The 70,685-nt window shown below is 39.6% G+C and overlaps 5 protein-coding genes and 1 pseudogene across 8 annotated transcripts; 1 reads left to right on the top strand and 5 right to left on the bottom strand.

Annotated features, from left to right (window-relative positions):
- LOC115676755 (uncharacterized) overlaps positions 1-3,774 on the bottom strand; it is a 4,641-nt pseudogene extending 867 nt beyond the window's left edge.
- Positions 3,775-8,455: 4,681 nt separating this feature from the next.
- LOC115676665 (transcription factor BEE 1-like) lies at positions 8,456-10,190 on the bottom strand. Of its 2 annotated transcripts, none has more exons than XM_030599622.2 (6): positions 9,749-10,190; positions 9,543-9,662; positions 9,386-9,451; positions 9,239-9,307; positions 9,039-9,119; positions 8,456-8,928 (listed from the first exon to the last, which is right to left on the bottom strand). In XM_030599622.2, exons 1-6 carry the CDS (start codon positions 10,118-10,120, stop codon positions 8,845-8,847), a joined length of 792 nt encoding a protein of 263 aa, XP_030455482.1. In that variant the 5' UTR covers positions 10,121-10,190; the 3' UTR covers positions 8,456-8,844. The 2 variants fall into 2 exon arrangements, with proteins under 2 accessions (XP_030455482.1, XP_030455483.1); XM_030599623.2 differs by having other exon boundaries at positions 9,042-9,119.
- Positions 10,191-18,952: 8,762 nt separating this feature from the next.
- On the top strand, positions 18,953-21,380 carry LOC115676667 (40S ribosomal protein S7). Its single transcript, XM_030599627.2, has 6 exons — positions 18,953-19,068; positions 19,798-19,882; positions 20,002-20,075; positions 20,209-20,332; positions 20,637-20,819; positions 21,018-21,380. The coding sequence occupies exons 2-6, from the start codon at positions 19,808-19,810 to the stop codon at positions 21,135-21,137; spliced, it is 576 nt and encodes a 191-aa protein (XP_030455487.1). The 5' UTR covers positions 18,953-19,068; positions 19,798-19,807; the 3' UTR covers positions 21,138-21,380.
- Positions 21,381-22,618: 1,238 nt separating this feature from the next.
- On the bottom strand, positions 22,619-26,409 carry LOC115676666 (uncharacterized). The gene is made up of 10 exons (XM_030599624.2): positions 25,995-26,409; positions 25,265-25,360; positions 25,032-25,116; positions 24,692-24,813; positions 24,309-24,333; positions 24,125-24,208; positions 23,982-24,011; positions 23,801-23,903; positions 23,593-23,657; positions 22,619-22,865 (listed from the first exon to the last, which is right to left on the bottom strand). The coding sequence occupies exons 1-9, from the start codon at positions 26,085-26,087 to the stop codon at positions 23,594-23,596; spliced, it is 702 nt and encodes a 233-aa protein (XP_030455484.1). The 5' UTR covers positions 26,088-26,409; the 3' UTR covers positions 22,619-22,865; position 23,593.
- Positions 26,410-30,212: 3,803 nt separating this feature from the next.
- LOC115676759 (cysteine-rich receptor-like protein kinase 44) lies at positions 30,213-34,111 on the bottom strand. The gene is made up of 5 exons (XM_030599744.2): positions 33,811-34,111; positions 32,746-32,956; positions 32,402-32,639; positions 32,103-32,253; positions 30,213-31,374 (listed from the first exon to the last, which is right to left on the bottom strand). The coding sequence occupies exons 1-5, from the start codon at positions 34,042-34,044 to the stop codon at positions 30,958-30,960; spliced, it is 1,251 nt and encodes a 416-aa protein (XP_030455604.1). The 5' UTR covers positions 34,045-34,111; the 3' UTR covers positions 30,213-30,957.
- LOC115676760 (cysteine-rich receptor-like protein kinase 44) lies at positions 30,213-47,903 on the bottom strand. 3 transcript variants are annotated; one of them, XR_008818302.1, is made up of 7 exons: positions 47,503-47,903; positions 46,397-46,607; positions 46,053-46,290; positions 45,754-45,904; positions 44,624-45,019; positions 44,181-44,223; positions 30,213-30,540 (listed from the first exon to the last, which is right to left on the bottom strand). XR_008818302.1 is itself a non-coding variant. In XM_056319250.1 (6 exons), exons 1-5 carry the CDS (start codon positions 47,893-47,895, stop codon positions 44,648-44,650), a joined length of 1,365 nt encoding a protein of 454 aa, XP_056175225.1. In that variant the 5' UTR covers positions 47,896-47,903; the 3' UTR covers positions 43,724-44,246; positions 44,624-44,647. The 3 variants fall into 3 exon arrangements, 2 of the variants coding, with proteins under 2 accessions (XP_056175225.1, XP_030455605.2); XM_056319250.1 differs by lacking the exon at positions 30,213-30,540 and having other exon boundaries at positions 43,724-44,246; XM_030599745.2 differs by lacking the exon at positions 30,213-30,540 and having other exon boundaries at positions 43,724-44,223.
- Between the last annotated feature and the right edge of the window lie 22,782 nt (positions 47,904-70,685).

Raw genomic sequence — 70,685 nt, 5'->3', positions numbered from 1 at the left:
ATAATAAGAGGTGAATCTGCCCTCTGAGGGTTTTTAATTGTTAAAATTCGCAACGGTTACTTTTTTCTACATTGTTCAACCCTAATTGGGAAGCAGGAAGTTACAATATAGTATGTCTCAATGACCAGAAAATAGTCAGAAAGGGGAACATTAACAAAGGAAGAGCATTCTTGTACAACCATTTTACCTGCAAATGATGAAAGTGAAACTCAGACAGAATATCGAAGACTTCAGAGGATCATCCCAGTATGCCAGAGAAAGAAGCCAATTTCCAACTGCCATAATGGGGAACATTAACTCCTACAAATGCAAAAGAAGCGACGAATTACTACATTGTCCGCAGTATTAAAGATGCTGAATAGGGGGAGACAGGAGAGATAAGTAAGTGCTTCGGCATCATGAAAAGAAGCCTAAGAATGAAAACGAACATAAAACCATCTAGTGATACCTTCATCACAGCTAAATTTGTATCAATGCCATTGACTTTAGCTCCATCACAGGATTGTCGCGCCGCTACCACTTCCTTGTAGTTGTCCCCAGATTCCTTCACCACTCTTTCCACCAAACTCAACTGCCCCACAGAAATCTCACCAACAGGAAGGCCTTCCTTACTGAGATGACTTGAACTGTTACCAGATAAAAAGCCCAAGTTGGAAATCATGGAGACAGATGACATTGAGTACATCCTTCTGTCAAACTTAGAATCACTTGTTCTGTCCGACTCCTTCAAGCATAACAACTTTGCCAGTGCTTCCATTATTAAGTCTCCCCCTGGAAGTTGATCGCAAAGACTGAACATCAAAAGAGCCTCATAGCAAAGAGGACCAGAGGTATTCATATTTTGAATGGCCTGTACACGCAAGATTCCAAGAATAGCCTTGGAAATTGCCTCATCCCTTTCAATACCAGTTATCTGGAATTTGTTTAGGAACCTATGCACATATAGAATCTCTCTGACAATTGCCAGCCAATAATCCCGGCGTTTATGACCTTTAAGCTCAGGAAACTCGATAGTGACTGGTTCTGATCTGCAAGAACTTGAGAAAGTCAACATCCAAACTCCTAATAATAGGGAGAAATTCTGAGCCAACAAAGAAAGACAGTTAAACACTAAAAAAGAAAAAAGAATCAGCTGAGACAAGCACAGTGTCATGCCTTACAAGGATACTGAATTGTACAAGATTGCCTTGTCAAATAATCGAGTACCCAGTGGACCAGCCACCTCGGGTCTAATGACTTGTTCTAGCTCATCTGACAAGTTATATCTCTAGGCTTTGTCATAGGAGACCACTCGGAAAGCTTCAAAGTAAAGTGCATGATCTGTCAGAGTAAGCCGACCTACACAACCAATCACGGTAAGTGAGTGGACATCCAATGCAGACGGAGAGATGTGCAATCTTCTCCACTACGAAGCTTCCATTTTTCAAAGGATGCAGCATTTATGGTGTCATGCTACACATCTCAATATGCACAAGCCAGTTCAACCAGGTAGCACCAGTGATATGTAATCATCTTAGCTTATGCTTATTTACTCACTGTAAGATAGGTTAGAAAACTGATAACAACATATAGAGGTACTTACCAGGCCATGTGGATCTTCCTACATGTTCAAGAACCGGCTGACTAGTGATTTTTCCATCTACTTCAAGGACCTTCTCTCCTCTCAAGGATCTGACAGCAGAAAGGCGGGATGAATCTGTCTGGCTCTTCAATCTCCTCATAGCTCTATGAATTGATAAATCCAAGTGTCAAACGTAATGAGCGATTAGTAGCTACATATATGCCTACAAGAAACTAAATAGTGTGGTGGTACAGAACATACAACTGATACACATTTGCTTCAGAGCATTTATTACCTAGAAGCTTACTTACAAGATAAACAAAAGAGTTCAAACCTTATGCGCAGTAAATTGCCTCTTTGACAGACTAAATCAGTTAAAAAATTACCATTATACTCTTTTCTTTAGTTATCTACCTTCTAATTTGAAAAGTTATGTCATCTTGATACTTAAATCAGTATACTTAGGAACACATTCCCGGACGATACGCACCTGAAACTACAATATTTAACATCATAACAAGAAGTAGCAATTAAGGTTCTCGTAGCCATAGCCATTTCGACAAGAATAATTAGCCAATTGTCAATGACAACCATCAAGGATGACAGAAATGTAAAATGAGGAAGCAGGTCAAATATCAAATGGAGAAGAGATACCTTTCTAATGCAGAAAGGAACTTGTCATAGACGGGAAATTGGAGCCTCCCACCAGTTGAAGTGCTAAGCAGCTCAAAAAGATTTTTGCAAATAATCACATTGGCAATAATAGGAATGGCAGGAGCTATACGAGAGAAAGCCTCTGCTCCAACTGAAACATTTTCATCTACCTATTGGCAATGAGAACAAAAGATTACATAAAAATGCACATAAAAGCGGGTGAATTGAGTGTCAAATGAAGACGATACTATAATACAGTTATCGCAGCAACAACCATGTTAAGGGAAGGCAGATTGGAAGCTGCAGGACTCTCCCAGGCAACCATCATGTCATAAGTCAGTTGACGGAATTTCTTGTCAGCTAGATGACCGGTTGCACGTACAGAAAGAGAAAGAGTCATGAAACAGCAAAACTCCAGAAAGTTCCGTGCATAACGTTGCGGATGCTTCACATAATCACAAGCCTCTTCATCGAAGCTTTGTTGAAGTTCACTCATAGAAATGCCAAGTACTCTGCATCATATAGTTCCATTGTTGACACAATTACAATGTCTATCTATCCAATAATCTACCAACGCACATACAAGATACACGGTCTACACGAGCATTACAAAATCACAGACGTTATGTCTACGATATTGAAAGCAAGAATACAGTCTACTAGCTACAAAAAACCGAAAAAGGATCTGAAATTCTATACATCTGTCTCAAAGTGCCACTAAAATGCTTACAGCTTACTTTGAGCATCTTCTAACATGCTTACCTGGATACTCTTCTAACATCTTCCAAAAATTCAGAGCACATAAAACAGAGAACAGATCATGCCATGAAATTCTACATAACCATCTCAATGCCCACTGGTCTAAAGAACTAAAAGCTTAAAAAGTATAAACTGGTGCCACTAAAATGCTTACAGCTTACTTTGAGCATCTTCTAACCACAATGTTTGCAATCGGAGAGAGCTCCACCACCCAGTTCCTCCCGGCAGCCGCAGACGTTCCCGTGTCGTCGGATTCATCATCGAAGGGAGACCGCCTTCCCATCCACCATCCCTCTAGCCAATTTCTCGTTCCGCTCGCCCCAGTCATCTTCTGAACATTCGGCAGCACACCATCGAAGCCAAACGAGGCATCGTGCCAATGGCAGCGGAACCCGAGCCCAGAAAAACACTTCAACAGCGACCACGAGCGGAACCCATTTACCACAAGCTCAAAGGGAATTCCACCCAGACAAGATATCCTCAATATGATCTGACCCGGATCACCATTTCCACCCCTGCGAAACCCACCATCTTCTTCAACCCCACCACCGTATACCGATCACGATTCAAAAAGAAACAAAAGGGTCTCAATAGAAAGACCAACTGATGCAGATTGCGTCTTGGAGTGAGCGAATTGAAAGGTGGTGCTCTCTATGTTCTCTGGGTTGTTTCAAGAATGAGAACTTTTGGCCTGTGATTAGCCGCAGTGACCAGTTCTGAGGTGATGCGAATCTGCGGAAGTTGGATCCAGGAACAGAGGAATGCCACTTGTCCCCGTTGCGCTCTATCTCCCAAAATCAGGAATTTGCTTTTCGCTTTTCAGTCCAGTCCTATGAACTTATCTTTTTCAATGTTTTAGTTTTATAAACTATGAAAATTGCATTTCTAACTCAACAAAAACACAAAAACGGGAAAATTACACAAGTCCCCAAACTCTCAGTAATTCACGTTTGCCCCCCGAACTTTAGACTCTTTCGCCGAATTACCCTAAATTTTCATTTTGTTATGACTGTTTTTCTCTCTGTCTATTTCTTTTCATTGGCACGTGCCTGATATGCACTTGCAAACAGAAATATAGCCGGAGGGTCGACGGCCGTAATAAAATGAAGGCGAAATGGCACAAACTGTTATCGAACGTCATCCAATATGCAGTGTTATTCATGAACCTTTAATTTGTTAGATATAGTTTACTGAATTATTGGCAAATGTTTGATTTAGTCCCTAAACTATATGAAAATGTTTAATATCATCATTCCGTTAATTCATTTTAACGGAATTTACTGATATGACTTCCAATCCGTTAAGTTTGAGCAGTGGACAAAAAACAGTTACATGTGGATCATCCACATAAAATATTCATCTCAAATTAGGATATAATAATTAACGCCATCAAATAACGATGGATATTTTAACTCTTTAATTCCTTTTTTTTCTTTTCTAAAGTAGATAAATAAAAATGTGGACATAGTGACCCATCATTTTTAAAAATCTAGCTCTGTATATAATAATTCAAGTCATCAAATAATGGTTAATTTGTTGTTTAAGCAAACAGGAGGACTAAATTGAACATTTTTTAATAGTTCAGAGATAATATTAAATAAATTAAAAGTTTCGAGACTACATTTATACATTGGGTCATAGTTTGGGGACCATTTGAGTCATTATCCCTAAAATGAAAATTTATGAGGTTGGTATAACGGTTGAAAATTCAAAGGCAAACGTGCACAACCCCGAAAGTTTAAGGTATTTTTGTAGTTTCTCCGGAAAGGAATTTACATTTTCTCTATATTGTTCTTCTATTGTCTTGGTCAATCGCCTTAATATCATTTATCTCCACCAAAGAGAAAAGACGTGCACCGATGGTTTCATCAACATTGAAAGTCAAAACTTAACATGGGAGGAGACGTGAACTATGGAAAGAGTTCAAGGAGACAAATTAAAATGTAAAAGTTGACTTAGACAAATCTCGAAAGTATGTGGAGATCATATCAAGTAGTAGTAATTCGAGAGGAGAAAGACTATAGTGTCAGATGATAAATTAGTATCGCTAAAATGTCGAGTGAGATGAAAATTGGCCAGTTGAAATCTACAAAATCACTAAATTCTTCACCGGTCGAGTCTTGATTGAGTCTATTACATTCTCTTTCGAATCACCCCATGTAGGGCCAGACTCTCGGCTCATCCCGATCGACTCTAGTCAAGATGGCTAATACTTTCTTGAGGTGGATGGATCCAACCACTCTTAATCAATCTCTAGGAAAATAAATTCCTAAACACACGTCGAGTTACGAATGGACCTAGGAGAAGCTCGTTAGGCTCGATATTAGGCCAAGCCTAGCTCGGCCCTAGCGGCCGGGTCAAACGTGCCAAGACTATGTCCATCGAGACTCGACCATTGATCAGGTCTATTCGTTACTAATCTCTTTCCGATCAAGCCACACCAACATGGGAATGGGTACAAAATGTGTCGAACTAAAGTTGAAGATCATTCGACCGTGGGCTTGTAATCTAATTCAAGCATAAATCTATTTCTTCTTGGGCTTGATCCTTTAGCTTTGAAGTGCGAGGGCCTAACCCCTATAAGACTTGCATTTGAAAATGCGAAATACATAGCCCATTTGAAAAATCAAGGTAGTAAAAATGACTGAGAATCAAAAAGAGAATGTTTGGCTATTGAATGAATTGCTTGAATTTAATCTTTGACGATAAAGAAAATAATTGAGATGGAGTTGGACCTTAATTTTGTCGCTAGAACCATTTTCTTGTTAACGCTATCGGTAATCACAACCTCATTAGTCAATTTCGGGTCACCACAAAATGTCTCATCCAAGTATTTAATCCGGTCGCGTCTTTGAAGAGTGGCATTTGGTGTGATTGCACTAGACATGCTTGGACGAGGGAGCATCCATTATCGATCTTCATATATGCATCTTTATCTCTATCGTTTAAAATATCACACACCGCTTGTTTACAAGGTTCATATAATCATTATATACATGTGGTCTCCATCCACCTATCAGCTAAATTTTTGGTTTGGACTTTCAAATATGGCACTAGAGCCGAGTTCTATCCCAGTTTATTTCACGTGTACATTTCCCATGTCGCTCGTGATCCAGCTTGCACATGAGAGGCGGAAATGCACAACAAAAAGTGATATTTTTTAATTTCTTTTGGCCATTTTCCCACGTGGATTGGTCTCAAAACTATTCCATTCCTCTTGACAAGCACCAACGACTCCATTGGAGATAGCTTCCTGATGGTGGATAAGCACCTCATGATTGTTGGATCCTTGAACTTGCCCATCTTAGCAGGTAATCACCATCTTCTCGACTTGACCCCAAATCTAGATTAGGAATATGACACTTGCTATTCAATTGGTCTGGGGACCCTCGAATTCCTCTCCTACCGCATTCGTTCATGCACCCTCCAAGAGGAAAAAGAGAGATCCAAATAGATGGGTCAAAAGGGGTCAAAGAAAATGATTGAGTGCGAAAGGAAACAAAAGTAGCTCTAAAGTTTAATAAGCAATATTAGGCAGAAAAAGCATGATCCACAAAATTGATACACTAAGTAAGGAGGTGGACCGTAAGTGGCCATTTATGTAAGTGGATCGCATTCAATGTCTAGAAAAAGATTGCCGCACCATTTAGGTTCCGTTTATTTCGCAAAAAAAAGAATGATTAAAAAATACTTTCTTAAGAATAATCACCTGTATCACTTGAATACTTCGTTGATGAAAATTTTTTCATTATTTAAAACAATAAATGTATAAACATCTAGTGGACGATGAAAATATTTTTCGCACATTGATTTTCGTAAGCAACATGGGCAATCATTTTTAAAAATATGTTTTAATAATTCATTTTCCGAGAAACAAACACACCCTTAATATAGAATAGTTTTGTAAATTGGTATTCATATACCTATGTATTAAATTAAATTCTCATGAGCACTCATGATCTTTTTTCTTTTGGGAGAAGCTCGCACTTGTGCTTTGCACTTGCAAGCATGCTCTGGCCCCATTTCAAGCGGTCCTCCTCTCACCCTCAACAAGACCCCCATGGATGTGCATTGCATCTTGCTTTCTTTTCTTGAATTATTTAGGCAGAAGGAACAAAACAGAAACCCTAAAATCTTGCTTTGTGTAGCTTCTCAAATCCAATCATTCACTCCTTTGAGTTGGCCACATCCATGAGATCATTTCGTCCATTTTGTGGATATGGTATTCTTTAGGTTTTTGGTCGACGTGGAATGGCCCAGCTACAAAAGCTCTTTTGCATTAGGGTCCACTCCATTTTTAGTTCTTTGTGGACCTTTGATATATATTGAGACATCTAATATGCTAGCGCAAAAACAAAAAATAAAGATTTGATGCCTTTTGCTAATTAGGAGGAAAGTTGTAAACTTTATTATTGGGACGAGTGAGTTGTCACGTCGAATTATGAATAAAAGGTGTAAAGGCATTGTTTCTTTAGATTCAAGATCATCTCTTAATGGGCACGAGTCTTTGGACCTAGTGGCCATGGATGGAAGTTCAAAGCTCGGGTGAGCATGGCCATGAGCTTGAAACTCAAGCAGCCATGGCCGCGAGCTTGAGCTCTACGGCCATGGTGGCCACAAGACAAAAGAAGAAAAGCAAGTGCGAGAGAGAAAGAAACGGTCCATTGGTAGCCAAAACATAATCCAAGTCAGTATTTCTTTAACGTCATTAAGTCCACGTCAACAAAATTATATAGAGTGATGATTTTAAATTCCAAATAGAAGTAGCAGGTCATTAATGGGGAAAATTATCAAAAAAATCTTAAACCTATTGCAATTGTGCCGATTTGGTCATAAACATTTTTAATTTGATTAATTCAATCATAAATCTTTAAATTTAGCCAATTAAGTTCTAAACATTTTAATATGGTCGGATGGATTGAATTGATAAATTGTCAAAAGGTTTAGGATTAAATTGGTTAAATTGAAAGGTTTAGGACTGAGTTGTCACAATTACAATAGATTAAGAATGTTTTTTTTTAATAATTTCCCCGTCATTAATGCCATGTTCCTTAAATTAAAAGAGTAGGGGAAGTTGTTAAGCTCGTGGACTAATGTGGGAGGGAATCTGCGCTAGTGCGCGTAATTAGACAAATCAACGATGTCAAGCCCCGGAGAATCTCTAAAATAATTGTATTTATGGGGTAATCTCTCGATCACTACATGATTTATGAAGCCTCATGCAATGCTTCGTTTTCAAGTCCAGTCTTAATCATTGTCCCCTTTAGTAATGCTTTTGAATATATGCATATCATGTTGTCTAGCTGGGGGACATCCTTCAAACCCAATTATAATGGAAAGTCCCAAGAAATTAGAGTACGAATTGCCCACTAAATTACATTATGTCTAAAAGAGTGCACAGTAGGGCAACATCGGAAATCCGAAACAACGAATGAATAAAGGGTCCGACAAAGTCTTTTTTTTAATCAAAGAGAGGCCAAATTATAATATTAGAACATCGAATTATCATTATATTAAGTACTCCATGTTGCACTCGTTTCACAAATTACGGGACTTAACCCTCGTCTTGAAGCACGATATACAAGTAATACAGGAGCTGATCACAATCAAAAGTCGTACGGGATCTCCACAAGCCCTAGGCAATCGATAATAATTTTGGAAGAGCTGACTGTCAACTTTTTTCAGATACGAATCTAGGAAAAACTACCGTAGCCCCTCATTTTTACTATGAGGAATATTACAAGTATACACTTTTCTCTTTAAGGAGACAATTGGGTATGACAAGACTTGCTCTAGAAAGGAAAACTCCATAGGAATATGTATGGAGCATCTTCGTGCTGCTTTTGGGTAACATCAAAGGAGGTGAGAAATCAAGGGTGCGAACTTGGATGGAAGTTGGCATGTCCTATTCTCATCAGACTCTCCAACTCTCTATTCCCATACACCTGCCCCCTCTGCAATGGACATCATTCATCATTTGATAATTTCAGGGAAAATTCGAAATCAGAAAAGAATATTAGAGGAGTGAATCAAAGATATTATTTTCAGAGACAAAATCACACACCACCTGCAGTGTTTCTATTGCGTCTGCCTCTGAACTGAAGTCATAATATGAGCTTGCTGCTTCAAGTTTCATGGAGAGAAACTTAATGGAACAAAAAGAAAATGGAACATCATTTGATTATTTTTGGATGTAAATGGAAAGAAAAAGAAGAATGAAGGACCATAATTGAAATTTTTGATTTTTTCTGTATTCCCACTCACCTCAACTTGACTCTGCAATGACTTGACATATTTAATGATCTCATCCAACATCACAGCCATTCCCATGGTCTGCAATTTTGAAATTCAATCTGATCAGATCAGAACATAACAATGAAATTTAGGCAAAAAAGGAAGAATATTGCTTACCTGATAGCACCCAGGAACAAGATCCTGCAGATATCTCAGCCTCTCTTTGATTTTCCCTCTTCTCACCTGAGTAATATAGCTAGAAAAAATCAACACCAGTAACTCTCGAAGAGCTTAATCGATGTTTTCTGCCAAAGAAAGAGAGAAAATAACTTACCCTTTCTGCTAAACTGTGGCTATCAGTGGCTTGGCCTCTTCTAGCTCTAACATGAACCACATCCCTAGGCTTCTCTTCTACTTTCTCACCACGTTTCCTTCTCTTTGCCTTTCCTAAACTCTGAGAACACCAAAAAAGTTAGTCATGTATAGCTACTCCATAAGTGGAGTGATGTGATATATGTAGACACGGTTTTTTCTCTTCACCTCTGTATCTGACTTTTGAAGTGGTGATGAAACAATTCCTGAGCTGCTTTCAGGAGGTATACTGGACACCTTTCGCTTTCTTTCTTCATTCGAATCGTCTCCAGAGCTGAGCGGCGCAAGATTATGCTCGTTAGGATGGAAAATGCCCAGGAAAATGTCGGCCCAGTTGCTGGGGAAATCAGGGACCAGCTGGTGGGAAAGCAATGGGTTGTCACTCGAGAGAATTGCAGGGCCATGAAAGTTGGAGGAGGGATGTGAATGGACGGCACTCGGGTTTGGTTCGGTGAAGTGGCTCGTGGGTTCGATTGTGTCGATGTTGAGCAAAGAAGAGAAGGGTTGAAAGCATTGCAAGTCCCTTGCGAATTCGGCCATGGATGGAGCTCGGTGACTGTGTGTGTCCTTCCTTGTGTTAGCCCAAACTAGGTGTTCCGGAGAACGTGAATTTGGAGCTTCTGGAGATGCTTTCGAAACGTTTGCGTATTTATATGGTAATGTTAGTTAGTTAACGACAATTTCCATGATAAATTTATTTTAAAAATAAAGTTCTTGAAGTATTAAGAAAAAAATAGTCAAGGAATACTAATTTTTTCCGGCAATGCACCTTTTTTTGGTAATATTGTATTGTACAAGGTAAAGATTGGCTCCTACTAGTAGAAGATATATTTTCATTTTGTCATATGATTTTATCACATTAATTTAGCAGAGTCTGAGATGAGAGAAGGTTCGAATTTGAACACGGTAGCTAGAGCGAGCATGCATGTTGTAAATAGCACATACTTCACTAACTCGTAATATTCCTAATTGTCATACTAATAAATTTGGACGGATCTTTAAACATCTTAGAATGTTTTAATTTAATTTAACTAGTTGTTCATCACTTACATCGTGCATGATACAATCGACATAAATGCCTTGTCAAGAAAATTTTGATGATGTACAATTATCTTTAAAGCCATAATCGATTACCTATGAAATATAGTTATTTATATACACGAATTAAGCGAAGTTTAGTGCATAAGATGCATTATGTTTTTGCAATTGAAATGGACAAACTTCATAGCCCAATTGGAATACATTTCACTATGATTTTATTCAAAAATCAAATGGCATTTAGTCTTGTGAAAATAAGTCACCCTTATTTTTTTTTTATCATAATACATGACAAATTAGTGAAAATAAATTTTTATGTATTCAGGAGGATGTAATATGCCCTAAGAAAAGAATAGGGAAGCTTTGAATTTCGGAAGCCCACGTGGCAACCATTTTATCTTGTCGTGTTCCCTTGTAGGCCCCATATTAACTTGTTAAGGAGATGTACATCCAAAAGCTCTACCCCATGGAAATTGTTGGGGCCGACTCAATGATATGAAAGGAACAGCTTAGCTACAATCTTTTTTATGTGTTAATAGTTTTTTAGGAAAAAAAAAAGTATGGAGTTCCTTTTCCTTTCTAATCTTTCCAAAAATTTTCTAAGTTTAATCTTCTGTAATACGACATATCTAAATCATTTGATTCTATTAATCTCTATGAATGCTCGCGAATGTCTTATCCATGTGTATCTAGTAATGCAGCGTTTGGTCGTCTGAATTTTTAGTCCGGATAGGACTGGATAAAATAGGAAATATAATCCAGGAATTTTGCTACATCCTATCCACTATTTGGTGAATCGTTGTAATAAAGCTGAATACTTTTATTTCCTATCATGTTCATTGTTTGGTATGAAAGACATATCAGTATAAACAGAAATGGTAATAATTTATCACGATTCATTGATAAAGAAACCAAAAATGCAAAATTGGAGATAGCCTCCACCAATTGATCCATAATTATTGTACCATCTTAAATAGCAAAGGAACTTATTACAGCATTCTAGAGCCACATGTTCAATTATAACAAATAGCGAGCACAAGCAATATCCACAAAAGAAATGATCAAGTGCCTGTCTTTAATTCAATGTGAGATTAACAACCTATCATGGGCCAAAAAAAATAAATAACAAATAATTATAAATTATTGTAGGGTTCACTCCTTCAAGAATTAGTAACTCACAATGGCAAAAGACTGTTATGTTAGCAAAGTCCTATTGACGAGGTAGATCAGTCAGCAAATGCCAAATTTAGTAAGAGAGAGAAAATATAATCATTCACCTTCGCAATTCCCAAAAGTATAGTGCTCGGAGGAGAAGGAGTTTCGACTCTCTTGCTGCTTTCGTGGACTTTTGACATGAACCGGAAAGTTATGGAGGAGAAGGAGCTTCGACTTTCTCATTGTATTCATGGAGTTTTGATGTGAACAAAAGAACTATGGAGGAGTCATGAAACTCATAAACCAAATATACAAAGGAGGAGGAGACAAAGAGGGTAGAGGTTTTTTTTTTTTTTTTTCGAAATCTCATTGCCTCTCGTTCTTTGAGAATTTGAAAGATCCTTTTAGAGTTTGAATTTGTTCATTTAAAATTTGTTTCTTCTACTTCATTTTTATTTACATATTTTTTTATTATTTTCCCCTCTCCTTCTTAATTTCTATTTTATTCCCTTCTATCATTCCTTAATAAAAAATTATAAAATATACCTGAAATATGTAATAGATATGAAATATATATTATATAAATAAAAATAGGAATAAATAAAAACGATTTACATTTTCTTTTTTATTTTGGAATTCAAATATTATTTATATTTAATTATTATTTTAATTTTATTAATTTAAGACATTTGTATTTGAGAAAAATTAGCTTTTATATCATGGATATAAGAAATCATGTCCGCCTTTATTCCACCTCCTCTATGAGATATTTTTATCTAAGCATATCCCTCTCATATTCGACCTTATCCAGTCGTGAGCAGGTTTTATACTATCCTGCCTTTACTCACAGGATTATGGGTGTGAGTCAAAATCATCATAAATCACAGACGTGATTACCACAAAAATTTGGGTGCACCTAAAATCAATCGCTCGATCACTTGATCAAAGTTTCCAAATTGCCGCACATTCCGCACGTTATCATCTTAAAGAACCAATGTCAATCATATGAGTTAGACAAATCTATTGAAAATCAAATTATTAAGCGAGACATATAGATCGGGGCATAATATCGTATCTTATAATGACCATCTGCAATAAGTATTGACTTTCGTTATTAGGTTTTCCATATCATTTCAGCTCCAATCATTCCTATATTGTAGTCGCATGTGTGGCATATGAACATGTGGCTAAGGGTCTAAAGATGTCTAGGCACAAATGTTAATTAATTCTTTGAACAATGTCTAAAGGTACTTATGTTTATTTTTTACTGCTCTTAAGATATTTTTGAACAAAACAGATATATTAACCAAGGATTAGAGAAATAAAAACCAACCCCTTTTTCCATGTAATTACTACATCTGCCATTTTATTTTTTAAAGCGACATAATAACCAATGTTAAACATATATATAGATGGTCATAAATATAGGACCATATTATTGCTACATTTGTTCTTCAGTCAACATAACCCTTGGCGTGAAAATTGAATTAGACAAATAATTACTCGATAATAACTTAATCATGGTATGAATGACCTGCATCTACATTCGATCGACCGACTTGTGGAGGATTTCGTCTAGCATAGGAAAGTTGACCTAGGATTAATGCATGCGACACGATTTTCGACACGTGGTGATAAACATATCAATCTCGATAGAACTCTTATTCCTAATATTTAGTTTGAATCTAAATCTAAGATGAGCACATTCGGTAAAGGTGGACTATCAATTCAACCGTGTCTCAATCCTAATAAGGGTACCGCCTTTCACTTTTTCATAGATATCGTGGTCGATTTCGATTGTCCAATTGTCTAATCTTATCTACACTATTTTTTCTTTGGAAATCTCAACTACATTTGACTCCCATCTCTCTACTCCTCTTCCAATCACCACAAATTTCCCCTACGAACAAAACCCTAATTGATACCAAATTGCCCATGCTTATGGTAGTACAGGTTATTTTTAGCTAGACAGTTGAAAAGGCCAAATCCCATTTCCCATAATGAGATATTTATTGATTTGGGAGTAGTTTGACTGTGACCCACGAAGGTTTAATGGAGTTGAATGAGTGGATAGTCCAACAAAAAGTTCTGTGGCTGCTTTTTCCGCCTATACATGGAAACGACTATATGGGAGAGTTGTACTTCTCGATCTAAAAAGGTTGCATTCAAATTTTGCTGCCAAATTGACAGTCTCCTAATTTGATTCTTACTTTTTTGAAGAAGTGTATCGAAAGTCCTAAAACTTGTTATGAATGTATAATTGAGTTCTAAAACTTTCAAAAAGTATAATTAAGTCCTAAAACTTGTTACGAAAGTATAGTTGAGTCCTAAATTTTCTAAGAGTGCAATCAAATGCTAAAACTTATCAAATTGGTCCAATCAAGTCATTTCGTTGATAACACTATTTGAAATGTTTAGGCCCTGATTGCACTTTCGTGACAAGTTTTAGGACTTGATTGCACCTTTTGAAATTTTAGGACTCGATTGTACTTTCAAGACAAGTTTTAGGATTTAATAGCACATTCGTGATAAGTTTTAGGACTTCTAGTGCACTTATCTCCATTTTTTAATACCATTAATAATCCCAATTGATAACTCATGATATGTTTAACTCGAACTAATTTTCTCCTCATCAGATCTGTCTTCGTCTGCTATGTATATTGATACTACATATACATTTTGACTAATATTGGACAAAAAAGTAACAGGGGGCAGATTTAAATCAGGAGTATCGGTTAGGATTTTTGGTGCGATAAAATTAATTTGGTATACATGTATAGTGGGGTATTGATTTGAGATTTCTTGTGAGACGAAAATTAAATTGGGATTGATGTGTCATAATGTACCGATTTGGGATATTTAATGGTATTAATATTTTTTCCGTTTTCCTCTAAAAGGACGTCTCTCATTTCTGGTAGGACTCCTCCTCCGATTTTTTTAGTCCGTTGTTTTGGAGTTTCTAGGCGGTAGCTCATTTGACCGATTGAGAAAGCAAGTCCAAAGATAGAAAATTAATTAGGTGACAATTGATTTCGAGATTGAAAAAATGAATACAAAAATTAATGCGAACCTAAAGATTAGGTGCCCTAACAAACCATTTGCTGCCCAAGATTACGAAGTGAATGAAGATCTAAAGTCAAATATTTCTAGAGATTGTGTTGGGATCGATGGGCTATGGATCTTCCGACCAACGTAATCAAAGTCTTGATTAACACATGGATTTTCGAAGCTTTCGTAACAGCTTTTGAACGTGAGCCCAGCTCCAGAATCTTTATCCGACAGCAAATATTCTGCTTTTCTAGATCCTGTGTCTTTATACCTCGGCTTCCCAGCACAAGCAGGGAATTCTGGATCAGGCGTTAGTGGTTAGGGGTGTGCATGGGAACCTTCCCGGATCGAACCGGCCAGTTCCAAGCAGTCCCCAGTTTCCTGTTCCAGGTGCAAAATCGAACTGTTTGGACTGACCGGACAGAACCAGACCAATATGTTTTTTTTTCTTTTCTCTTAAATAGTGAAGAAAAAGAAATTGCCAAAACCCTTTCCGGGTGTCGGGGGAACGGGCCCTACCATTTCGGTTCTCGGTTCTAGGGTGGAACCGGTCTAATTCTAAAACTGATCACCCTTAGTAGTGGTGCATTATTTCCCAAAAAAAAAATTATAATGATTTTGAAAATTTTTATAAAAACGAACATTTGTGTTGATTTGAAAAATTAGTCAACGGATAATATTTTCGTCTTAAATAACTAAATATGCCCAAACATTTTTACTGATCATGAAGATGTTTGTCGTTGATTCATTTTTGCAAATGGTACAAGCGATTATTTTTAAAAGATATATATTTTTAAAATTATTGATTTTTTGCAAAACAAGCGCACATGATAATCTTAAGACGATTTTCTTTTATGAAAGGGGGATCTTAGGGTTTGAGAACGAATAAAGGGTGCGTTTGGTACAGCTTTGGGAAGGGGCTTTCAGCCTCGAAAGCTCCTTCCCAAATCGGCCTCGAAAGCTCCTTCCCAAAATGCTGAACCGTTTGATTCAATTTTCGGCCTAGCATTGGCCAAATGCTAGCATTTGGAATTCCGAAAGCCCAAAGCTGGTCCGGACCACCTTTGGGCTTTCGGCATTCCACAAATGCTGAACCCAAATTTTTTTGTCCCCAAACTATCCTCACTTATTTTGGCTTATTCCGATTTTGCCCCTCTTGTTACTGTTCATCTTCTTCATGAGGCGGCCGGCGAGGGAGGCCGGCGAGGGCGGCCGACACTGGATCAGGCCGGCGAGGTCGCACGACCCGGGCGACAGCCACCTGAGGTCGCGCCACTACCGAGGCGTTGCCTGCTTGGGTCGCGCAAGGCCTCGGCCGCCTGGGTCACACGACCCAGACAACGGCCGCCTAGCCTCAGGCGACGGCCGCCGGTGACAAATCTGGCTCACCGGGGGTCGCTCGACCTCGGGCGATGGCCGCCGGCGCCAGATCTAGCTCGCCAGCAGCCGTAAGCCTTCGCCAGTCGCCGGCTCCGGCGAAAGGTACGGTAGGGTTTTTTGTTTTTTAATAAAAAAAATAATTCCCAAAGCCCTTTTGCAAAAAAATTTTACTAAACACTACTTAGGCTAAAGTAGCTTTACAAATGATGTTTTACCAAACGCCTCTTGCATTTCTCCAAAGGGTTTTAACCTAAAGGTATTTGCATTCTCCCAAGTAGCATTTTGAAAGTTGAACCAAACGCACTCAAAATCAGCCGACAAGCACTTGGTTTTGAGGGAGGCCTAATGAACTTGGGCTTCCCTACTATATAGGTTAAGGGCTAGGCTGGATACATGTGGGTTAAAAAAAAAAGAAAAACCAAACAGAATTTGCAGACTTGGATTGACAAAATACTATACGGGTACCGGTCGCAGATAGATTATTGGCAAATGACGTTTTTGAAATTTGGTTCAATGTGTAATGCCATCCCTGAATTTTTAATTTGTTTAATTTGATCCATAAATTATTGTAAATGCTCAATTTAGTCATTAAACTACGTGAAAATGAAACAAATGGAATGACAACATTGAATACTTGCCAACAGTTCAAGAAGTCCCGGAGCAACACTGCGTATTAGGCCAAAGTTAGTGACCACATTGCACAAAGTAAAAGTTCAAGAATGACGTTGCGCATTGGACCGAAATTCAAGGACTATTTGTGTTAATATCTCTAGACTGGTCAATACTCTTAACTTCTTCTTTTTTCAGGCCTGACAAAGTTCCTGTGATTTATTACTATTATTGTCCCTAATTTGACACATTGAGAGACTCATGTTACATGATCAGATGATGAAGATAATAAGCCAAGATAGAGAAATTGGTCAGGCAAGAACATTGTGCCTGCAAATTAGATACTGGCCAAGTAAAAAAGAGTTCGGAGAAGTGTTTGATCTCCTTCGCGGACGATGTTCTCGTTCTATTTCCGAGGAGAATTTCGAAGACGTGGTACGCCGAGCGAACTTTCGAGCATCAGATCGAGTCGACGACTCCGGCGGATCCACTAAAATGCAGGCCATCCGCATTGAATTTAAACTAGTGGCTTATGAGTTATACAAAAAATATTGATAATGGCTAGGGTTTTGGCACCCCTAGTGGTTTTTGCATATAATTGTTTTCAGTGCATGTGGAACTTGAGGGTTTGGATATAAGCAAATCATGAACCTTACTTGACATCCTTCGATTGTACAAACTCATCCCTTCCTTTGGTTCTTTTCATTTTGCATATGTACAGTAATACGAGACGATGTTGTTGCGACTTGGAAGATAATGCCCGATTTTGTTCGATCTGAAAACATGTAATTTTATTCATAAAGAAGTATTTTGGTAAATGCTAGCTGACACCATTCTCGAGTTACAGCGACGGCGATCTCGTCAAGTGTATACTGGTTTACGGGTCTTTGCGACGTGATCTCCACATACGTAATAGGACTTAAATCACAACATGCATAGTGTGAGACTTTGCTTACGATAATGTCATACATACTAATATATCAAACTATTTTATTTGTAAGTACACATGATGTACGCATGCTGCTCACACGTATGCAGGAAAAATAGGGCTGAGTGCCTAAGAAGGACAGATGGTGAGGTCGAAATCGGCCGAGGAAATGACCGTGGTCGCTCGAAGAAGACGACCTCCTGCTTCACTACATCGCGCACATCACGGCGAAGGCCGGTGGAATCAGCTAGCTAACAGTCGGGGAAGTTTGATTGATAACCGCGTAGTTACCGTCATATGAATCGAGACATGCGAGCGTGCGCGACACCCTATCGCGACGTATCTCATCTTCTTGTTTTCAGCTTAATCTTCACTGATGTATGGTTCTGTGTTTGATTATTATGTAGGTGAAGGGTAGAAAGAGGACTGGCAAGAGTTGCAGAGAGAGAGAGATGAAGCTTCTCTCCAGAAGAGCTGCTCTCGGTTCTTTGATCTCCAGTCTAAGTGGGGCAACAGTTAATCATCGAATGCATACATTTGGATTCATTCTTGATGCGGACGGCAAAGCATTTCGAGAAGCTATCCATCGCTTCTGGATGCCGAGTTCGCATCAGAGAACACAAAGACTCCGTTCGCATCATCGCCCCGTAATGGCGTCGGGCGGTTATTTCTCCAGGAGCTACTAATGATCGCGTCCCTCCAAAGTTTAAGATATCGGCACAACTACCATACGTCTCGCTCGAAAAGGGACATGTCGGTAAGGCAAGCGGAACTACGCCGGGTTTGCACCGTCCCGAGCGGGATTCGGAACTCGAATAACTTGGCAGGGGGGGTTTCGCGCTTTTCTTCTTCGGAACCTCGACGGAGGATCCCGAGCGAAGCATCCCGCTTTCCCGAACGTCCTCTTTGATCATTCCACACTCTTCAATGGGATGGAAGCTCTTGATAGGAGCTGGATCGACTGTGATCTGAAGCGCAGGCATGATGTAGTGATTCGAAACGTACGCTTTGAGCGAACAACAGCTGAGAGTAGCATGATTCAGTGCTGGGCCCGAAAAGCCCATTCTTCCATTATGGGCTGAGAATAGCCTCGGCCCGTATGGCGGGCCCAATTGAGCCCGCTAGGCCTGTAGAATTCGCCGCGTACCAACGGCCTAGATGTCTTTTCAGGGGGAACTCGGCTCTCATCTGGGCCGCTAATCTTTCATATATAAGCGGCGGTGTCTCTTCATCCTCCAAACCCTAGACAAAGCCGGACGCCTTCCACCGAGCTAGAGCCGTAGGGTTTTCACTCGACTGTGCAGCAGGCAGGCTCTCCTCCAGCTCCCAGGTATTCTCCTCCTCTTCGGGAATAGCATCTTCTTCGTCGCTTGTTCGATCTCGGGGGGCATGGCTGCGAAAGGGTAGAGCAAGAGTTGCCATTGTAGTTCGTCGTCGGGTCTCTTGTGTGCGTGTGATTTTGGTTTTTGTTCGTCGGAGAGGTCGAGCGGATCTGTATCCGTGATGGGTTTTGGGAGATTTGATGTTTTCTTGCTGGAGAAGAGTGAAAGATGCCTTTTTTCGGAGTGGGGTTCTCTGGGAAGATGAGACGAGGTTCTGGGTGGCTTGATTTTAGAGTGGAGGGCTGCATCTTTTTCTCTTGTTTCCTTGTGTTCTGGATGAGGATGAGCGAAGTTGGAAGCTTTTGGAACTCGTTTGGCACTGAGAAGGATCGACCCAATCGAGTTTCTGTTGTTTGGTTGTCTATATGCTTGTCGTCGACATTGTGTGCGAAATGGTGTGGAGACATTTTACATATGCGTGTCGGGATGGTTTTATCCTCCGCAATAATAAAAAAGACGAGTAAATAAAAATGGAGTCGAGGAACCCGGATTTCGAATGAACAGTATCGAGATCGAGAGCATGTGCGATGCCCCATGCGTGTCGAATTGGGGGGTGTTGGTTTTTAAGGAAGTGATGACATTGTGCGAAAAAAGGGCCTTTGCACCTGTTTTTCATTGCGATGCACGAGTTTGTTTATTTGGTCATGACCGAGCTGACCAGTTGTTGTAACGAGCAGGTTTGACAAGATGTACACGTCGAGGAGGAAGATCCACAAGGACAAGGATGCTGAACCCACTGAGTTTGAGGAGTCTGTTGCCCAGGTTTGATTGCTTTCTAGTTCATATTAGTGTTTCAAATTTTTTTGTTTCGCCGAACTATTTTTCTGTAGTGAATGTGTTTTCTCTTGGCTGATGCTCATCTTCTTTCAAAATTATTGCAGTCCTTCTTTGACTTGGAAAATACCAACCAGGAGCTGAAAAGTGACTTGAAGGACCTTTACATAAATGCAGCAGCGTAAGAGTGCATTTCGAGCTTCGTGATTATCATTGAGAAAGAAATGCTTTTGTATCAATTGATAAAATATAGTTGTTCTTTCTTTTGCGTTTTAATGGTTTTTTACTTATAGGGTTGTTTTATCCTTTGGCAGTGAAATTGATGTTTCTGGGAGCAAAAAGGCTGTTGTTATTCATGTTCCATATAGATTGAGAAAAGCTTTCCGCAAGATTCATGTTAGGCTTGTGCGAGAGCTTGAGAAGAAACTTAGTGGGAAGGTAATGGGAAGACGTCTGCTCTCTTTTTCTCGTCAATAAGTACTCATGTTCTTTTCATCATTGTAGCTGACATGTTTTAAATTATTTTTTTCGTTGAATAGCAATGAAGTTCCAAAGTTAGCTACTTTTATTTTGTTTTCTTCCCTTTCTCGAAGTTCTCTTTCCTTGTTATTTTATTTGACTTGCCATCTTCTTTTTTACCTGTTTGATGTTGTGTTTGTTTCTAGATGAAAAATGTTGTAGCTCATTCTCACTTCCTATTCTTTAAAGTTCCTCTGTATGTGACATGCTGTTGGTTTTGCAGGATGTGATTGTGATTGCTACCCGCAGGATATCAAGACCGCCAAAGAAAGGTTCTGCAGCTCAACGCCCTCGCAGCCGCACACTCACAACGGTGCATGATGCAATGCTTGAGGACATTGTATTGCCTGCTGAGATTGTTGGAAAGCGCGTTAGGTATCGACTCGACGGTTCCAAAGTTATGAAGGTAGGGGAATATCGCATTAGATCTTTAGTGATCATCCTCAATTTAGAGTACCTTATGACCCTTTTCTAACTATACGGAATGCCGCTCCCCAATGAATCAAGTTTCGCCACTCACGAGAGTGGTTACTTGCTTTGTTTGACTGTGTACGCAAGTGTTGTGGTTTGATACTGAATAGATTTTCTTTTCTCCGTTTTATAGGTTTTCTTGGACCCGAAAGAACGGAACAGCACAGAGTACAAGCTGGAGACTTTTTCAGCTGTCTACAGGAAACTTGCTGGCAAAGAAGTTGTGTTCGAATATCCAATTACGGAGGCATAGACCTGCTAGCAAAGAAAATCAGATGTTTCTTTTCTAGTTTCATACTCCAAATTTTGGCGTCGAGAGAAGTCGGCTTATGATGATTGAACCTTTGTTGGGGGGTTTTTACTATTTATCTCGTTATAAACTTTGTCTTTTATCCTATGAATCAGGCATTATCCTCAACTTTTGATCTGATTCATTCTTCTCAAAGTTGTAGTGGAGGCCAATGTCAGCTGACAATTGCTATGCGGTTCTTGAAAATGTTGCTGGAACTTCTTTAAAATTTCTGCCAGGAATTCCTCGTTTTTGATATTTGGAAGTAGAGGTTGCCACATGTTATTGTATGGATCACGAGATTTGGGCTATGATTCAAGCTATATAACCTAGCCAGTCAGATAGTGACTTTATTTGTGTCGGTCATCTGTTTTTGCTCCTTTGCAGTTTGCATGAGAACTGTCTCTTCTATGTGGATAAAATAGATGAGTGGTATATTTCTAACACGGCATAATCGTAAGCGATATAAGTTGTGGAAAATATTGGAAGTTAAGTTGCATTATTTTCCTTTGAAAGGAGAAAATGTTCAGTGGTTTGCAATTGTGACGTCATCAACTGAGTAACGTGTTTACAGTACCGCATATATAGCTAATGGGGAAGAACAAAAATTTAGAACCTGCCCATTTCTCTCTTCCTGCTCGACCTCCGGACACTGTCGCCACCGGCAGAGTCACATGTGCCGCATCCAGGCCGATGACCTTCTCTGTCATATTTGGAGCAACAACGAAGGCCCAACTCAAGTTACAAATTCAGATCTCGATGAGCGAAAACGGAAGGTTGGCTCCATCGACCGCGGGATCTCTGTCGCTCATGGCCATGGAGGAGCAACGACAAAGGCACAATATGTGGACAAGCACGACGCCAGATCTGGATTTGGACAATCAACGATGGAGGGGTGGTTCAGACGGAGGGGTAGCTTGGGTCGATAGCTAGCGATGCTAGAAGGGGTGGCTCTGCTTGGACGTGTAGGACGCGGTGCCGATCACGAGAGGTGACTCTAGTGAAGCCAAGAAACTTTCATGGCTGAACTTTCATAATGAACTCTACGCAATTATTTTTTCTATTTAATACCATATCAGCACGCACTAGTCAACTTTTTTTTTATTGACGGAGAGAAAAACATGACTGCCACGTCACCTGATGTTGTGGTAGCCGCAAACCACCGAATATTTTCAGTCATGTGATGATGGAGCACCAAATATCATCACTCCTCATTCAAGTTTCAGTCAGGTTTTGGGTTTGTGGTTGGAGAAATAACTCAGAGAGCGGCAGATTGGAACGTAGTTCTGAAACTGCATTTGGAGCAATACTTTCACGATCATCACTTCCCTGCCAAGTTGATTGTCATTGTAAGGAAGAGGGATTCGATGGATTAAAATTTTTGGAATGTTGCTTAAATAGTTAGGCTTAAAAAGCAGTAAGGGCTGCAAGATATCAACAGGCAATTGAAAATGTTAAGATCACTTTGGTATATTTGCCCAGCTTTTGCAGTAAAGCTCAGTGAATGTATTGTCCTGTAGACCCTATAACTGAGGACTGCATATGAGCGGATGCCCACCGCAGAAGTCGGGTATCATGTATACCTCCCTAATTCAATGTAATGTTGGAACAAGAAATTGTCATGTGGAGTCAAGCATTGAAATGGTGTCAGGGCTTCATCGCAACTTCAGAATCTGGACCAGAATGCATTACCTGGAGAGATCCAGTCAAAACATTTTTAGCAGAAGCAGCTTGAATGCTACTAGGTATTTGCAGCAATTAGAGTAGACCAAAATGCTCAGGGTTGAAAAATGGAGTCAGGCCGCATTGGTATTTGCAGAAGCATATCTGGTACGTGCATATCATGTTGAAATCATATAAAGTACGATGATATACTGTCGTCGACTGAAATCGAATTGGTCAAAATCAGGGGAACTAAGTGGAAAGAAGATTCTAGAGCATTAATAGAAGTTAATGGTCGAGGAATAATTCTAACAAAAAATGAAATTGATTGAAGTGGCTTCAGATATTGATTCTTCTGCTCATATTTAGGACAAGAAAACAAAACCACATTTAAGGCCATAGGATAAATTCTTCAACCACTGGAAACCAGAAGTCTAGGGGTGAATGATCTTAGAGTTAAAACTTGCACATCCATTCGAAAAGAGTGCAGCAAACGTAGATGGTGGTTTCTTCAAAGGATTTGACGAATGCAGAAACAATATTGTTTAGGTTTGAAATGCCTTGCACAAGTATTGTGAACTTTGATAAAGGTCTATTGGCAGCACCATTTTTCGGACAACTATCATCAAGGATAATTCATTGATTGCAGGTAGCAGAACGAGATCATGCACCAATTAGAATGCACTGAAGGATTCTGCGGGACTAAAGATCTGACTTAGCGCCGGAGAAAAAAATTTAAATGAATTTCAGATTGTACCTTAGGACAAGATAACTAGACCAAGGTACATGGCCCCGGAAAGAAACAGCAATGATATCAAACCCCTGCAAGAGGGTTTCATCGTGATTAGTAAGTGCAACAAGAAGAGACGTGCACGAGACAGAGCAAGCAACCGTTACAAGTGGAAATCAAAAAAGAGAAGATATTGTCATCAAGGACCACTTTTCTTTCAAAGTAAGGTGCTCACCAGATTGCACCCCATCCAGCACCATTGCAACAAGGACATACTTCCGCAAATTTTTCCGCATCACTGGTGTGGACTCTACGAGATATCAAATCATCATATATATCTGTGATACCATAGCATAAGAAGGATCAGAGCAATGTTCTACACGAATTGATAAATATGCTTCAGTTTCAGAAAATACCATAAACAGAAAACAAGCTGTTCATTACACCTGCAGGTGTGAAAAAGGGACAAAACTCCAGTCACTATGTTACATAGAAGGAATTCCACACGACTAGAAAATCACTATAGAAGAAGAATAAGAAATTCACGTGTTTCTTTTACCAATGAACAGAATGACATAGCGAAGAGCTCGAGCTTTTGTTGTTTCTTGGAGAAGCCAAACCACACCAAGGAATACAATAAATCCTGATAACTCCACATTCATAATTCAGGAAGAATAATCATATTCCTGGTGAATATTGTATCATGGAAAGCCAGAGTTTATCTGGATCATATGATTACCTACCTATACAAAGCCCTCGAAGTGTCCACTGCAAAAACAAGAGGAAATTATATAAATCAAAGATGACCGATCAGTCAAGAACAGTCCAAAAAAAGTAAGTTACGTTATAAACACCATGGGAAGGCACAAGTCAAATGGTACAAGTCAACTGCAAAGAAAACTATACTTATTCATGTCAAGAATAGAATTTTGCAACTTGTGAAAAAGTTCTTTCTCCAACTTCATTCAACAACACAAATTGATTAGCATAAGTGCACGTATGTTAACTTCCCACCTTCTGTAATTGGTTGAGCTGATAAGCATGAAACTAAAAACTATAGAATAATCCAACACTATATTTTGAAGACCCTCAATTTAGAAGCTAGAATAGGAGAACAAAGACTCACATTTTTAGCCACAAATAGGACAATAACAAGAGCAACGAGCAAACAACCTGCTGCAATCCTAGATGTAAGAAGATTTGTAGAAGCAAGGATAAAGAGCATTCCCCAGAATGATGAGCCGAGATCTGAAAGGCCATGACAATTAGAGAATGAATCATAGATTTGTAGCGATACTGAAGAAACAATCTATACAATCAATCCTCTACAAGCTAGATTTTAAATGACCGACTATTACTCTCTCATGTCATGCTGGAATTCCAAAATTCAAACGGATGGTTTTTGTGTTAAGGCAATCAGTGTATGTCGAGATGACAAAGGAAAATGCGGAGGTTAGAATTGATACATCCAGCTGGCAGGATGAAACAGTATATTCCACCACGGGTTTGAGTACTTCCACCTTCATCAGCATGAACCTGAATTCCTTCCACCTGAGAGTGTATTTAAAGCAATGAGTCATATGTTTTCCTTCGCCAACAGCAAAGAAAAGCAATCAGTGAAAGCATCGCAATGACTTACCTCTATGCAAATGAATGGCCTCCTACTAAATCTAAGATGAGGCTAAAGAAAGATTCTTACGTGGCCACATGTTAGTTTACAAGCAATGGCATGGCTTGCCTCGTGAAGAAATACTGTTACGAGCTTAAATGGCTTCAGCAATACTGTCCTCCATAGCTACAGAAGGAAGGATCTGTCAGTATACAATAGGGAGACAAAACTTACAAGTGAGAACATAAAAGAGCGACAGGCAATATGATCAAAAGTTGCTGGAATATCTTCGCTTTTGGATGAATAAAACTTAGGTCTCTGAGCGAGTGCATGCCCAAATTGCACTTCAGAGTACTGAAGTTAAACTTTAGTTGATATGTACTGGGGAAAATCGGCCCTTAGTGACCTTTCCTAGAGCTATTTTCTGCTACGTCATGATTTCAACGGATTTATGGTTTCAGTTCAAGTTCTTACTACAAAATCTCACATACCCAATAGCCCTTTTATGATGATTTACCGGTTCTACAGCACAAGTACTGACGTGACCAGAGAGAGAGAGAGAGAGAGCCAAATCTGCCAAGTTCTGATGTTTCTAAACTGAAAAACAGAACGAAGTAAGACTCCCGTACAGATGCAAATCAACCTGGGTAGCAAAAGTTTATAAATGGGCACTTAAGAGAAAAGCAGCGCTCAATGTTTTGGGCATGACTACAGCAAAACCTCACAGAAGTTTAACACATCCTCAAAGGCCAGCCACGAGAGAGTTGATCTAAGAGACACTGTCTCGAGAGAGAGAGAGAGAGAGAGAGAGAGACCATACCGCGAGTATAACGACAGTGCAAACAGAGACGGAGATCAAGAACACAACTTGCTCGTGATTGCAACAGTTCTCGAGCTCCCAATTGGGTGTCATCTTCCCTAACACCTGAACAGCTTCAAGAATATCACCTGGATCTTTTGCTCACCGACTTTTTATTCACCCTCCAATCTTTCTTACGGGGATCCCTAGAAAAAAATAATCACAGGATAATGTAGGCTCATTCACAAGAGTGAGGGATCACTGTTTCTCTCTCTCTCTCTCTCTGTCTCTCTCTCTCCTTGGTGAGATTTGAAAAATTTTGAACTGGGTAGTAGAGAAAAGGGTCTCATTGGACAGTTACAGAGCGCCCCTCCACTCCCAATGAATTTAATAATCAAGAAAACCCAAATTGAAAAAGATGAAAAAACAAGAAAAGGAAGAAACTTACCAAAAAAAAAAAACAAGAAAAGGAAGAAGGTGATGATGAGGGAGGTCAATGCTTGCAAGAAAGCGAGGTTAATAAGTCTACGAAAAGGCAAGAGACTTGGGAGGAATCACGTTAGATTCAGGAAGCAATCCACTGATTGGCTTGCCATGAATTATAAAAACCAAGGCAAGGGGAAGGGTGGAGTCTTGCTTTTTCTTGATGGTTGCGGGGCGTTCGTGTCTCTTTCGGCGAAGATGCTTCTTGTTCACATCTATCCGTCTGGAGAGAGAAGAGAAGTTGGCAAAGAGACGAGAGAGAGAAAGAAAGAGGAACGACTCCAGTAAAAATGCGTTCGACTTTTGTCGGTCTGATGATGAAGATGCCCCGACAGTTCTGCAATTATGGCGCCATGTGCGAGATGTTGTATTCGTTCATAATTTCTAGGGTTAAAGCCAATTCTTCTTCTTCTTCCTTTTTACAGTTATTACTTTTAATTATTTTTTTTAGGAGTGAAAGCTAAGGAATGAGAGCAATGCAATGGATAGGAAAGTTTGATTTACAAAGTGATGCAACAAGTTCTTATTGAGCGTTTAAATGGACCCATTAACTTTATGGAACGGTTATAATTTGTCATGTTGTTCCACTTTTTTGGAACCAATTTGGCAAAGTGTACTTTTTTGGATTTAGAATGCACTAGGTGGTTATTGACCTTAATTCGACCTAGTAATTTGCAGATTTGAGATCTGATCATCCCCCGATTCACATGCTCATAATGATCTCGAGGATTAGGCTCGTGCTTCTATGGCTAAAGCCTTGCAGGCACATAGATAGGGTGGTTTGCATGCATTCCGAAGATTGGTCGAGTGAAAACCTTGGATATCCTGGGTTGTAAGAAATAAAATATATCATCGATGCCAATGTGTACCATCTTGCGGGGATATGATTAGAATTGCATTACTCATTGGTAGAGTTATGTGACTGTTCACGAGAGAAAAATTTCGAATAAGTAGTTTAAATTTGAATTGTATCTCAAATTTTAGCAGGAAAGTACGAAGAATGGACAAAGTACCGTGAGAACGAGAGATGAGGGAATTAAGTCAAAGGATAGATGAATATAAGTTTAGGAAGGGTGGAAAAAGAATATTCAATTTGGCTCCGTTTGTTTCGCGAAAAATGTGATATTTTTGAAAAATAATTTCTAGAAAGTCATTTTCCAGGAAAATAATAATATTTTTCGGTATTTGACTAAGACCTAATAATGAAGTATAAAATATTTTCCGTTATTTGGTAAAAATCGACAAACATTATTCAAGCGCTAATGACTAACGCATGGGTAGCCAAGGAACTCAGCATGGGCACTGGGGTCTCAAGCCCAAATCCCCGACTCTCGCGCATGGGCATGGGCACTGATCTAGGGTCCACTGAAATCGAGCCCAAGAACTTGGTGCCCGTGCCCGGCTCTGTAGCACACCGGCCCAAGTCTATAGAGGTTGGGTCCAAGTCCCCGGCGGCTAAGCCTAAGTCTATCATGGTTGAGCCCCGGACCCTAGTGCCTAAGACCTAATAGACCTAGCGCCCAAGCCTAGGTCAATTGAGGCCAGGCCTCTAACTCGGCACCCGGGCCTCTAACCCGGCCCTCGGACCTAGGTCCATCAAGGTCGAGCTCAAGACCTTGGTGTCCATGCCCGAGTCTATCGAGGCCAAGGCTCGGTCCCCAACGCCCAGACTCAGGCTCAAGTGCTGGGGACTCGACCCTGCTGCCATTGGCCAAGAAATGAGCGTTGGGGTTTCTATAACCAAGAGCATAGTTTTTAATTCAAGCGCCGATACCTAGTCATATTTTGAAAAATAAATTTCGATTTTTTTATAGAAAAAATCATTTTTCAAAGGGTTAATACCACCAAAAATCCCAAACTATGCCATTTGTGACATATTTACTCCAAACTTTTTTTCATGACACAAAGCCTCAAACTATGCCAATTGTGACACATTTACTTCAGACTTTTTTTTGTAATACTAAAAACTCCAAACTATGCATTTTGTGACATATTTATCCAAACTTTTTTTTTCCGTCCAAAATCACTATTCATCGCATTGTTCATCGTCTTCTCCAAGAAAAAATTGCACTGTTTATCGTGAGTTTACCGTTGATTGTCGTCAAAGTTACTGTTTATCGTCTTCTCATTTGGCCAGAGCTCGTCCGTCGAACGCGTTCGCCGGGTTCATTGCCGGCCCGGTGTAGCTCGACCCAACCACCACTAGCCCCACCGTCGCCATCGCCAGCAGCCACACCTTCACCAGCAGGCTCCTCGGCCTCTCCAAGAAGATCACCAGGACGACACCCTGGCCTTATGTTTCTTTCGTCAAAGCAAAGCAAAGGCCGCCTCCCTCGTCTCTCCCCCGCTCTACACTTCCGCTTCTAGGATCTCGCCGGACTTCGGACACCCACAAACGCTGAACCTCGTCAATCTCCGTCCCAAGACGCTGCCTCTCCGGCCGCTGAAGAGTCCCGGGCTGCGACCCCTCTACGCCTACGCTGTAGGAGAGGGCGCGGGCCCTCGCTCCACCACCAAGGATAGGATCGAAAACCCGCCTCGCAAATAGGGCCGCGAAGCTTCTTCGAAGGATGCTCGTAATTTGGCGGAGGAGAATCGTGCGGGAGGCGAGCCGAGGGAGCAGAGTTTGGGGTCGGTAGGAGGGGGTTTGGAGGGAGCTGATCTGATGGGTTTGATGCAGGAGGTTTGTGCGGATTATGCTATTTTCGGCGCATTATTGGAATCGTGCGGGAGTTCAAAGTCTCTCGATCTGGGAAAGAGAGTTCATGATGCGTTGAGGAGGTCTCGCTTTCCGTCCTGGTGATCTTCGTGAAGGGGCCGAGGGGCCTGCTGGTGAAGGTGTGGCTGCTGGCGATGGCGACAGTGGGTCTGGTGGTGGTTGGGTCAAGCTACACCGGGTCGGCAATGAACCCGACGAACGCGTTTGATGGAAAAGCTCCGGCCGAACGAGAAGACGATGAATAGTAACTTCGAAGACGATCAACAGTAAACTCGCGATGAACAGTGCAATTTTTTCTTGAAAAAGACTATGAACAGTGCGATGAAAGTGATTTTGGACGGAAAAAAAAGTTTGGGATAAATGTGTCACAGAGTGCATAATTTGGGGTTTTTGGCGTCACAAAAAAATTTTGAGGTAAATGTGTCACATTGGGCATAGTTTGGGATTTTTGATAGTATTAACCCTTTTTCAAATTTTCAATTTTTGCTAGAAAAATATTTTCACGGAAAATGTTTTTGTTGACTCATTTTTCTAGGCGATCTACATGTCAAAAAATAAGGAAAAAGTTTCTTCCGAAAAATGTTTTCCGCAACACAAATAGAACCTTAGAATTTCCCCTAAAGTATGTAGCTAAATAGTTTAGGGATAATAACACAAATGGTCCCTAAACTTTGACCCAATGTGCAATGTGGTCTCCAAACTTTTAATTTATTCAATGTGGTCCCTAAACTTTAGCCTAATATTCAATGTGATGCCTAGGCTTTAGGTACATGTTCAATATAATCCCTGAATTATATGAAAATGTTCGGTGTAAATCCTGATCTTAAATTAATGAAAGGACTTAATTGAATATTTTCATATAGTTCAAGGACTAAATTAAACATGTACAAAAAATCTAGGCATCACAATAAACAAATTAAAAGTTTAGAGACCACATTGCATATTGACCTAAAATTCAAGGACTATTTGTGTCATTTTCCCAATAATTTACTAAAATTCTATGCTCAGCCAACGGCTAGAAGAAGCCGTGGGCAGGGCTAATTTTCCTCGGATGCAAGTTAGTGCTAATTTTCCCGGTCAGACCATGTCCATTCACTTTGGAATCATGCGCATCTGCGAACACCGGACATAAGTTTGAACCATCCGTTATCCAACAGTATTTCCTCGAGTATCCTATGAAACATGGCTTGTCTGCGGTGGAACTGAGAGACCATGAACGGATGCCGACAGAAACTTCAAGAAATCGGAACTGGAAGGACATCCTCCGGCCTAGAACTCAATCTGTGTCTACGGAGTGTACTTGGACTGTGGACATTCTCTTCGGCAACTCTGCAAACCGCGCGAAGCACCATGCTCTCCCGTAACCTCGTCGATGAATGGCTTCGACAACGATAAAAGAACGCATTTCCCGGAGATATGATAAGCCGATCACTTCAATTCAATGCGACAGCAACTCTTGTCAACATTAGTTCCCGTCGAAAAATAAAGGATGAACATCAATTGAGTAGGGTGTGACAGTGCAAGAGAATTTACAAAGAAGAGATGTTCTATTTTTCTCCATGTTGGCAGAAGTAATTGTATGTATGTCGACAATCAGTTAGAAGTGAACTAGTAGCAGTAGAAACAGGATTCTAGAATAGCTCTTCATGACTATCACCAGGAATGAACCCGATCCCTTCCGAAAAAGTTACATGAATATACTATGATTCCTAGAGCAGCCCATGATTCTATTTTCTTTTCTATAATCAACAAAAGAATTTCTAAAAAAATATTAGACTTGCTTTACATAATAAAGGAATCGTACATGCTGTAGCCTATCAAGCTGAGGATCTTGCCTTCATCAATGGAGGAAGTGGAGATTGAATTTCTAGAATACTCCTCGGTAAGGCTGCTACCGGTAGAAACTTTAGAAGCTCCAGTTTGGGTGCTGCTCGCATTAGTGTTGGTGAATGCGGAAGTCGCAGTAGTCGTCCAACGTCCCGTTCGCCCTTGAAGCCCAGGTTTTCCTGGTCCGGGCAATGTGAATGAATCACTAGAAAGCATGAGGTGCACCGAGTTCATATCCGGCCTTTCCGCATAACTTGCTTGACAGCATAGCAACCCTAGCTGAATACTCATTGCTGCCTCGTCAGGGTTGTATTTGGCGAGGCTTGAGTCCACCAGATCCAATGACTTCCCTTGCTGAAAGAGCTTCCATGTCTGCCAAAGGAATTGCGCGTGATGTTTAATTGACTCCGTGCATAGAAATGCAGTCCTTATTTTATATACGCATAGGAGAAAGAGAACAATATGCATTTGGAGATTAAGCTTAGGCAACTCATTAGAACAATGTCTATCTCATAACACAAGTTTTTCAATAAGTTCTAAAAGTTCATATTTCCAGACTTCTCCAGATTTTCACTACGGCTCTTGAGGGCCATTTTATTATCTGGCATTTACTTCGAATAACAAACATCTAAAGCACATCGTTGTTCAACGACAACAGATATTTCACTCTATTTGTTGATGCTTATACCTGAATTATGCAGATTTATTTCCTGATGTGTCTTCCATTTCCTAAAACACCCTGGAGAGAGAGAGAGAGAGAGAGAGAGAGAGAGAGATCTTGAGAATTGAATAGAAGTGAAGACATCTGATGAATCCGGCACACAGTTTGACAAAACAATATTAACTTGCATTTCTGCAATGGAATGCAAAATAAAAGTGCCAGATGTAATATATTCAAAGTAATGAAAATATGTCGCCTACCTCCATTCTACTAAAACACAGACAATATAAACCACTGCAACTCGTCAGGAACCAACCTAAACTAAAAGCAGATTAAGAACTTAATCTACCAAAGCCGAGTCAATCTCAGAAGTGTCGCCAGGCATTAATTCTCCAGTATAACAATCAATAATGGTACTTTATATGATCAAGCAACTTACATAACTCAGGAGGTCCGTTTTATCTCCACCGAGTTGGCTGTCATGATTCTTTCTCCCACTTACAATCTCTAACACCAGAACTCCGTAGCTAAAAACATCAGTTTTCACGGACAAATATCCACGCATTGCATATTCAGGAGCCATGTAACCACTACATCCCAAAACAAAAGGATCATTAGTTTCAATTGCATCATGAGTCAAGTCACGCAGAAGCATAAGAGTATGAGCGTTTTCCTGACCGCGTAAATGAGCAGTAATTAACCAATAAAATACGGAAGGAGAGCAATGTGACTACTTACTAATCCCCAGATATCTTGAATGTATTCAGATGCGTGTGATCGCCAGGAAAAAGCCTCGCCAAACCAAAATCTGAAATTTTGGGATTTAACTGATCATCAAGCAATATGTTACTAGCCTTAATGTCTCCATGGATAATCCTTTCAGGGGCTTCTTCATGCAGGTATAGCAGACCTCTCGCCACCCCAGTAATTATCCGGAACCGAGTTATCCAATCCAGCGACGCAGACTTTTCTTTAGCTGGAAAAGACAACTGAGTTAGCTCTACTTCCTGCTCAGATCTATGCTCAGTGAACCGGCAAGAGATTTATGTATCCTAGATCAGCTGATTAGGAGGAAGAATTACCAAAAAGGAAACGGTCAAGGCTCTTGTTTGACAGATACTCATAAACCAGCATCTTTTCCGGTCCTTCCACACAACAGCCCATCAGCATGACGAGGTTTCTGTGTTGAATTTTCAATAATAGCTTCACCTCGTTAGTGAATTCTCTCATTCCCTGTCTTGAAGTGAGAGACAGCTTCTTTACAGCTATTTCTTGGCCATTGGGCATCAACCCCTGGAAAAGAAAAGGCATGGAAACTACCAACATGCGTTCATATTGGACCGTGGAACCACCTTTCTAGTACAGTTTCGTTCAATTGAGAAACTGAAGTTAAAGTTGCTTAGGTTTCTCCCGTTGAACAGCAAAAAGGTCTAGTTTTTCCATGCGGAAAGTCGAAGGCAAAAGAACACCCGTAATTTTCGCAGTCGGGTGTTGAAGCATACAAACAGACAGCCCACGCAATATGCATCCAAAGCTCATACACCGGCGAAACCTCGTCATCAGAATCATCACTTCTCCGTTTGTTATACGAAGAACGAATGATTTGAAAAATATTTTCTTAAAAAATACTCTCTATCACGAATAAATAAAAAATATTTTTATAGTCCAAGGAAATATTCAAAACAAAAATTGTTGTCAAAAAATGAAAACTTTTTCCACAGATCGATTATTTCAAGCAACATAAGAGATCAATTTTAGGAAGATATTTTCTAAATCATTCCTTTTCCGTAAAAAAGGACTAAGTTTACTAATTTTTCTTTGCTACGAAAGTTCAGGCAGAATACTCAATTTCATATTGAACTCACAATCCACAATTCCAGCCCCACCATAAACCTGAAAGCAGAGGTGGGACGACTTGAAGCAGATCAAATCTCATTTTCACCGCAAAAAAAAAAAAAAAAAAAAAGCACGCGATTGTCCAAGATCGCCATTTTCAACCAGGCGAGAAAAGACGAAACGATTCAGCGACAGCACACAGGACTAATCCGTACGTCCGTCAAGACCGCGAATGCAAAAAGAATCGCGACAGAAAATACCTAAATCAAGACGGATCATCTACAAAATCCGAGGCTGAGAACTGCTCCTACCTTGAAAACGGGACCGAAACCGCCGTGACCGAGCTGGTTCAGCTCGGAGAAGAAGCCAGTGGCGACCTGGAGCGTCCGGTGGTCGAAGAAGAGGCTGGGGGAGGACTCGTCCCCGGCCTCCCCCTCCCCGGCCCTCCCGGCGCCGCCGCCGCCGCCGCAGGCCGCCGGTTTGTGCCTCTTGAGGCACGCGTAGAGGCTCGAGAAGATCGCCATCGCTCGCGCAAGACATGACATCGGCGGCGGCGGCGCGCAGGCGGTGGTCCGGCGAGAGGAGGAGGGGGAAGTTGGAATTTCGGGAGCGAATCGTCAGCGGCAGCGCGACGGAAGGGAAGAGTCGTTCGCAGTCGAAGTGGTTGCGCTTCGACGCGTGTACAGAGAGAATTGGTGGTTGACTTGACCTCGACGACTTATTACTTTAAAATTTAATTACTTTCCGGGAAAAAACACTCCCACCCATAAATTTGTTTTTGATTTTGATTTATTTGATTTAGGGTGCAATTTATAAAGATACTTTTTTTTAAAATAAAGTATTTTTTTATCTAAGAAAGAAATTCCAAATAGGGATACGTGCATTATAAGCCCTAAAATTTATCAAAAAAGATGCAATCGAGTCCTAAAACTTACAAAATATGCAATTGAGTTCTAAAACTTGTCAAATTAATTCAATTGAGTCCTAAAGTTAACACCGTCTAATTTACTAACGGAAAATGCTGACGTGGCGCTGATGTGTCTTATTTTATTGATTTCTTGAGACACGTGGCATCCAACAAGCGCCATGTCAGAAAAAGCTATAAAAATAATAAATTAAATTAGAAAAAGCTATAAAAAAAAAAAATGGAGAGCCTCACTGCCGAGCCCTTGCCAGTGGCCATCGCCACAGACGCCGGGAAGGTCTGGCGGAGGTCGCCTAGGCCTTCCCGAAGCTCGGTGACCCTCGTCGGATCTATCAAGGAATGCCTTGCTTGAGGCTGGCGACCTCCATTGGCCATCAACGAGGCACGGCAATGGCCAAGGGAGGGAAGAGGGAAAAAGAGAAAAAAAATAAAAAATATAATTAGAATTTTTTTTTTTCAAAATACCCCTTCCCCAACGGCTGGAGTAGTCACATGTTGGTCAGTCGGCCAAAAGTCCTTATTTGAGACGATTTGGCCACTTTTATACCTTTATTTGAGATTATTTGGTCATTTTAAGCCATTATTTGAAATAAAGTTTATTTTAGACACTTATTTGAGACTTTTCAAGCCATTATTTGAAATTTTCCCCAACAATAACGAGGAAGCTTTTTAGGGTCCGGTTCGTTAGTTTACAAAATTGATCCCGTATGTCACATGGACCATTAGATCAAAAGAAAAAAAAAACTTTGACCATTAGATGATTTTCGAAAAATATGACTTATGAACGTTTAAGGAGATTTACCGACTATATAAGATTGCTGATGTCACTAATCATAAAGAAAATGGTTAATACCATGAAAAACCCCAAACCGGTATACTTGTGACAATTTTATCACAAACTAAAGTTTTTTATCATAAAAAATTCCAAACTGGTAAACTTGTGACTTTACTTTCGATTACTTTTCGTTAAATTTTACCATCAAATTTCTGAGTTATATGACATGTGAAGTTGAAGGGTGTATCAATAGAGTTTTACCCCTCCGTTTATCACATGTGTATCAATTTGTGATTTTTCGTGGTATTAATCCAATTTACATAGAGTAAATTTATCACAAGTATATCGATTTGAGATTTTTCGTGGTATTAATCCTTAAAAAAAATTGAGTAACCGGAGGATGAGTACCCATTGATAAGGTTTTTAAGTTTACGTGTTGTAAAGGAATGTAATGAATGATTAATATAAAAGGAATAGATTTAAGGCTCCATTCATTTTCGGAAAGTTTAATGTTTTTGGAAAATATTTTTCAGGAAGCCATTTTGTAGAAAAATGATAATATTTTTTGGTGTTCGGTTGAAACTTAAAAACAAACTAGAAAATGTTTTCCACCATTTAGTATTTGATTTGATTTTTTAGTTATTTTTTATTTTAAAATCATATTTTCAAATTTTTTCTTTTTCTTTTGGCAAGGTCAAGCCTCACCGGCTTGTGGTGAGGCTCAAGGTCGCTTGTGGCGAGGCTCAAGGTCGCTTGTGGCTGATCACCGGTGGCACGGCGATGGCTGAGGAAGGAGCAAAAAGGAAAAAAGAAAGAAAAGAAAAAAATAAAATAAAATAATTAAAAACTTGATTTTTTTTAAAAAGGAAAAAAATACAAGGAAAATGTGTTTGGTGAAAGAAAGTGCTGGTCTAGAAGTGAAAGAAAGATAATGGAAGCGAAAAATATTTTCCTCACTTATGAACGTGTTTTTTTCATTGGTGGAAAATGTTTTTCTTGACTAGTTTATTTTTCATGAATCAAATGCCGAAAAATCCGGAAAACGTTTTCATGAAAATTATTTTTCATGAAAAGAACGAAGCCTAAGATACAATTATATTGTTTGTGCTTTTTCTTGATAAGTTATAAAGTTACAATATTCAACCTTATGAGATTTTTCAGTCCAAAAAAAAAGACCTTACGAGATTTCGACCTGAATTACTACATTCAAAAGATGGTTACTAATTTGTCATTTACAATGACCTATAGAAAAATTAGAATCATTGAGGACCATTACTAAGTATTGGTATCTTCATTTACGACAATTTGAGATATTTTACTGCACAAGTGATTAATTATTCGTATTAACATTTTGCTCTTACAAATTCTATAATGTTAAGACGTGATGCATGTGTGAGTTATGTTAGAGAAATCCAACATCGAAGAATTAGTGCAGTGTAGGACAGTTAATATACATCCCAGTTGGCTCATAATCCATTGACTTAAGCTTTTGAGTGAAAATAAGTCCGACTAAACATGTTAACATGCTCAAACTTGGGCTCTCTCTTGGTGATCTCTCAGAGCGAAAGGTATCGGGCTTCCGCTGCGCTCTTCCTGACTTATAGTTAAATGACCAATTTTCAAAGGTAACAATTAACTACAAGTACAAACGAGTTACTACCATTATAGTTAAATGACGACCCATAAATTATCGACAAGTGTAACCGATCTTACGATAATTTTATGTAAATTATGATAAATTCGAAAAAACGATAGCTAAACACAGCAACGGTCCCATTTCTCTACTCACCGAACCCTAAAAGTACCATAATAATGAACGAGTACCTTATTTTATTTACACGTTCGTACGAAAAAAACAAGGTACTTATTTATCAATAAAAAATACTAAATTTGCAACATATTAATCATAAATATCACGACAAAAACTAGATAAATTTCTCATTTGTTTTTTAACTTCAATAGCATCGATGAATTTTTTTTTGGGTAAAAAGAAAAATTTATATTAAGGTGTCTTTTTCTATCTCTAGACTATGAAATTCTACTGCGCTTATTGCAAATGATGTAAGCAATGACTCAAGTTGAGAAAATCAGGCCCTTGTTGGTGAAATTTTGTTTTCATTAGATTGATAAATGTGTTACGAAGCCTCCCTAATCCTGAAGGCTAACTCGAATCAAGTTCAGGGACAATATATAGTTTATGAAATAAATTGAATATATACCAAAAGTCTAGGAATCACATTTAAGTTCGGGGACGACATTGCACCTTAGCCTAAAGTTCATGGATCACATTGAATAAATTAAAAGTTCATGGACCACATTGCACGTTAGGTTAAAATTCAGGAACTATTTGCGTCATTTCCCTAATATAAAACATGAATCATAGGACTTCGTTCCTCATTCATCCTAAAAGATTACTTCAAATTTTAACCACCTAAAAACAAAACAAATGGTTTAGGGTCAGTCCAGGATCGATTTGCTGGTTCGGTTCAGCACCCTGACCCTAAAACCAGATTGCATAGTTCCAGCTCCCAATTTTTGGGCTAGATTGTTTCCCGCGGGAATCGGGCCAACTTGACCTGCACAATTCTAGTCCGATCTGATTCCACGGTCTACCTCAGACCGGTGCTCACGCGGGTCCTCTTGGCACCGCTGCGACACGCCGGCTTGAGCCTCTTGAGGCACCTATAGAGGCTGGAGAAGATCGCCATCGGTTGCTCAAGACAAGACATTGGCGGATCGGGGCTCCCGGTCGCTCGGACCGAAGTTGGTAGCGACGACGCGCGTGCGGATCGCGAGGTGGTCCGACGAGAGGAGGTCGAAGTTGAATTTCCAAGCGAATCGTCCACGACGGAAGAGTCGTTCGCAGTCGAAGAGGTTGCCTTCGAGCTTCGCATAAATGGAATATGACGAGACGACGCGGGTGAGAGTTGGTGGTTGACTTGACCTTGACCACTCATTACTTTCCAGGAAAACACACTCCCACTCATAAATTTTCTTTTAATTTAATTTATTTAGACTCCATTTATTTCTCGAAAAATAAAAAAATTTAAAAAATATTTTTTATATTACTTGAAATAATTAGTCAATAAAAAATAGTTGGGTTAATATTACGAAAAACTCCAAATTGGTACATCTGTGATAAATTTACCCTAAACTAATTTTTTAACCACCAAAAACCCCAAACTAATTTTTTGACCACAAAAAATCTCAAATTGGTACATTTGTGACAAATTTACCTTTCGTTAGTTTCCATTAAATTGGATTAATATCCAAAAAAATCACAAATTGATACACATGTGACAAACGAATGGTAAAACCCAAAATCAGTATATCTGTTAACTGTCGCGTGTAATTTAACAAAGCAATTTGACAATAAAATTTAACGAAAACTTATGAGGGGTAAATTTGTCATAAGTATACAAATTTTGGGTTTTTTGTGGTCAAAAAATTAATTTGGGGTAAATTTATCACAGGCAAAAATAGTTTCATCATCAATAATAATTTATGTCTACACATTTTTGTGGACGGTAAAATATTTTATGTTAATTCATTTTGTAAGCGATACAAGTGATCATTTTTAGGAAAGTATTGTTTAAATCCTTTTATTTTTCGCAAAACATATACACCCTAAATTGATAACGAGTAAGAAAGTTTACATGGTCCTGAAGGCTCACTCAATTTCTTTTCCAATAGTATTTTTCTTATTTAGTTGATGACTTTTTTGCTTAAGCCTCATTTTAAATAAAAGTTGTGTGTTTATAAAAAATGACAAAAAAAAAAAGATTAGTAAAGAAATAACGTCGTGCTATTTATGGTATAAATTGTACAAGAGCGATCTAAATAATTACGTGATAAAAAATAGGGTTATTCGATTAGTCCTGAACTTATTGTACGAGTGCCAATTTAAATTTAAACATTTTAGTTGGCCAATTTAATACTAAATCTTTGTATGAAATTTTGATGTAGCTCTTCGGTTAATTTTTGCTGGAAATCACTAACTTTGACAGTCTAGTTGTTGTCGGCCGTGCTACGTGGCACACTTTCACGTTAGTGATTTCTGGCAAATTGACTAAAAGGACTATATTGGAATTCAACGTAAAAGTTTATGACTCAATTGAAAAAATTAAAATATTTAAAATTGAATTGACATTTGATAAATATGTTTAAGATTGATTGAACAATTTCCCCTCAAGAAAATGTTTAAACCAAACTTTGAATCCACGAAAGATTGGTGAGATATTAGAGAAGCTATGTTTGTGATTTTAAAACACCATCTTTGAATATTGCTTATTAATATATTTCCATCATGAATAGGTCCACTTCGATTGACATTAGTTTTTTGGGAGTAGATGGACATTAGTTTGAAAAGCCAGATCAGAATAACTTTTAACTCAAATTGTCATTTTTTAAAGGGTTAATACCAGGAAAAACTCTCAACTGATATATTTGTGACAAATTTACCTTAAACTAATTTTTTTTACCACAAAAAACCCTAAACTGGTACACCTGTGACAAATTTACACCAAACTAATTTTTTAACCACCAAAAACCCCAAATTGATATACTTGTGACAAATTTGCCCTGCATTAAATTGGATTAATATCACGAAAAATCATAAATTGGTAAATCTATGACAAATAGAGAGGTAAAACTCTAAATTGGTATACTCGTTAACTGCTACGTGTCATCCAACTCAGCAATTTGACAGTAAAATTTAATGGAAACTAAAGAAGGGTAAATTTGTCATAGGTGTACCAGTTTGGGGTTTTTTGTGGTCAAAAAATTAGTTTGGAGTAAATTTGTCACAAGTGTATTAGTTTAGAGTTTTTCGTGATATTAACCCTTAATATATTTTTCCATCATGAATAGGTCCACTTCGACGGGCATTAGTTTTTGGGAAAATTTCAAATAATGACCCGAAGTGCCCTCATTTTCTCAAATAAAGGATCTGAAATGGATTTTGTGTCAAATAAGGACATGAAGTGCTCTCTTTTCCTCAAATAAGAGCTTGAAGTGGTTATAACAGTTTCAAATAAAGGCCTCACTCTATCAGCTCGCCGGCCGGCCAAATTTTCCGACCGATCAAGGGCATTTTCATCCAAAAATAATTTAAATATAAATTTTAATAAAATAAATAAATAAATAAATAACAGGGGAGGGCTAGGAGGGCTCGCCCGCCTATGTCCGCCGGCGCTTCAGCGAGGGCCGGCGACCCTCGCTGACCAGAGGTGAGGGCCTGGTGGCCCTCGCTAGAACCGGGAGGGTCGGGAGACCCTCTCTCAAACCTGGGCGAGGGCCGCCAAACCTATGCAACGGCCGAGGGCCCTCCCGCAAACTTGGGCGAGGGCCGGCGACCCTCGCCAGATTTGGGAGAGGGTCGCCCGACCCTCTCGATTCTGGCCAGGGCCACCAGGCCCTCACCTCTAACTGGCGAGGGTCGCCGGCCCTTGCTGAAGCGCCGGCGACCCTGCCAGCCATGGCCGCCGCACCACTGGTGATGGGACGGCGGCTACAGGCAGGGGAGGGCTGGCCCTCCCCCTGTTTTTTTATTTTAAATTTTTTGAGTTTTTTTATGGAAAAAAACCACAAAAGGAAAGAAAGAAAGAAAAAAATTAAAAGACAAAAATGCCCTCGACTTCGGTAAGGCTATGCCCTTTTTTGAGACTAAGATAACCACTTCAAGCCCTTTTTTGAGACAATGTTTACTTCAGATCCTTATTTAAGAAAATGAGGGCACTTCATATTCTTATTTGACACAAGGTTCACTTCATGTCTTTATTTAAGAAAATGAGAGCACTTTGGGTATTTATTTGAAATTTTCCCTTAGTTTTTTAAGAAGTAGGTGGACATTAGTTTGAAAAGTCAGATCAGAATAACCATTTGAATCAAAGTTGTCATTTTTTTTGAATTAGTCATTTAATCAACGTAGGTTAATTAAATTCAAGGTGGCTAATTTGGGTCGGAGACCTTTATGAATAATAAAATATATGCTCAATTGTTTTTTTTTTCTCAAAGTTGTTTTTCCATCTCAACCTCTGATTTGTCCCACGTTGGTGAGATTTGAAAAATTTTGAACTGGGTTGTAGAGAAAAGGGTCTCATTGGACAGTTACAGAGCGCCCCTCCACTCCCAATGAATTTAATAATCAAGGAAACCCAAATTGAAAAAGATGAAAAAACAAGAAAAGGGAGAAGGTGATGATGAGGTAGGTCAATGCTTGCAAGAAAGCGAGGCTAATAAGTCTAAGAAAAGGCAAGAGACTTGGGAGGAATCACGTTAGATTCAGGAAGCAATCCACTGATTGGCTTGCCTCGAATTATAAAAACTAAGGAAAGGGAAAGGGTGGAGCCTTGCTTTTTCTTGATGGTTGCGGGACGTTCGTGTCTCTTTCGGCGAAGATGCTTCTTGTTCACGTCTATCCATCTGGAGAGAGAAGAGAAGTTGGCAAAGAGACGAGAGAGAGAGAGAGAGAAAGAGGAACGACTCCAGTAAAAATGCGTTCGACTTTTGTCGGTCTGATGATGAAGGTGCCCCGACAGTTCTGCAATTATGGCGCCATGTGCGAGATGTAATATTCATTCATAATTTCAAGGGTTAAAGCCGATTCTTCTTCTTCTTCCTTTTTTACAGTTATTACTTTTAATTATTTTTTTTAGGAGTGAAAGCTAAGGAATGAGAGCAATGCAATGGATAGGAAAGCTTGATTTACAAAGTGATGCGACGGGTTCTTATTGAGCGTTTAAATGGACCCATAAATTTTACGGAACGGTCATAATTTGTCGTGTCGTTCCACTTCTTTGGAACCAATTTGGCAAAGTGTGCTTTTTTGGATTTAGAATGCACTAGGTGGCTATTGACCTTAATTCAACCTAGTAATTTGCAGATTTGAGATCTGATCATCCCTCGATTCACATGCTCATAATGATCTCGAAGATTAGGCTCGTGCTTCTATGGCTAAAGCCTTGCAGGCACATATAGATAGGGCGGTTTATGTGCATTCCGAAGATTGGTTGAGTCAAAAGCTTGGATATCCTGCGTTGTAAGAAAAAAAAATATCATCAATGCCAATGTGTACCATCTTGCGGGGATATGATTAGAATTGCATTACTCATTGGTAGAGTTATGTGACCGTTCACCAGAGAAACATTTCGGATAAGTAGTTTAAATTCGAATTGTATCTCAAATTTTAGCGGGAAAGTAGGAAGAATGGACAAAGTACCGTGAGAATGAGAGATGAGGGAATTAAGTCAAAGGATAGATAAATATAAGTTTAGGGAGGGTGGAAAAAGAATATTCAATTTGGCTCTGTTTGTTTTGTGAAAAATATGATATTTCAGGAAAATAATTTCCGGAAAATCATTTTCCAAGAAAATGATAATATTTTTCGGTATTTGATTGAAACCTAATAATGAAGTAGAAAAAATTTTCCGTTGTTTGGTAAAATCGACAAACATTATTCAAGCACTAGTAACTGGCGCATGGGCAACCAAGGAACTCGGCATGGGCACTGGGGTCTCAAGCCCAAATCCCCGACTTTTGCACATGGGCATGGACACTGATCTTGGGTCCATTGAAACCAAGCCCAAGAACTTGGTGCCCGTGCCTGGCTCCGTAGCACACCAGCCTGAGTCTATAGAGGTCGGGTCCAAGTCCCTGGTGGCTAAGCCTGGGTCCATCAAGGTTGAGCCCCGTACCCCAGCACCTAAGACCTAATAGACCCTTGCGCCCAAGCCTAGGTCAATCGAGGCCAGGCCTTTAACCCGGCACCCGGGCCTCTAACCTGCGCTTGGACCTAGGTCCATCAAGGTCGAGCTCAAGACCTTGGAGTCCACGCTCGAGTCTATCGAGGCCAAGGCTCAATCCCTAGCACCCAGGCTTGGGCCCGAGTGCTGGGGACTCGACCCTACTGCCAAGGGCCTAGGAATAAGTGTTGGGGCTTCTATGCCCAAGAGCAAACTTTTTAATTCAAGTGCCGATACATAGTCATATTTTTAAAAATTATTTTCGCTTTTTTAAAGAGAATCATTTTTCAAAATTTAAATTTTTGCTAGACAAACATTTTCCGTCGATTAGAAAAATATTTTCACGGAAAATGTTTTATGTTGACTCATTTTTCTAAGCGATCTAAATGCCAAAAAATAAGGAACAAGTTTCTTTCGAAAAATGTTTTCCGCAACATAAATGAAACCTTAGAATTTCCCCTAAAGTATGTAGCTAAATAGTTTAGGGATATTTTTAGCAAAAATATATATATAGTTTAGGAATAATGACACAAATGGTCCATAAACTTTGACCTAATGTACAATGTGATCCCTAAACTTTTAATTTGTTTAATATGATCTTGAACTTTAGCCTAATATTTAATGTGGTGCCTAGACTTTTGGTACATGTTCAATGTAATTCCTAAACTATATGAAAATGTTCAATGTAGACCCTGATGTTAAATTAACGAAAGGACTTAATTGAATATTTTCATATAATTCAAGAACTAAATTGAACAAGTATCAAAAGTCTAGGCATCACATTGATTAAATTAAAAGTTCAGAGACCATATTCCACATTGACCCAACATTCAAGGACTTTTTGTGTCATTTTCCCAATAATTTATTAAAATTCTATGCTCATCCAACGGTTAGAAGAGGCCATGGGCATCACTAATTTTCCTCAGATGCAAGTTAGTGCTAATTTTCCCGGTCAGACCATGTCCATTCACTCTGGAATCAAGCGCACCCGCGAACACCGGAAATAAGTTTGAACCATCCGTTATCCAACAGTATTGCCTCAAGTATCCTATGAAACATGGCTTGTCTGGGGTGGAACTGAGAGACCATGAACGGATGCTGACAGAACTTCAAGAAATCGGAACTGGAAGGACACCCTCCGGCCTAGAACTCAATCTGTGTCTACAGAGTGTACTTGAACTGTGGACATTCTCTTCGGCAACTCTGCAAACCGCGCGAAGCACCATGCTCTCCCGTAACCTCGTCAATGAACGGCTTCCACAACAATAAAACAATGCATTTCCCAGAGATATTATAAGCCAATCACTTCAATTCAATGCGACAGCAACTCTTGTCAACAATAGTTCCCACCGAAAAATAAAGGATGAACATCAATTGAGTAAGGTGTGACAGTGCAAGAGAATCCACAAAGAAGAGATGTTCTATTTTTCTCCATGTCGGCAGAAGTAATCGTATGCATGTTGACAATCAGTTAGAAGTGAACCAGTAGGAGTAGAAACAGGATTCATTCTAGACTAACTCTTCATGACTATCACCAGTAATGTACCCGATCCCTTCCGAAAAAGTTACATGAATATACTATGATTCCTAGAGCACCCCGCGATTCTATTTTCTTTTCTATAATCAACAAAAGAATTTCTAAAAAAATATTAGACTTGCTTTACATAATAAAGGAATCTTACATGCTCTAGCCTATCAAGCTGAGGTCATCTGCCTTCATCAATGGAGGAAATGGAGATTGAATTTCTAGAATACTCCTCAATAAGGCTGCTACCAGTAGAAACTTTAGTAGCTCCAGTTTGGGTACTGCTCGCATTAGTGTTGGTGAATGCGGAAGTCGTAGTAGTCGTCCAACGTCCCGTTCGCCCTTGAAGCCCAGGTTTTCCTGGTCTGGGCAATGTGAATGAATCACTAGAAAGCATGAGGTGCACCGAGTTCATATCCGGCCTTTCCACATAACTTGCTTGACAGCATAGCAACCCAAGCTGAATACTCATTGCTGCCTCATCAGGGTTGTATTTGGCGAGGCTTGAGTCCACTAGATCCAATGACTTCCCTTGCTGAAAGAGCTTCCATGTCTGCCAAAGGAATTGCGCGTGATGTTTAATTGACTCCGCGCATAGAAATGCAGTCCTTATTTTATATATGCATAGGAGAAAGAGAACAATATGCATTTGGAGATTAAGCTTCGGCAACACATTAGAACAATGTCTATCTCATAACACAAGTTTTTCAATAAGTTCTAAAAGTTCAGATTTCCAGACTTCTCCAGCTTTTCACTACGGCTCTTGAGGGCCATTTTATTATCTGGCATTTACTTTGAATGACATGCATCTAAAGCACATCGTTGTTCAACAACAACAGATATTTCACTCTATTTGTTGATGCTTGTAACAGAATTATGCAGATTTATTTCCTGATGCGTCTTCCATTTCCTAAAACACCCTGGTGAGAGAGAGAGAGATAGTGAGAGAGAGAGAGAGAGATCTCCTTGAGAATTGAATAGAAGTGAAGACATCTGATGAATCCGGCACTCAGTTTGACGAAACAATATTAACTTGCATTTCCGCAATGGAATGGAAAATAAAAGAGCCAGATGTAATATATTCAAAGTAATGAAAATATGTCACCTACCTCCATTCTACTAAAACACGGACAATATAAACCACTGCAACTCGTCAGGAACCAACCTAAACTAAAAGCAGATTAAGAACTTAATCTACAAAGCCGAGTCAATCTCAGAAGTGTCACCAGGCATTAATTCTCCAGTATAACAATGAATAACAGTACTTTATATGATCAAGCAACTTACATAACTCAGGAGGTCCGTTTTTTCTCCACCGAGTTGGCTGTCATGATTCTTTCTCCCACTTACAATCTCTAACACCAGAACTCCGTAGCTAAAAACGTCAGTTTTCACGGACAAATATCCACGCATTGCATATTCAGGAGCCATGTAACCACTACATCCCAAAACAAAAGGATCATTAGTTTTAATTGCATCACGACTCAAGACAAGCAGAAGCATAAGAGTACGGGCGTTTTCCTGACCGCGTAAATGAGCAGTAATTAACCAATAAAATACGGAAGGAGAGCAATGTGACTACTTACTAAGTCCCGGATATCTTAAATGTATTCAGATGCGTGTCATCACCAGGAAAAAGCCTCGCCAAACCAAAATCTGAAATTTTGGGATTCAACTGATCATCAAGCAATATGTTACTAGCCTTAATGTCTCTATGGATAATCCTTTCAGGGGCTTCTTCATGCAGGTATAGCAGACCTCTTGCCACCCCAGTAATTATTCGGAACCGAGTTATCCAATCCAGTGACGCAGCCTTTTCTTTAGCTGGAAAAGACAACTGAGTTAGCTCTACTTCCTGCTCAGATCTAGGCTCAGTGAACCGGCAAGAGATTTATGTATCCTAGACCAGCTGATTAGGAGGAAGAATTACCAAAAAGGAAACAGTCAAGGCTCCTGTTTGACAGATACTCATAAACCAGCATCTTTTCCGGTCCTTCCACACAACAGCCCATCAGCATGACGAGGTTTCTGTGCTGAATTTTCAATAATAGTTTCACCTCGTTAGTGAATTCTCTCATTCCCTGTCTTGAAGTGAGAGACAGCTTCTTTACAGCTATTTCTTGGCCATTGGGCATCAACCCCTGGAAAAGAAAAGGTATGGAAACTATCAACATGCGTTCATATTGGACTGTGGAACCACCTTTCTAGTACAGTTTCATTTGATTGAAAACCGAAGTTAAAGTTGCTTAGGTTTCTCCTGTTGAACAGCAAAAAGGTCTAGTTTTTCCATGCGGAATGTCAAAGGCAAAAGAACACCCGTACTTTTCGCAGTCGGGTGTTGAACCATACAAACAGACAGCCCACTCAATATGCATCCGAAGCTCATACACCGGCAAAACCTCGTCATCGAAATCATCACTAGTCCGTTTGTTATATGGAAAATGGATAATTTGAAAAATATTTTCTTAAAAATAACTATTTGTATCGCTTACAAAAATGAACAAACGAAAAATATTTTTATCGTCCACGGAAATATTCAAAACAAAAATTGGTGTCAAAAAATGAAAACTTTTTCCGCGGATCGATTATTTCAAGCAACGTAAGAGATCAATTTTAGGAAGATATTTTCCAAATCATTCCTTTTCCGTGAAACAAAAGGCCTAAGTTTACTAATTTTTCTTCGCTACGAAAGTTTAGGCAGAAACATTCTGAAAAGGAAGACACCATCACGATACAGAACACTCGATTTCATATTGAACTCACAATCCACGATTCCAGTCCCACCATAAACCTGAAAGCAGAGGTGGGACGACTTGAAGCAGATCAATCTCATTTCGCGACAAAAGGTAGCACGCGATTGTCCGAGATCGTCATTTTCAACCAGGCGAGGAAAAACGAATCGATACAGCGACAGAATACAGGACTAATCCGTACGTTCGTCAAGACCGCGAACGCCAAAAAACCATGGCGACAAAAAAAAATACCTAAATCAAGGCGGATCACCTACAAAATCCGAGGCGGAGAACTGTTTCCTACCTTGAAAACGGGACCGAAACCGCCGTGACCGAGCTGGTTCAGCTCGGAGAAGAAGCCAGTGGCGACCTGGAGCGTCCGGAGGTCGAAGAAGAGGCTGGGGGAGGACTCGTCCTCAACTTCCTCCTCCCCGGCCCTCCCGGCGCCGCCGCCGCCGCAGGCCGCCGGCTTGTGCCTCTTGAGGCACGCGTAGAGGCTCGAGAAGATCGCCATCGCTCGCGCAAGACATGACATCGGCGGGCCGGAGATGGCGGAGGCGGCGGCGCGCAGGCGGTGGTCCGGCGAGAGGAGGAGGCGGAAGTTGGAATTTCCGGAGCAAATCGTCAGCTCGACGGAAGGGAAGAAACGTTCGCAGTCGAAGTAGTTGCGCTTCGAGCTTCGCATAAATGGAAGCATGACGAGACGACGCGTGTAGACAGAGAATTGGTGGTTGACTTGACCGCGACGACTTATTACTTTAAAATTTAATTACTTTCCGGGAAAAAACACTCCCACCCATAAATTTGTTTTTGATTTTGATTTATTTGATTTAGGGTGCAATTTATAAAGATACTTTTTTTTTTAAAATAAAGTATTTTTTTTATCAATAATAAGAAAGAAATTCCAAATTGGGATATGTGCACCAGAAGTCCTAAAACTTGTCACAAAAGTGCCATTGAGTTCTAAAACTTGCAAAATGTGCAATCGAGTCCTAAAATTTATCAAATTGATTCAATCTAGTCCTAAGGTTAACACCGTCTAATTTACTAACGGAAAATGCTGACGTGACGCTAACGTATCTTATTTTATTAATTTCTTGAGACACGTGGCGTCCAATAAGTTCCACGTCAGAAAAAAATAAAAATAATAAATTGAATTAGAAAAAGCTCAAAAAAAATAATAGAGAGCCTCACCACCAAGCCATTGCCAGTGGCCATCGCCACAGACACCAGGAAGGGGTGGCGAAGGTCGCCTAGGCCTTCCTGCAGCTCGGCGACCCTCGCCGAATCAATAGAGGAATGCCCTCGCCTGAGGCTGGCGACCTCCATTGGCCATCGACGAGGCACAACAATGGCCAAGGGAGGGAAGAGGGAAAAAGAGAAAAAAAAAGTAAAGTAAAATAATAAAAAATATAATTAGAATTTTTCTTTTCAAATACCCCTCCTCCGATGGCCAGAGTAGTCACATGATGGCCAATCGGCCAAAAGTTCTTATTTGAGACGATTTGGCCACTTTATACCTTTATTTGAGATGATTTGGCCATTTTAAGCCCTTATTTGAAATAAAGTCCACTTTAGGCACTTATTTCAGACAATGAGGGCATTTCGGGCCCTTATTTGAAATTTTCCCCAATAATAACGAAGAAGCTTTTTAGGGTTCGATTCCGCAGTTTATGGAATCGATCCCGTATGTCACATGGACCATTAGATCAAAAGAAAAAAAAACTTTGACCATCGGATGATTTTTGAAAAAGAATGACTTACCAACGTTTAAGGAGATTTACCAACTATATAAGATTGCTGATGTCACTAATCATAAAAGAAAATCGTTAATACTATGAAAAACCCCAAACCAGTACACTTGTGACAATTTTATCACAAACTAAAATTTTGACCATAAAAAATCTCAAACTGATAGACCTATGACAACTTTACTCTCGATTACTTTTCATTAAATTTTACCATCAAATTACTGAGTTATATGACATGTGACAGTTGAAAGGTATACCGGTAGAGTTTTAACCCTCCGTTTATCATATGTGTATCAATTTGTGATTTTTCGTGATATTAATCCAATGTATAGAGAGTAAATTTATCACAAGTGTTTCAGTTTAGGATTTTTCGTGATATTAATCCTAAAGAAAAATTGCGTCGGAGGATGAGTACCCATTCATAAGGTTTTTAAGTTTACGTGTTGTAAAGGAATGTAATGAATGATTAATATAAAAGGAATAGATTTAAGGCTCCATTCATTTTCGGAAAGTGTAATGTTTTTGGAAAATATTTTTCAGGAAGCCATTTTGTAGAAAAATGATAATATTTTCTGGTATTCGGCTGAAACTTAAAAACGAACTAGAAAATGTTTTCCGCCATTTAGTATTTGATTTGATTTTTTAGTTATTTTTTATTTTAAAATTTTTTTTTCAACTTTTTTCTTTTTCTTTCGACGAGGTCAAGCCTCACCAGCCTGTGGCGTGGCTCAAGGTCGCCTGTGGCTGATCGCCGGTGGCACGGCGACGGCTGAGGAAGAAGCAAAAAGGAAAAAAGAAAGAAAGGGAAAGAATAAAATAAAATAATTAAAAACTCGATTTTTTTAAAAAAGAAAAAAATACAAGGAAAATGTGTTTGGTGAGAGAAAGTGCTGGTCTAGAAGTGAAAGAAAGATAATGGAAGCAAAAAATATTTTCCTCACTTATAAACGTGTTTTTTCCATTGATGGAAAATGTTTTCCTTGACTAGTTTAATTTTCACGAACCGAACGCCGAAAAATCTGGAAAACGTTGTCATGGAAATTATTTTTCATGAAAAGAACGAAGCCTAAGATACAATTATATTGTTTGTGCTTTTTCTTGAAAAGTTATAAAGTTACAATATTCAACCTTATGAGATTTTTTAGTCCAAAAAAAAAAAACCTTACGAGATTTTGACGTGAATTACTACATTCAAAAGATGGTTACTAATTCGTCATTTACAATGACCTATAGAAAAATTAGAATCATTGAGGACCATTACTAAGTATTGGTATCTTCATTTACGACAATTTGAGATATTTTACTGCACTAGTGATTAATTATTCGTATTAACATTTTGCTCTGACGAATTCTATATTGTTAAGATGTGATGCACGTGTGAGTTGTGTTAGAAAAATCCAACATCGAAAAATTAGTGTGGTGTAGGACAGTTAATATACATCCTAGTTGGCTCATAACCCATTGACTTAAGCTTTTGAGTAAAAATAGGTTCGACTAAATATGTTAACATGCTCGGACTTGGGCTCTCTCTCGGTGATCTCCCTTAGCGAAAGGTATCGGGCTTCTACTGCGCTCTTCCTGACTTATAGTTAAATGACCAATTTTCGAATGTAATAATTAACTACAAGTACAAACGAGTTACTACCATTACAGTTAAATGACGACCCATAAATTACCGACAAGTGTAACCGATCTTACGATAATTTTATGTAAATTATGATAAATTCGAAAAAACAATAGCTAAACACGGTAATGGTCCCATTTCTCTACTCACCGGACCCTAAAAGTACCATAATAGTGAACGGGTACCTTATTTTATTTACACGTTCGTACGAAAAAATAAGGTACTTATTTATCAATAAAAAAATACTAATTTTGCAACATATTAATCATAAATATCATGACAAAAACTAGATAAATTTCTCATTTGTTTTTTAACTTCAATAGCATCGATGAATTTTTTTTTTGGGTAAAAAGAAAATTTTATATTAAGGTGTCATTTTCTATCTCTAGACTACGAAATTCTACTGCGCTTAGTGCAAATGACGTAAGCAATGACTCAAGTTGAGAAAATCAGGCCCTTGTTGGTGAAATTTTCTTTTCATTAGATTGATAAATGTGTTACAAAGTCTCCCTAGTCCTCAAGGCTAACTCGAATTATTTTTCATTAAATTTCTTTTCCTAATCCTTTTTTTTCTATCATTTTGTGTGATATTCAAAATAAATAATGTCCTCAAATTCGTTTTCTTTTTACCATTATCTTGCCATTGTTTTCTATATTTGAGGACCATATGATCTAAAGTTATAAAACTCGGGATTTAAGCTATCCTATAGATATTGAAAATCAATCGTCTTTTCATCATATACATTGTCGGTTGTATTGCAATTTTCTTGAGTTATCGTAAGCAAATTTTTATAAATATCTCGATTTCGATGTTTGCTTGCTCGTTCAGCCCACCCATGTCTTCGATTGGTGCGTAAAATTTAACATTTGGTTAATGGTGCACTAGCGAAAAACCACCCGCATTCTGCGTGCGCATAAAAAAGTGAAAAGGGTTTATTAAAGAAATAAATTTGTGCGATTTTGAATAATTGCGTGATAAGAAATATTCAACCTTTAAACTTCGAATCTACGAGAGATTCGTGAGACACAAACAAAGCTATGTATGCGATTTTAAAATACCAATTTGACTCACGAATATGTCCACTTTGACCAGAATAACCTTTTAAAATAAATTTGTCGTTTTTTCAAATTAGTCCGGGATATTATATAAGTCAATCAAATTCAAGGCGGCTAATTTGGAACGGAGACCTTCATGAATAATAAAAATATATGCTCGATTTTTTTTTTCTCCAACTTGTTTTTCCATCTCAACCTCGGATTTTGTCCCAACGTTTTCGTCGTTTTTCATTTGTCCACATCGATGTCCCAATCTCATCCCGTTGAATTCTTGAATTCTCGAATTAGAATAAGTGTTTAGATGTCCATTTCTTCCCGGAGGCGTTCTTCCCCATCGTTTTACTCAAATCACCCTTTTGTAAGCATTGGACCAAAATACTCTTCAATTAAAAATTCAACTTTTTAATTGTTCTTCCTTTATCTCATATCTCATTGTGGCAGGATCCCACTCTCCCACCGTAAAAGAATTTCTCCTAAAACAATTATAGACTCTCTTTATGTCTCAAAGATTTAAACGAACTCGTCCGCGCCCCTACCCTGTGTTGAGCCCATCACCGTGCGCCGGCATCATCACCGGCTTTCACACACTATCACAGTTGCGCTTGTCACGCTTCGATCACTCGCCTCTCCCGTCACAGCACGACCGTTGTTCTTCTCCTTGCTTCTACCGTCACAACGAGATCAGTTGCTCTTCTCGCTCAGATCTGAATGTGCGATGGTGACGGTGTGAAAGTCGGGGATAGTGGTGGCGCGCAGTGGTGGCTCGGCATATGGGGGTAGGGGCGAGAGCAAGTCTGGTTCGAACTTTGAGGCATCAAGAGAGTCTGATAATTGTTTTATGAGACATTTTTCTTATGCACCTCTTTGCTCAATTTGGTCGAGCCAAGAAAAAATAGTACTTCGAGTCGTAGCACAAGCATCAACTAATGAGGGTGGGCGACGGAGGAGATAAAAGAGAGAAAAATTGGGAAGTTGAACTTTCATTTGAAGGGTATTTTGGTCCACTATTCAAAGGAAGTTGATTTTAGCAATACCTAGCAATCAACACGCGCGCGCAGATTGTTAGCGTAAGGCTAGTGAGGGCGCGAATGATAATTATTTTGTTTAAGAAATCTATTTCTGGTCAGAAATAAATTTTTCTATTTTTGTTCCTTAGACAAGTTTATGAGCAAAGATATGTGTTTGATAACGACACAAAATTTCCATTCATCGATGGGCAGAAACGGTCGGTTGGCCAGCGGGGGTGGCGGCGGTTTGCCGATTGGTAGGCGATGGCAGTGGTTGGCGGGGGGTGCTCGGCGACGATGGGTGGCTGGCGGGCGTCGGCCGGTGGCTAACGGCGGGGGGTGGCGGCTAGCCGGTGGCGGAAGGTGAGGGCAAGAGATGAGAAGAGTTTTTATTTCTATTTCTGTTTCAGAAATGGAAAAGTAAAATAATTTTACTTCTAATTTATGTTCCAAATATATTTCTGGATTAAAAATTTGTTTCAAAAATAGAAAAATGAAATTGCGTTACCAAATGGATTTCTGTTCCAAAACTGTTTCTTGGAAGAGAAAAATAGAAAAAACAAGGAAACATAACAGTTATCATGCGTGCCCTAATTAGCTAATTTGTGGAGAAATCGGTTACATATAATGCGTATTTACGATGAAATCCATGATAATATATTAGCTCTTTGATTTATTAAAAGGTTATTATAGTCGTATAAAGGATGGACATCAAACTTAGAAGTTTGATTTTACATAATGTAGATCAATATAGGTTAGTCCCCACACATTATCAGGAAAATTACCATAAAAGTCGCAAACCAGTTATATTTGTGCTAATTCAATTTTAAACCTTTCAATTTGGCCAATTTAGTCATAAACATTTTGACGATTTGCCAATTTAGTCATTCCAGTCAATTTTGGCCGAAAATTATAAGATCGTTTTGTCCGTCTCCAAAATAAAGAGTAAGATAATACGATTGAGTCTTTCGGTCAATACTAAACGTGATGGCAAGTTTGGGATTCCATTTTTAAGACTTGATTTTCATTGAATTCACGTTAACTCTCTTTTATTAATTGGTGATAAACATAATCTCAATCATTTTCATGTCATAATCTATAATTGGGGTCATTATCTTCCTTGACTTTTATCGGATTGGAATTCTAGCGTAATACGTTATACGGATCATTCGGATCATTGGGTCAAAAGAAAAAGAAACTTCAACCATCGGATGATTTTTATAAGACTAACTTACGAAAGACCTCAAACTGATACATCCGTGATAAATTAACTTTAAACTAATTTTTTAATCACAAAAAATCCCAAACTGGTACACTTATGATAAATTTACCCTCCATTAAGTTGGAGTAATACCATAAAAACCATAAATTAGTAAATTTGAGACAAACGGAGGCGTAAAACCCTAAATTAGTACACTAATCAACTGTCACGTATCATCCAACTCGGCAATTTACTTGTAAAATTTAACGAAAGCAAACGCAGGGTAAATTTATCACGGGTGTACCGGTTCAGAATTTTTTGTGGTCAAAAAATTAATTTTAAGTAAATTTATTAAAAGTGTACTGATTTAACATTTTCCGTGATATTAACCCCGACTGCAATTGCAATCCCTTTCATTTCTTGACTTTTTCGACTTGAAGCTGGCAGGACTTAGAACGGGTCCAATCCAAGGTCACCAAATTGCTTTTTTGGTCGGGTCAATGTGGCCCCAACCGGGTCATTCAACAGAGCAGACAAAAGAAGATTTTGATGCTTGTTTTCCACTCGTACGCAACGTGAGCGCTGTGTTTCCATCCGGGATCAAACTCCCGTCCTAGGTGAAACTAGGGTTTTTAAGTTAGGTCAAAGTCAAAATAAGTATTCACATCTTTTCTTTGCCTTTTCCTGTAAAGCAAGTCTTGCCTTTTCATGATCAAGGTTTCACTTTGTCTAAACCTAGCAGCCGCCCCCCACCCCAAGATAAAGTATTATATATAGGGCCGAGCGGTTTCAGAGTTGGGCCGGTTGGACCCTGAAATCTAAAACCTACCCGCATAAGATCGGTTTTTTAGATTTTGGAACCTGAAACCGACCATGCGGACTTTGGAATCGAATTTGGACCAATCGCAATGGTCCAATTCGGTTCTAGGATCAGTCCAAGAATCCGGCCGATTCTTTGTTTATTCCTCCTAGTACATATCCATCTTCGACTAAAAAAAGTACATATATATAATAACGTACAATATTTAGAACCGCAATACTTAGCAACAAAACATAGAGATGTAAAACACTAGTAAAAGCCAAACGGAAATCTAAAGCAGGGAATTATCCATCTCATTCCTTAGTCAAGCAAAACGAAAGCCAAAACAATAACATAAATCTTCACTTGCCAAAAGTAACAATATGTAAAATAAAATAAACAATAAAGTTCGAAACACATAATATAAAAGGGACAATGACACAAATAGTCTATGAATTTTGGTCCAATATGTAATGTGGTCCATGAACTTTAATTTATTCAATGTTGTCCCTGAACTTTGGCCGAATGTTCAATATGATCTCTAAACTTATATGAAAATATTCAATGTCGTCCTTCCATTAATTCAAGTTCAAGGACAACATATACTTTAAGGACTAAATTGAATATTTATCAAAAGTCCATGGACCACATTTAAGTTCGGGGACGACATTGCACCTTAGGCTAAAGTTCATAGATCATATTGAACAAATTAAAAGTTCAGAGATCACATTACACGTTGAGCCAAAATTCAAGAACCATTTGTGTCATTTTCCTAATATAAAACATGAATCATAGGACTTCGTTCCTCATTCATCCTAAAAGATTACTTCAAATTTTAACCACCTTAAAACAAAACAAATGGTTTAGGGTCAGTCCAGGATCGATTTGCTGGTTCGGTTTAGTACCCTGACCCTAAAACCAGATTGCATAGTGCCGGCTCCCAATTTTTGGGCTACACTGTTTTCCGCGGGAACCGGACCAAATCGAATTGCACAGTTCCGGTCCTATCCAATTCCACGGTCTACCTTGGACCGGTGCTCACGCAGGTCCTCCTGGCACTAGGGGTGTCAGAACCGAACCGAAAAACAGAACCGAGATACGAACCGAACCTAACCGAACCGAAAATTTCATGCATTTTGGTTCGGTTTCGGTTTCGGTTCGGATAACCAAAATTAACCAATTTTTTTTTTCAATTCGATTTATTTCAGTTCGGTTCGGATCAGTTCGGATCGAACCGAACTGAAATAAGCAATTTGATTTTAGCCCTAAAAAGCCCTATCTCGCCCACTCAGTCGCCCTCTCTCGCGCTCGCATCTCCCTCTCTCCCTCTCCTCCTCGCCGCTCCGCCTCCGAAATTCGCGTCTTCCCCCTCCGACCCCACCACCACCGCCGCCGCATCCTCCGCCGGTCCGCGCGACCGAGCCCTGGGTTTGAGCCGATCGTCTTCTCGCCGGACCCCTCGACCCCCCTCGCGACGAGGCTACCGAGCGGAGGAGGCTCGCCGGCCGGCAGCCCCCTCTCTCTTGGGTGGTGCGGGGGTGGGTGGAGCCCCCGATGCTGTGACCGGATCCCGTCCCCCCCCCTCCCCCCCGACGGTCTGCGGATTTGTTGCCGATTCGGTAAGTTTCGCCCCGTCGCGCGAAAGCCCCCCCTAGATCTCGCGCTTTTTGGGTCTTTGCGGCTTCTTGCTTCCGCCCTTTTTTGTTGAGTGGCTCTTGGTTCCGGTTTTTGGTTAATGGAGGGAGGGTGGCGAGAAATTTTGGGGGGGAAAGGGGGATGGTGGGTCTTGGAATTTGGGAACCGCCGGAGGAGTTGTTGTTCGTAGCGAGCGCGGCGGTCGGATTTTGATTGGTGGGTGTTGTGTTTTTTTGGTCTCTCGGCTGTGTTTTTAGGGAGAAGCTCTTGTGGCGGGTGCGAGTGAACTCGACTTCGATGCTCTTACTTGTGGGTTCGAAAAAAATAAAAAAAGGAGAAGAAACAGAAAACTGATCCGAACCGAACTGAACCGAACCGAACCAAATCAGTTTTTCGGTTCGGTTTCAATTCGGTTCGAGCGAGTTTCGGTTCGGTTCAGGGGTGCTTCCTTAACGGTTCAGGTTGGTTCGGTTTTTCAAGAAAACCGAACCGAACCGAACCGAACCGTTTACAGCCCTACCTGGCACCGCTGTGACCTGCCGGCTTGGGCCTCTTGAGGCACCCGTAGAGGCTGGAGAAGATCGCCATCGGTTGCTCAAGACATGACATTGGCGGATTGGGGCCCCTGGTCGCTCGGACCAAAGATGGTGGCTACGCGCGTGTGGATCGCGGGACGGTCCGACGAGAGGAGGTCGAAGTTGAATTTCCAAGCGAATCGTCCACGCTGGAAGAGTTGTTAGTAGTCAAAGAGGTTGTGCCTTCGAAGCTTCGCATAAATGGAACATGACGAGACGACGCGTGTGGGAGTTGGTGGTTGACTTGACCTTGACCACTCATTACCTTCCAGGAAAACACACTCCCACTCATAAATTTGCTTTTAATTTAATTTATTTAGACTCTATTTATTTCTCGAAAAATATATAATTTTAAAAAATAATTTTTTTATATTAGTTGAAATAATTAGTCAATAAAAAATAATTTGGTTAATACCACGAAAGACTGAAAATTAGTACATCTGTGACAAATTTACCCCAAACTAATTTTTTGACCACCAAAAACCCCAAATTGGTACATCTGTGACAAATTTATCCCAAACTAATTTTTTGACCACAAAAAAATCCCAAATTGGTACATTTGTGATAAATTTACCCTTCATTAGTATCCATTAAATTGGATTAATACCCAAAAAAATCACAAATTAATACACCTGTGACAAACAAAGGGTAAAACCCAAAACCGGTATATCTGTCAACTGCAGCGTGTCATTTAACAAAGCAATTTGTCAATAAAATTTAACGAAAACTTATGGGGGTAAATTTGTCACAAGTATACCAGTTTGAGGTTTTTTGTGATAAAAAAATTAGTTTAGGGTAAATTTGTCACAGACGTACCGGTTTGGGGTTTTTCGTGGTATTAACCCAAAATAGTTTCATCATCAATAATAATTTATGTCTAAACATTTTTGTGGACGGTAAAATATTTTACGTTAATTCATTTTGTAAGCGATACAAGTGATCATTTTTAAGAAAATGTTGTTCAAATTCTTTTATTTTTCGCGAAACAAATACACCATGAATTGATAATGAGTAAAAAAAGTTTACGTGGTCCTGAAGGCTCACTCAATTTCTTTTCCAATAGTATTTTTCTTATTTAAGTGATGACTTTTTTGCTTAAGCCTCATTTTAAATAAAAGTTGTGTGTGTATAAAAAATGACAAAAAAAAAAAGATTAGTAAAGAAATAATGTCGTGCTATTTATGGTATAAATTGTACAAGAGCGATCTAAATAATTACATGATAAAAAATAGGAAAAATTATTCGATTAGTTCTAAACTTATTGTACGAATGCCAGTTCAAATTTAAACATTTCAGTTTGGCCAATTTAATACTAAATCTTTGTATGAAATTTCGATGTAGCTCTTCGGTTAATTTTTGCCGGAAATTACTAACTTTGACAGTCTAGTTGTTGCTGGCCGTGCTACGTGACACACTTCCACGTCAGCAATTTCCGGCAAATTGACTAGAAGGGCTATATTGGAATTCAACGTAAAAGTTTATGACTCAATTGAAAAAATTAAAATGTTTATGATTAAATTGATATTTGACAAATATGTTTAAGATTGATTGAACAGTTTCCCCTCAAGAAAATGTTTAAACCAAACTTCGAATCCACAAAAGATTGGTGAGATATTAGAGAAGCTATGTGTGTGATTTTAAAACACCATCTTTGAATATTGCTTATTATATTCCCATCATGAATAGGTCCACTTCGATTGACATTAGTTTTTTGGAAGTAGATGGACATTAGTTTGAAAAGTCAGATCAGAATAACCTTTTAAATGAAATTGTCATTTTTAAAGGGTTAATACCATGAAAAACCTCAAACTGATATATTTGTGACAAATTTACCTCAAAATAATTTTTTTATCATAAAAAACCCTAAACTGGTACACCTGTGATAAATTTACCCAAAACTAATTTTTTTGCTACCAAAAAATCCAAATTGATATACTTGTGATAAATTTACCATGCTTTAAATTGGATTAATACCACGAAAAATCATAAATTGATAAATCTGTGATAAATAGAGAGGTAAAACTCTAAACTGGTATACTCGTCAATTGCCACGTATCATCCAACTCAGCAATTTGACGGTAAAATTTAACGGAAACTAACAAAGGGTAAATTTGTCATAGGTGTACTAGTTTAGGATTTTTTGTGGTAAAAAAATTAGTTCGGAGTAAATTTGTCACAGGTGTATTAGTTTAGAGTTTTTCGTGGTATTAACCCTTAATATATTTTTCCATCATGAATAGGTCCACTTCGACAGACATTAGTTTTGGGAAATTCCAAATAAGGACCCGAAGTGCCCTCATTTTCTCAAATAAGGACATGAAGTGGACTTTATGTCAAATAAGGACCTGAAGCGCTCTCTTTTTCTCAAATAAAGGCCTGAAGTGGTTATAACAATTTTAAATAAAGGCCTCACTCCACCGGCTAGCCAAATTTTCTGGCCAATCAACGGCATTTTCGTCCAAAAATAATTTTAATATAAATTGTAATTAAATTAAATCAAAAATTTTAAAAAAAAAAACAAGGGAGGGTTGGGAGGGCTGGCAGCCCTCGCCCGCCTATGGCCGTTGCCCCATTGCCGGTGGGGCGGCGACCATGGCCAGCGGGGTCGTTGGCGCTTCAACGAGGGCCGGCGACCCTCGCTAGATATGGGAGAGGCTCGCCCAACCCTCTCGGTTCTGGCGAGGGCCTGGTGGCCCTCGCCTCTAGTTGGCGAGGGTTGTCGGCCCTTGTTGAAGCGCCGGCGACCCTGCCAAACATGGCTGCCGAACCACCGGCGATGGGGCGGCGGCCACAAGCGAGGGAGGGCTGGCCCTCCCCCTGTTTTTTTTTTATAGTTTTTTTTGGAAAAAAAAAACACAAAAGGAAAGAAAGAAAGAAAAAAAAGAAAAAAATTAAAAGACAAAAATGCCCTTGACTCTGGTAAGGTCATACCCTATTTTGAGACTAAGGGTGCGCATGAATACCATTCTGTACCCGGGAACTATTTCTGAACAGAAATGATTTTTTTTTATTCTGTGCCCGGAAACAATTTCTGAGTATTTGAAGGCGTTTGATAAACTGTCCAAAATTTCTATTCCTAGAGTAGAAAAGAACAGAAATGCGTTTGGTAACTACACAAAATTTCTGTTCCCAAATAATATTTTAATAATATTTTGAATTGTTTAATTTTTTTTTCTTTCTACCATTTTCTTCTTTGGCCATGGCCGGTCGCCGGCGACCGGCCATAGCTCAGGGCCGGAGAGGGCGTCACGGCCCTCGCCGGCCGCCGGCGGAGGCAGAGGCGAGGGCGAGGGCTGGACCCTCGCCGCCTGGGCAAGGCCGACCTCGCCTTCACGACCGACGGCGAGGCTCAGCCTTGCCTGATCTGGGCGAGGGCGCCTCGCCCTCGCCGGCGAGGGCCGTGACGCCCTCGCCGGCCCTGGGCTGTGGCCGGTCCCCGGCGGCAGGCCCAGCCCAGGGAAGAACAACACAAAAATAAGAAAAGAAAAAAAAAAGAAAAAGAAGAAAAAAAACTGATTCTCAAAATTGTGCCGAGAAACAAGAAGCAACTTTTTTTTACTTCTTGTTTCTCTTCCAAAACTGTTTCTCGGCACAAATTTTTGCAAAAATGTGCCCGGGAACAAAAAGTTTACCAAACGTATTGCTGTTCCCAAACTATTTCTGAGAACAAAAGACAGAAATTTTTACTGTTTGGCACGTTGCCAAACGGGCCCTAAGATAGCCACTTCAGACCATTTTTTGATACAAGGTTCACTTCAAGTTCTTATTTGGAAAAATGAGGACACTTCATGTCCTTATTTGATACAAGATTCACTTCAGGTCCTTATTTAAGAAAATGAGAGCACTTTGGGTCCTTATTTGAAATTTTCCCTTAATTTTTTAAGAAGTAGGTCGACATTAGTTTGAAAAGTCAGATCAGAATAATCTTTTGAATCAAAATTGTCATTTTTTTTAAAATTAGTCTGGGACATAACGTAGGTTCATTAAATTAAAGGTGCCTAATTTGGGTCGGAGACCTTTATGAATAATAAAATATATGCTCAATTGTTTTTTTTTTCTCAAAGTTATTTTTCCATCTCGACCTCCGATTTGCCCCCATGTTTTCGTCGTTTTTCATTTGTCCACCTCCATGTCCCATTCTTATCCCGTTGAAATCTCGAATTCTCGAACTAGAATAAGATTTAGATGTACATTTCTTCCGGGAGGCGTTCTAACCCACTTTTTTACACTAAAATCATCCATTTGTTAGCCATGGACTAACAAACCCTTTAATTAAAAATTTAACTTTTTAATTATACTTCTTTATCTCATCGCGGCCGGATCACTCTCCCACCATGAGAGAATTTCTCATAAAAAATTACAAACTCTCTTGATGCCTCAAAAATTCAAACACACTCGTCGTCGCCCCTTACCCATGTCGAGTCCACCACCGCACGCCACCATCGCCATTGCATGCGTTGCGCATCAATCACTCGCCTCTCCTGTCACAGCAGGACCATTGCTCTTTCTCCTCGCCTCTACCGTCACAGTAGGACCGTTGCTCTTCTCTCTCGGATCCGAAGCGCGTTGCGTGCGGTGGTGACGATGTGAAAATCAGGAATAGTGGTGGCAAGTAGTGGTGGTTCGGCATGGGGGTAGGGGCGTGAATGAGTCTCGTTGAAACTTTGAGGTATCAACAGAGTCCAATAATTATTTGATGAGACATTTTTTCTTACACACCTCTTTGCTCTTCTTGGTCAAGCCAAAAAAAAAAGTTACTTCAAGTCATAACAGTAACATGAGATAAGAACTCCAGAAGTGCCAATAATTTTGTATGGCGTTCACTTTATTACATAAATTTTTTTCAAATCATTTAAATGCCACTTAAAAATAAAAACGTTCACTTGAGTGTCAACTTTAATTTGAGTCGCTAGTAATCCGACATGACATTTTTTTATTAATTTCTCAGTTCAATGTGGCTCGTCGGCATGCCTAGTCAGCATATATAGCCCAAAATGACGTCGTCTATGTTTTTTGCCCCAAAATATATACCCTAAATTGCAACTTATAAGGGAATTCCCAAATTGACCGTAACCGCAAATCGAAATCCCATTCGATTTGCCCCTAATGCAGATGGACAACTCGATAGACCAATGCATATTTCCAACTCCAAAGTTCTTTTGTCGTCTCTGTCACTTGACCACTGAGAGCTCTAGTATGATCCTCGTGAACTTCCCTGCGAACCGGTTGTTGCTCAGATCCAGCTCGAAGAGCTCCTTCAAGTTTCGCAACTTCCGCAGTACTCTGCCATAGAAGTGGTTAGAGTCGATGTGGAAGAGGGCGAGGTACTCGGAAATGTCATTGTGGTTGAAGTCCATGTCGGCGACGGTGCGGACGCTGGGGTTGTCGGGGGCAGGGGAGCAGAATACGCAAGAGTAGTTGCAGATGAAGGGGGCCGACCCAATTGGCGGTGAAGTTGCTGGGGCCGGAGCTGATGGCCTTCTTCAGGGTTGGGAGGGCGACATAGGCGATGCGGAGGCAGGGGTTCTCGAAGGAGATGGATGGGTCGAAGACGATGCTCTCGCGGCGGTCGCCGAGCTTGTTAAGGTAATGGAGGAGGTGGCGGTGCTTGGCGTGGTGGGTGGTGGCTCTATGGGCAGCGATGGAGAGGATGGTGAAGGAGGAGGAGAAGACGAAGAAGATAGCAAATAGAGAGAGAGAGAGAACGAACGACAAAAGAACTTTGGAGCGAACGATGTTGTTTTACACAACCCAGCCACGTTGGCTTGTTCGACGTTGTTTTATCTGTCCACGTGGACTGGTTTTTTTTTTTTAAATGCCGTCTCAAATAAAATTTTTAATTATAAAGCAACGTAATTTTTTGTTAGAATTTCTCGCTGGAGGCACTCAAGTGATCCTTTATTCTTCGATTTGGCACTTTAGTGAGCCGGCAAAAATTTTTGGTACTAAAATAAGTATCGTATGAAATTTTTGACTCTTCTAGTGTCCTTATTACTAAAGCATCAATTAATGAAGGTGCACGAGTGAGGAGACAAAGAGAGAGAAATTACAAAGTTGAATTTTCAATTGAAGGGTATTTTGGTCTACTGTTCACAGGGGGGGGGGGGTGATTTTAGCAATAGAGGGGTAAAAACAATGCCCTCCCTGAAAGTAGATATTTCAGGGCTAGTTCCCTGTGGTGAGCTTCTATATAGCAATAAAAATGATCTAGATGCCGCATGGGATACTCAATGCCGGACTAATTTTCATTGGACGTGACGGTCTCTCGCTTTACCCATATCAGAAAAATTAACGGGATTACACATCGACATAGTTACCGAAGATACGGCATTGAGTAAGAGAGAAAAAGACGCGCGTTCTGTCGAAATCACCCTTCAATGAAGAGGGCACATCAAAGAAAACCGCAAGTCTTGCACAAAAGAAAAGATAAAGAGTACAACGAATTTTCGGGATTTCATTTTCAGACTAAATTTTCATTGAATTCACCATGAATATTTGACTTTCTTCTATTAATAGGTGATAAAAAAAATCTCAATCGTTTTCACGTGATGAACTATAATTGTGGTGTCTTTATTCCCTTGACTTTTGTAGGTTTGGAATTCTCGAGTCTTCATGGAAACCATCGACTTCAAGCTGGCAGGATTTAGAACGCGTTCGATCCAAGATCACCATTCATGGAACATCAATAATTATTATAGAAATCCTGTGGTCTAGTCCAGCAAATCACGAAATCTTATGCCGTGTTAGCATCGGGAGAATTACCAATTCAGTCATAAACTTATAATACGGTCTTCATTTTCTAATATTTTGGCTGCTACGTTGTTTCCATGGAGATTGATTTGACCAAATGAAAAAAAAAAAAAGAGAGATAGACAGACGATGGTTTGGATCAAATACAAGAGATGCGATAAACAACGATCCGGGTGCGAGTCCGGTACTTAAAATAATTAGCTAATGAAAAATATTTTTATTATTGACAATAATGCATGTTTAAATATTTCAGTGGACAACGAAAATACTTTTAGCTTGCAAATTTTTATAAGCGATTACTTTTAGGAAAGTATTTTTTCAACTATTTATTTTTCCCAAAACAAATGCGATCTTAATTTTTATTGAATTGATGCCGAATCTTTGGCTCTCTTTATATATAAAACCGGCGGTAAACACGACCTCAATCACTTTTGTGTCATAAATTATAATTACGGTCGTTTTGATCTCTGATTTTTATACGATTGAGCTCAGAACTCGTTGGATCCAAAATCACCACCAACGCTTTTTGGGTCGGGTCACTGTATGGCCAAAACGGGGTGAATCGCATAAAACAAGGGAAAGACTTGACGTTTGTCTCCGCTCGTACGCAAACTCGAAGCTGTTTTTTCAAGGATCTTGACTTTTCTTCTAATCCAAATCGACCAATTCAAGCTCCGGTCCTAAATAAAATAAGGGTTTTTTAGCTAGGTCAAAGTCAAACCAACAATTTAATATTTTTCTTTGACTTTTCCTTACGAAAGTTGTACCGAACATAGACCAGAGGATTCAGCACAGAGCACGCATCTTCTTTTATGATCAAGGTTTTTCACTTTGTCAGAACCTAGCCGCCGCCGCCGCCGGCGCCCCCCCCTAAAAACAGAGATGACACATGAAATTCGTGTGATCATTAGAGAAAACTAATAGAGAGGATTTTGAATTTGAGTTAATATTACGAAAAATTTTAATTTAATATATTTATGATAAATTTATGTAAAATTAATTTTTTGACCACCATAAATCCCAAATCCCAAATCGGTACACCTGTGATAATTTTATCCTCTACTAGTTTCCGTTAAATTTTATAGTCAAATTTTTGAATTTGACGACACGTGGCAGTTGACGGGTGTACTGGTTTGAAATTTTCGTGCCTCTAAATCTTATAGGCGTGGCCTTTTATAGGCACGAATACAGACATTTTTACAAACGACAACACAAACGATCAATTATTGGCGAAGTTCTAGAAATCACCAATAATTTGACACTTCTCGACCGGCCATAAAGGCTTTTACAATTGACAAATGACAAGGAAATCTCTGACAAGCGAAAATAAAGACTGACAAGCGACACATACGACTTTTACAGACGATTGAAACAACTTTAAACGACGGTTTTTCTTATTGCTACAGTGTTGCTACAGAGCCAGACAGTGTCGAACAATGTATGAACAGTAATCTTTCGAAAATTGGGCTGATTTTTCAAACACGACGAGCTGATTTTTTTCAACACGCTTGGCAAGGCTTCAGAGATCATATTTATGGATGGCTTCCTCAGTGTTGTCATCATTAGAGCTCTTCGAACTACCTCCGTCATTTTGTCTCCTGTAATTCTTGAGGATTCGTTCAATTTTCACGAACTCTAGGCCCACGTCTTCATGAAGTTTCGAAGACTTTTGTTTTTTTTTTTTGTGAAGACTCTGGAACGTCTGCAGAACTTGAGGCGATATTAGTGGAACTTGATGGCATACGTGGCTGAGAAAAATTCTCTAATTGCAATGACATATTATCTTTGTCATCGTCTAGACTGAGTGCTAGTTGTAGCTCACTGTAATCATATGGGTTTTGTGATAATGGTCCTCCCCATGGATCTTGTAACTAAGAGGCTTGAGATGAAGACGGGGCCTCTTGAGATGAGGATGAGGCAGCTTTATTCGAAGCAGCAACAGCATCCATATCTGCTTGCATATCTATGCCATAATATTGTCCCAATGCTATATCAATTATCACCTGATAGTTGTGATCAGCTGGATGATCCCAAGACATGTTGCTAGAACTGGCTGGCCATACTTCTGGTGGTATCACGTAGTTGTATTGACATATAAATCTCTGGAGTTCTCTACATTCCTAGGGAAGTGCCGAGATTTTGCATGGAAGAGTTTTGTAGAACTTTTCTAGAACTGGCTGAGATTTGTAGGGAGTTACTCCTACATCAGATGGAGTTTTGCTCACGTCTCCATTTGGACGAATAAAAACCTGTGGCCTGCTAAACAGAACTGTTGTATGCAACTCTGGATTGGGTCTACAGGCTCTAAGCTGCTCCTGAAACATCCATTTTCAAGCTCTCAATGGTTTGAACCAATTAAGCATGTCACCCAAATGCTTAAACTTCTTTTCTCCCGAGAGAATTCTACCAATAATGAAGATACTTCTGGTTGTTGGAAATTCAATGGCTATGTAATAAAGATTGAACAAATACCAATAAAACCACTTGAATTCCTTTGGGAATTCGTCTTCAAGATTGAGGGATATAGGATGAATGAAAGGATATTCTGGATACAGCCCGCTGGGTCTGAGACTTAATCCTCCGAACCTGCTGAAAATTAGCAGTTGATATTTTCACATTAACGATGGCATATTTTCGTAAAGGGTGTTGTTCTGGATGTATTCAAGAACTTCTGGCGGGTACTGCCTGCTTGGCCAAGAAGGTTTCATCTTGGTGGGTTTGAATCCACCGAACGGATTTCGCGATACATATATGTTTATGGATGAAACTGGTGCAGCAAATTCTTTTGGCCTGGATAAGAAATCAGCAAGCACATTCTTTTTTCTTGCTATATGCTTGGTTTCAAAGGAATATTTTGAAAACCATTTCACCCATCTGAGGAGTTGAGGATGAGGAATTTTCTTTTGTTTGAACTTCTGCATCTGGGAGAATGAGGATATATCTAGTTCCACTAGAAAATGATGTCCAATAAGGTGAAATTCAAACTTCTTGATGCCATATTTTACCGCCAATATTTCCTTGAAGGTTGAGTGATAATGCATTTCACTTGGCGTAAATCTTTACTTTTGTGTCCACAGATCTTACGCTTGCCATCAATTTCTTCGAATAAAACAGCAGCCCAATATTCATCGCTTACATCTATTTGCAAGACTTTTTTTTCAGTAGAAGGGATTTGCAGAGGAGGGAGACGCTACAAAATTTCTTTAATGCGTTTGACTGATTTATTCTGCTGAGGTCCCCATGAAGGGGAGTCCTTTTTTAGCATCTGCTGTAGTGGACTCACCAAGTTGGTGATTTTTGGAACAAAGTCTCTGAGATAATTGACTATCCCAAGAAACTTTTAGATCTGTTTGAGAGAAAGATTTTCATGAGAAAATTTCTGCAATTCTTCAGCAATATGGGGACCGGGATAATATGTCCCGTCCTTAAGATTCATTCCGAGAAATTCAATCTCGCATTGGCCAATAATCATCTTCTTTTGGGATAGTATGATGCCATATTTCTGGACCAGTTCAGCAAATTGGCTTAGCAATTTATAATGAAAATCCTCATCAGGTCTGTAGAAGAGGATGTCATCAATGTAAATTTGGGTATTGGCCAAAATATGTTGAAAGATTATGTACATAGCTTTCTGGAATAATGAAGGAGTTGTTTTAAGACTAAAAGAAAGCACCATCCACTGGAAGTGCTGATTGAGGATACAAAATCCAGTTTTGTGCCTGCCATCTGGATGAATTTCCAATTGCCAGAATCTAGCTTTGAGGTCAAATTTGGAATAGACCTTAGCTTGAGTAAGACTGGAGAATAATGAATTCTGGTGGGGTAATGAGAACTTATTATCTTGGAGGAATTGGTTGAGTGGCTGGTCATTGATGACTAACCTCATTTTCCCTCTGTTTTGCTCAGATCGTTTATTCACGCAGAATGCTTCACAAGACCACTGAGAATCGGATGGCTTGATTAATTTTTGGTGAAGTACGTATGAGCAATCCTTTTGGGCTAATATCAAATGATCTGGATTCATTCCCGAATGAGTTGCTTTGGTGGAATTGATATCTTCATTTTTCTTGAAAGGTAAATAGATGAAAAAGTCAAGATTTTTCTACAAAGGGTTTGGACATTTTAGGACAAAGTCTATATGAGATTCTGCACATGCTCCAAGAAGGGTTTGGATAATAGGATCTAGTATATGCATATGGATGGCAAAAATTCGTTGGATATCCACAAACTCTTTAAATTGTCCTTTGAACCGAAGTCCATTAGACAAAATTCTAAGTTTGGAAATCTGGGTCAGAATATTCCATCCAATGATGATATCTTTGTCTAGTGAACTAGAACCAAGGATTTTAGTGGTGAGGGAACACTGTGGGAAGAATTAAAGGGTAATGGGTTTGCTTCGGACTCTTGTAGCAAAAGTGTCTCCAGAAGCAGAATTAAAATACCAGATGTATGAAGTCCAGTATTCTTCTGGAATAATTTTTGTGTCAAGAATCGAAGTACTGGCTCCAGTATATTCAAGGGCTATAATAGAAATGGGTTTAGCATATTTTGAAAGATAGATTTTATGGGAAAATAGGGAAGGGTGGAAGGAGTGTATCTACAAAGGTCTTGGATTGTAGGAAGTTTTGGATTTTCGAAAAAAAAGGAGTAAACTTGTCACGCCTCGGACCCTCGAGCGCGTAGACATCCTTCCTTGGTCGTGGAATTGCGACGTCCCAGGACGCGTCACTGACCCATTCATTTTAAATTTCAATTAAACGCAAGCGGAAGCAATCATAATCCACCCAATAACAACAACAGGGATAGTTAAGAAAACACACCTCAATATATACAACATCATCAACAATATATCGGGTTAGCATATTACAAGTCCGCTACGCAAACCTTCCCAATTACAACTACAAAAGGGCAAAAGGACACTATAAGTGTCATAACTTGTGTACGGAGATCACTTTGGTGCCATAACTTTTTTTCGGATCACTTTGGTGCCAAGTCGGAGGAAAAACGATCACTTAAGTGTCATAAGTTTTTTTTGGATCACTTCAGTGCTAAAATTTTTGAAAAACAATCACTTAAGTGCTAAAATTTTTTAAAAACGATCATTTAAGTACTAAAATTTTGAAAAACGATCACTTAAATGCCAATCTCCGGCGAGCCACGTCAGCTTCAGAAATTAATAAAAAAAATGCCAAGTCGGATTTCCGGCGAAAAATTGTGTACGGCACCGGAGTTGGCACTTAAGTGATCGTTTTTCAAAAATTTTAGCACTTAAGTGATCATTTTTCAAAAATTTTAGCACTAAAGTGATCCAAAAAAAACTTATGGCACCAAAGTGAGTGCCGTACACAAGTTATGGCACTTATAGTGTTCTTTTGCCACTACAAAAGATAGGGGGTTAACCTAGCTCCTTTATCTACGAAGGTAACCTCAAAAAGTGTTCCCCCTCAAAACAGCCGGTTTCCATGGAACACAACGCGTACTCATACCTAAGCACCTGAAAAATGGTTAACAATAACGAATGAGATAAATCTCAGTAAGTTAACGACCTAAACCTCGGTTAGAAAGTCAACTCGCTTCGGGCGCTCCTAAACATGCAGCAACCTATCGATGGCAGATCAATATCAAAGCATCCCCTGCTTTGCCTTAACTATAAACACTAGTAGGTTACCCAGGCCAGCATAAACAAACATGCCATTAAACAATCACAGGCATTCTTACCTTGCCTTGGCACACATACACGCCCTGCATATAATACACCAACATGTGCAATCATAATGCAACAAGCATACAATACAATCAGAACACGCTCAGTAATTCTTATGTACAAGGTATCCACACGGGTCCTGATTATGAAGTAAAACCGTTTTGGGCCGTCCCATACCGTGCCTCACAATTTCATCTCATAATCAAGCGCAATGCAACATACTCTTTTACGCGAGTTCCGATTACTATGACCTCACAGAGCCACAGTACAACCCGCGTTACTCGCATCATGTTGGCCCTCACTAACCATCATAACTCCGCAATTGCTCCAATGAGCATATAATAAGATCACATGATTGCATAAACCAGAGGCATATCATAGTGCATAAGCAGGCACAACATCAATTTAATAATCCAGACGCATATAATTATCACTTTCAAGCACAATGCATTCATACATGCACGTTCCACTCATAATAGTCCAGATTATTAAACGACCACTCAGGGCCACAACCGAACCCCCGCCGGTGTCTTCCGACATAACCGGGCATCGTCCCGCTCCGTCGGGTACGGCAACCTCTGGAACCCCCGCCCAAACGGCATTCCATAAGGAGCATAGGTCCGGCCTCAACCGCGACACGGTATCGTCTAGAACCCCCGCCTAGACGGCATCCGAACCCCCGCCGGGCATCGTCTAGAACCCTCATCTAGACGGACTTTCATGTGACCATGCAGGCACACCAACCACTCAAGCCAATTCTTTATCTTTGAATTTAGCCAATGCAATAGGGTATATGATATGCTATTTTCGGCAAAAGTACACTAGAAGTGCCATAACTTGTATACGGAGATCACTTTGGTGCCATAACTTTTTTTCGGATCACTTTAATGACAAGTCGGAGGAAAAGAGATCACTTAAGTGCCAATTTGGCCGGAAATCCGATGTGGCATTTTTTATTAATTTTTTACGCCGACGTGGCTCGCCGGAGGATGAGTCAGCGTGTACAGTCAGCATTTTTTATTTTAAATAATTTTTTTCCAGCGTGTACAGTCAGCATTTTTTATTTTAAATAATTTTTTTCCTTTTTTTTTCCTCTTCTTTCCTTTTTCATTTCTTTTCTTTTTTTTTCTTTCTTTTCTTTTTTTTTCTTTCTTCCCCTCGCCGGCCAGTTGCCGGTGGCCGGCTTGGCCACCGGCGAAGCCCGGGAAGGGCTGGACGAGGGCGGCCTTGCCCATGGCCGACGAGGGCTACCCTCGCCGGCGTTAGGCAAGGGAAACCCTCGCCTGGGCAGGCGAGGGTCGCCCACGCCCGACTCAGGCGAGGGCGACCCTCGCCCGCCCAGGCGAGGGCTTCCCTCGCCCGACGCCGTCGATGGTCGCCCTCCG

Source organism: Syzygium oleosum, unplaced genomic scaffold, assembly GCF_021117445.2.
Source record: "Syzygium oleosum isolate NSW1041296 unplaced genomic scaffold, Sole_v2.1 Sole_v2.17, whole genome shotgun sequence".
Classification (NCBI taxonomy): domain Eukaryota; kingdom Viridiplantae; phylum Streptophyta; class Magnoliopsida; order Myrtales; family Myrtaceae; genus Syzygium; species Syzygium oleosum.
Note: the sequence above shows the minus strand (reverse complement) of the source record. Positions and strands in the feature narration are given on the sequence as shown.

Bases quoted from the DNA above. Each gene is read 5' to 3' on its own strand.
- LOC115676667 (XM_030599627.2), top strand. From the start codon at position 19,808: ATGTACACGTCGAGGAGGAAGATCCACAAGGACAAGGATGCTGAACCC. The intron at 19,883-20,001 runs GTTTGATTGCTT...AAATTATTGCAG, and splicing joins TTGAGGAGTCTGTTGCCCAG to TCCTTCTTTGACTTGGAAAA. The intron at 20,820-21,017 runs GTAGGGGAATAT...TCCGTTTTATAG, and splicing joins ACGGTTCCAAAGTTATGAAG to GTTTTCTTGGACCCGAAAGA.
- LOC115676759 (XM_030599744.2), bottom strand. From the start codon at position 34,044: ATGTCATGTCTTGCGCGAGCGATGGCGATCTTCTCGAGCCTCTACGCG. The intron at 32,254-32,401 runs GTAAGTAGTCAC...TTTGGGATGTAG, and splicing joins TTCAAGATATCTGGGGATTA to TGGTTACATGGCTCCTGAAT. The intron at 31,375-32,102 runs GTAAGTTGCTTG...TTCCTTTGGCAG, and splicing joins AAACGGACCTCCTGAGTTAT to ACATGGAAGCTCTTTCAGCA.
- LOC115676665 (XM_030599622.2), bottom strand. From the start codon at position 10,120: ATGGCCGAATTCGCAAGGGACTTGCAATGCTTTCAACCCTTCTCTTCT. The intron at 9,452-9,542 runs GTAAGTTATTTT...TATATTACTCAG, and splicing joins GCCACAGTTTAGCAGAAAGG to GTGAGAAGAGGGAAAATCAA. The intron at 9,308-9,385 runs GTAAGCAATATT...TCAAAATTGCAG, and splicing joins TTGTTCCTGGGTGCTATCAG to ACCATGGGAATGGCTGTGAT.
- LOC115676760 (XM_056319250.1), bottom strand. From the start codon at position 47,895: ATGCTTCCATTTATGCGAAGCTCGAAGCGCAACTACTTCGACTGCGAA. The intron at 46,608-47,502 runs GTAGGAAACAGT...TTTCTTTTCCAG, and splicing joins GTTTCGGTCCCGTTTTCAAG to GGGTTGATGCCCAATGGCCA. The intron at 46,291-46,396 runs GTAATTCTTCCT...TGTCTTTTCCAG, and splicing joins CCTTGACTGTTTCCTTTTTG to CTAAAGAAAAGGCTGCGTCA.
- LOC115676666 (XM_030599624.2), bottom strand. From the start codon at position 26,087: ATGACACCCAATTGGGAGCTCGAGAACTGTTGCAATCACGAGCAAGTT. The intron at 25,361-25,994 runs GTATGGTCTCTC...TTCCTTCTGTAG, and splicing joins GCACTGTCGTTATACTCGCG to CTATGGAGGACAGTATTGCT. The intron at 24,334-24,691 runs GTGAGTCTTTGT...TTGTTTTTGCAG, and splicing joins TCCTATTTGTGGCTAAAAAT to TGGACACTTCGAGGGCTTTG.